Source organism: Vombatus ursinus, unplaced genomic scaffold (assembly GCF_900497805.2).
Source record: "Vombatus ursinus unplaced genomic scaffold, bare-nosed wombat genome assembly UNPS02014832.1, whole genome shotgun sequence".
Lineage (NCBI taxonomy): Eukaryota > Metazoa > Chordata > Mammalia > Diprotodontia > Vombatidae > Vombatus > Vombatus ursinus.
The window spans coordinates 2,634,083-2,706,171 of NW_020954610.1; the positions used below are offsets into that span (position 1 = coordinate 2,634,083).

The following is a 72,089-nucleotide window of genomic DNA, read 5'->3' on the forward strand; positions in this document are numbered from 1 at the left end:
CACTTCTCTACTAGGAGGTGAGTCAGTATGCTTCATCATAGGCATGACCCAATAAATGTTATTAAGCTAATCTGTTTTAACAAACTAATAAGCACTTTTTATAAGTCAATAAAAGACTTGCCACTGTTTCACGTCAATAGTTAATACTCAAACACTCAGATTACTAGAGCTGAAAGTACCACAGAAATCATTCATTTCAATCTCTTGGGGGCAGCTAGGTGGTGCAGTGGATAAAGTACTGGCCCTGAAGTCAGGAGGACCTGAGTTCAAATCCGGCCTCAGACCAAACACTTGACACTTACTAGCTGTGTGACTCTGGGCAAGTCACTTAATACCAATTGCCTAAAAACAAAACAAAAAAAAAAAAATGGGGCAGCTAGGTGGTGCAGTGGATAGAGCACTGGCCCTGGATTCAGGAGGACCTGAGTTAGAATCTGCCCTCAAACACGTAACACTTAAACCCATTGCCTAACAACAAAACAGAAAAAAACTCCTTAATGGTCAATCTCTTCATTCCTTTGGACAAAATATGTCAGGGGTAAAAAGGTAGGTTTCAAAGCTTTAGGTGGCTTCCTGCCATAGATTTCCTCTGCTCTTTAATGGATTAAAATTTTAATAGAAGTTTACATTATTCATCAATAACTATTGTGCTAGTATTTAAGGTAAAAAAAATGGGAGGGGTTCGGGGAGAGGATGAAAATTGATTCAAGGTATCAATGGCTACACAATATGACTACTTTCTCACCTCTATAAAATCTTGAGAATGGTCATTACATGTAATAAGGGTATCCTTGGTGAAAATGTGAGAGAGAAATTGACAGGCTTTAACTGACAATTTTCTGCTTTAGATCACATCTTCACAGTCACATTTTATCTGCAAAGTTATGAAGGATGTCCTACCCACAAAACAAATGGCAGAGAGTTTCCCATTGGATGGCAAGGTTCTTTAGGTAGCACTATTGGTGGACAATTTTCTGCCAATTGTATCAAATCTCACAATACTTCATAGGGCCTCCTCATGAAATCCACGGCCACACAAAAGAGATTCAAGCAATTTATATAGGGAAAATAAAATGACTAAAGAATGTGCTTTACTTTGATCAGCACATGAAGCTAGCTGGGCAACCCATTGAGTTAATCTATCACTAGAGACCTTGAACAGGCACAACAGATGGACAATATATTGAACAAGAGGAGAACAGGCTGGACTGTATTTTGGAAACTATATATTGTGGTTTGTTTGTTTTGTTTTGTTTTTTATAATCACAAACTGCTTCCTGACACAAAAAGCCATCTTTTTTTTTTTTTTTTTTTTGCCTTTCGGTGAGGCAATCAGGGTTAAGTGACTTGCCCAGGGTCACACAGCTGTCTGAGACCACATTTGAACTCAAGTCCTCCTGACTTCAAGACCAGAGTTCTATCCACTGTGCCACCTAGCTGCCCCTAAAAGGCCATCTTTTTAACACTAATATTTTTCCAATGATATATGACTGTTATATGTTATTAGCCCTATAACATATAATATTGTTATATAACAATGTTATATGACTAACTATGAATTAGAGAACACCATGATCTGTGAAAAATCATAATTGCCAATGAGCTGATAACCAATGGAAACATGTATGATAGTTGTAAATATATTGTAATATATTGCTAACATGATCTGAAGGAATCTAAAAAAGCATCATCAAGACCAAATCCCATGTATGACCAGAAAAGGAGATAGATTTTATGAAATGAAACTTAAAGAGTAATAGATTTATTGCTCAAGTATTTAAAAAAAAAAAAAAAAACTAGAAAAAGTACCGCAGTGCATTGACTGGATCTTCTATGGAAAAATTGTGGAAGGACATGGGATTGTGATCCACTACAATGGAAGGTGTACTGATATCAATGAGATCATGAATCTGTTATAGTATTGGAGTAAAAAAATTGAATTTTGTCCCCTTCTCTCTACCCTCCATGAACCTCAACTTAGTTCAGATTCTGACCACCTACCTAGACTGTGCAAATAGCCTCCTAATTGATTTCTTGGTTTGAAGTCCTTCTCAGCTCCCATCCCTCCTCCAAAGAACTGCCAAAAGTATCTTCCTGAGGCAGAGGTTTGACCACTTCACTTCTGTTCAAAACCTTTCATATTTATTGCCTTAACGATAAATGCAAATTTATCATCCAAACATTTTTAGCCCTTTTTGATTTGGTTTCAATCTACCTTTTTCAGCTCTATCTCACATTCTTTTCCTTCAGGACATCTACATTCCAGTCAAACTGAACTATCAGCTTTTTCCAAATCCAGCATTCTATCTCCTCCCTTCAAGCATTGTCACAAGCCATCTGTTGTGCCTGAAAAGTACTTCCTCCTCATCCCTGCCTCTCAATGTATTTCTGCCATCTTACTTTTCTTTGAGGCTCCTCCCAAGGCCACCATCTCCATAAAGCCTGTTCCAATCCTCACTCAATTATTATTGCTCTTTCCCTTTTCAAATTTCTATTTATGTCCGTACGTACTGTATCACTTAAGTAGAATACAAGCTCTTGGAGAGCAACAACTATTTTTTTCTTTTGTATCTTCAGCACTTGGCATAATGTCTTAACACAGACCATAAATAATTGCTGAATTCAATTGCAATAACCCAGAAACAATACTGTAGTGTAGCCCAAAGGCCTTAATGACAAGAATAAGTCATGGGGTCATAGAATTATAGGGCGTAGAAATGGAATAGGCCTTCCAGCTCAACCTATTCATTATACATATGAAAAAGTGGAGAACCTATCCAAGATGGCACAAATAGGATTATAGATTTAAAGCTTGAAGGGACTCATGCCCAAAATCACCAAAACATTTTTAATTTTCCACAAACACTTCTATAAATCAGAAGCAGATAATCTTGACATATTGTTGATGGTATAGAGAGGTAATGATTTGCTATTAGACTGTGAGATCCTTGAGAACAGGGATTGTTGTGTTTTTTCATTTTATTTTAGGTATCTCTCATGTATGCTATGACCATCCAAGATCTCTGGGTAGATGCAAAGAAATAATTACTTAAAAATACTTATTATTACTATCAAGTGAGGTACGAAACAGGTTTCACATGCCAAAGTCATGAAAGATGCACTACTCACAGTACAAATGGAAAAAAGATTCCTATCAAGGTTTTGGTTTTTGTCCTCTTTTTTATTCCCAGCGGCTTAGGATAGTGCTGGTACAGAGTAGGCACCTAACAAATACACGTTGACTTGACTTGACTTGTCTAAAGTCACCAGTTGGTAAGCCAAAATTAAATTCCAGGTTTCATAATTTAGACACTGACAAACATTGTATAACCAAAGAGATTGTGTTGTCTATACATTTTTCCATCACCAGAATTAATTCTGCTCGCCAAGAAAAAAAATTTTTTTTCTTCCACCAAAAGACATATACTTGACTTACGACTCTTTTTCTCCTAAGCAACAACTCAATAGGAATCCAGGTTAGGAGTAGGGTGGTTGAACTAGAGGGCAGATAAGGAAGAAAGTCAGTATGGATGAACCTTTCTAGGTTTCTCTGGAATCACATTTGTATCTCAAAGTTCCTACTCTAGTCTTTTCATCAGAAATGCTTAAAAATCCATTTTCCCATACTCAGTTTTGCAGAGAAAGTTATTCTTAATTGAAAGCCTCTCTCTTTTGCCTTTTAGAATATTGTATTCCAAAATTTTCTCTAGTTTTTGGTAGAAGCTTCCAGGTCTTGTGGGGTCCTGACTGTAGTTTTTTGTAATTGCATTCTTTTTCTTAATGCTTGTAGCATTTTTTCATTGACATGGGAGCTCTGGATTTCGGCTGTGACATTTTTGGGATTTTTCCTTTCAAGGCTCCTTTCAGGAGGTGATTGGTGGATTCTAGCTTTAATTTGCCTTCTTCTTCTAATAGATCTGGCCAGTTTTAATTTATAATTTTTTTTTAGTATAGTGAGCGGGCTTTTATTTTTGTCAAGTATTTCAGGAAGGCCAACAATTCTAAAATTATCTTTCCTTGACCTGTTTTACACTTTTAGAAAATATACTGAATATCTAAAATCTTCCTCCATTAAATAAAACTTTTTACTTAATTTTTTTTTCTACTACTTCATGAAGTCATTGATTTCTGTTCAGGCTATTCTAGTCTTCGGGATTTCATTTTGAGTAAGGTTTACTACTTTCACTTCTAATCTATTTTCCAACTCACTCCTCAAGAGCTATTATTTCATTTTTTAAAATTTTTTTGTTTCATTGCTTTGACCAGAATTTTTAAGTCTTTCAAAGTAAGAAATGCTTCATTAAGGCATTCAACAGACCCAGACCTTGAAGAACAATTCCCCAGGATCCATAGATTGTGTGATTGTGGAGAAATCACACAATGCTTTGTTATCTTTATTTGATTACATTGTGTCTCCCTCACTAGATTGTAAGCTATTTGAGGACAAAAATAACCATGCTTATAGAAACAATGAATCCCTGAGATGGTCATACTATTTGAATTCTCACCACATACTTCCATTGGGTTGGAACCAATTGCAATATTTTACATAATTATAACTTTGCATAGTAAAAGTTAAGTACTTGGAACCACTTCAGGGGATTTATTATTCACAGTAATGGAGACCTAGCTGTATGTATAGCTTTGGACTCCATACCACATCTAATTCAGTGTCTTTCATGCAGCAGGTACTTATTTTTTTGAGTGAATGAATAAAATGAGGAGAATGAATATAATAATGGAGAATAGAAAACTAACTCTTATACTTTCACCCAGGCTTAAGGTACAATGAACTTTCAATTATAAATATACAAATATTAAGACATTATGCAAGTAATAAAGAAAGGTAAAACATAGTGTCTTCTGCTGAAGGAGCTTACAACGTAGACATATAAAAGATAAGTCACAAGGTAACATAATTAAAAAGTTTGTAAGAGATCAAATGTGGTCATTTTGAATAAGTATGGCAGATTTGAGTGTGCCACTTGGTGGAAGTAACATAGAAATCTTACTTTTAAATGAGATGGGATAAGGAGTCAACAAGGTAATGACATATAACTCCTTAAGTGGGACAAGTGTCAAGAAATAGACATATACCAACCTAGAAAGTGGGAATAATAAGATCTAACATTACAGGTGTACTGGTAAATGTTTAACAAACAGTTCTCAAAAAAAAAATTGTACCCAAGATATACTTAAATTTTTCTAATTAAATTTTATTTTTTTTAATTATCAAGCATTCATTTTTTTCTCTCTTCTACCTCACTCCCACTGAAAGTTACAAAAAATTTTTTAACTGTATTAACTATATAAAATTAAGGAAAATGAATTCCCATGTTGGTCATGCGAAAAATGTGTGTCAGAGACCATCACCTCTCTGATCAGTACACACTTTTAAGTTTAATCTGCATATTAACATTTTTTCTATCACTTTCTTAAGTCTAGACAATCAACAAAACAATAAATTCAACCCTGATCTGCAGCATTTTCTGATTTCCCAGGTAAAATGCTCACACTGAAAATTTAACAATTTGCTCTCTTGAAAAGGTATGAGCTGGCTCCAGCACATCCCTAGCTAATATTGTTAATAGTACTTTATAATTTCAAAGTCATGGCATTTTATTTGATTCTCACGATACCCTGTGAAGTAGGTAGTTCAAATGTTATTATCACCCCTATTTTTTCATTAATTTATTTTTAGTTTTCGACATTTGCTTTTATAAGACTTTGAGTTCTAAAATTCCCCTCCTCCTTTCACTGCCCATTCCCCAAGACAGCATGCAATCTGATACAGGCTATATATGTGTGATCATATTAAATATATTTCCAAATTAGTCATGTTGTGAAAGAAGAATCAGAACAAAAGGGAAAAACCATGAGAAAGAAAACACACACACACACACACACACACACACGAAAACAAACAAAAAAAGAGAGTTCTTTCTTTGGATATCATTCCTATTTTAAAGATTAGGAAAATGAGATACATGGAAGGGAAGGAACTTGCCCAAGTCCTTGCAGCTATTGAATGGTAGCAAATGAGATCCTTGTTCACTACTCACTTCCCTGTACCATTCACCCTCATATAGAAAGTTGTAATCAAGGAGAGTCAGGAAGAAGCTAAAATTGGTCCTCAAACTGTGAGCAGAGCTATCAGAGGCATGATCAGGAGCACTCAAAGTTGTGGTCACTTACAGTTGTTTTCCCTTTTCTCTCTTCCTTTCTGATTAAATAATTTTAAAATTAATTTTATTGATCATTTTCATTTTTACATTTCTTATATTTTATATTTCTTACTGGGAAGAATGCTTCCTCCCAGAGAGCCATTCCTTATAAGAAAAAAAAATGGAAAAAAAAGTTCAATGAAACTAACCAATATATCAAAAAAGCCAGATGGTAAATGCAGTATTGCACAGCTATGGCCTATGGACTTCCATGGGAAAGGAATGGAGGAAGGTGTCTTCCCATGCCTCTTCACTGTGGCCAAAATTTAGTCATTATACTTTGACATAATTCAGTTTCAATTGTTTTGTTGTTGCTTTCCATTTACTTTATTGTAGTTATTTTGTACACATTGTTTTCCTGCTACTGCCTACTTCACTTTTCATCAATTTACAAAAGTCTTTCCATATTTCTTTGTATTCATTATATTCATAATTTCTCATGTTCTATTGCATTCATGTATCACTATTTATCTAACCATTTCCCCATCAATGGGAATATACTTTGTTTCTAATTCTTTGCTACCACAAAAAGAGCTGCAATAAATATTGTGATATTATATAGGGCCTTTCTTTTTGACATTGACCTCATTGGGATATATGGCTCTGGATCAGACCATAAGGACATTTTAGTCATTTTTTTCACATAACTCATAATTGCTTTCTAGAATGGTTCTACAATTTACAGCTCAACCATCAGCATTCCTGTCTTTCCATAACCCCTACGATAATTATTCCCATTTCTGATTTATTTCAATAAAAAAATAGTCTTGCTGCATTGTGGCCAAATAGCTTACAAATGGGAGGTTGTTATTGGGATTTCTCAGGTATTAGGATTTAGATATTAGGATTGGTAGTAGGTTCCCAGGATTTGGGGTGGGGGATTGAACAAAAAACTAACTATTTCCCTGAAAGGCACCTTGGATAGGCCCTTTATGGCCTTGGTGCCTTGGTACAAAGGTTATAGAACTACATTATATTATAGTGCTTTGCCTATAATAAGCACTTAATAAATTATTATTAAATCAAAAGTACCAAATGAGTGGTTACAAAAAGGGAAATAAAAGAGAAATTATAAAAGAATCAATAGGACTTGGTGACTGATTAGCTCTGGAGGATGAATGAAAAGGAAGAATCAAAGGTGACTAAATTTTTAGAGTCTAAGTAGACTTTTAGAGTCTAAATTTTTAGACTGGGTAACTGGAAAAATGATGGTACCTGTCTATCGCTGCTTGAAATAGCATTTGTATCTATCTTCTCCAACAGGGTAAGAAGGCATGCCTAGAACACCCTATGAACCTATAATATGTTTATCTCCATACTAAATACTTATTTCTTTTCATAGAACCTTGATTTAACATAAGCCTTTCTCTCAAGTTATTGCATCCTGGTCTTTGGAATCTTTGCTACACATAAGGAAGAGCTTCTATCCTCCCTCAGGATATTGGTTAATCATTAGCTCTTTTGACCTCAGCTCTGCATAATGACAATAGTTTTATCAAATCCCCTTAATAAAAGGATTTGTTCAGTGAAGTCTGAATTCAGTCAAAGGGCCACACTTGAGGACCTAGAGGGCTACATGTGGTCTTGGGGACCCAGGTTCTGGTCCTCTTGTACAGGTAAGAGCCCCAGATCTTTAACTCAACTGCCCTGCCTATCTGGTTATGGCAAAAGAAACTAAACCTGGCATGATGGGCACGCTCTGTCATGTGAGTCAAGACACTCATGCTTCACCTTGCCCTGCTCCAAATGCCGAGGTAACAGACGATCCAGAAGCAATTCAATTAGATCTGCAGTAGCAGCTGTCAGAACTATAGAACAGCAAGTAAAACATTTATTTAAGCACTATAGGCTAGGCTTTGTGATGAATATTGGGGTTACAAATACAAGTATTGGATATATGTGGTTGGTAGCTGTGTAATATAAATACACCACTCAGCTTATGTGTGTCACGGATCTGATCCACGTGCTGGCTTACTCCATCTCCAAGGACAGATTGAGATTTCTACCCTAATGGGGAGCAATAAGAAGACCATGGCTGTGTGCTTGGTTCTTCCCTTGCCTATTTCTAAAAGGAGCATAACTAGAATTATATCTATCTACCATAACTCTAATATTTATAGTCTAGGGTTATGACGGGTTCAGAGTAAAAGCTGCTTCTTTGGTTTCTTTTATTGGACAGCAATACTTAGCTTACTATTGAAAGTTAACTCCTTTCCATCAAATATTAGTTACCCAAAAAACTTCCCCAGTAGTTAGTAAATCTATCAAAGTAAGCCATTAAAAGAAATTGGAGAAGAAATCATGGCTCTTTCATGTACTGCAAACACATAAAGTAGATCTAATTGTGAGAATCTAAAATATTGGGTGTTCACATAAAAACCTGTTCTCTATTTAAAGCATTCCCCCAAAAAAATAATAGAAAGAATCACTAATAGAAAATATGGCGTTTTTCAGGGAGACAGTTTAACCTCATTATGATTCCATTTAGCCTTAACCCTACATAGGACTAGGTATGGCTTCCAAATTAAAGAGGGAATCTAACCAAAAGACCTTACTAATCACTTGACATGCATGGACAACATAAAGTATACAGATCCCCTATAAAACACATTAAACAGATCCGTCACCTCATAGAATATTTCTCCAATGATATCAAAATATTATTTGGGCTAGATAAGGGTAGAGTTCTTAACATACACCAAGGAGAGATAAAACTTGAAGGCTTCACACTTGAATGTGGAGGTCACTGTCTGCTCCAAGCAAGGCACATTGAGCATAAAGGTAACAGAGAATAAATAGGTCTGACTGAAACAGGTCAAGATGTTGGCATCCTGAAACAAAGTTGAATTAGGAATTAAGAAAGCAATTAACACCCATGCTATATTAGTCTTAATATATATATTTTAGGCTAAGAAAGACCCATAACAGATCTGGAAAATATCCTAACAAAAACTCATACATAGAATATTAACAAAATACAATAACTGTGAGGCACCTGTAGAAAGATGAACACTCCATTGTCAAAAAAGAATGAAGAGTATTGATAGATATTCCTATAACACATCTTTCAGTCAGTCAACAAGCATTTATTAAGAGCCTTCTACATGCCAGGCATTACGCTAACTGTGGGGATACAAAGAAAGGCAAAAAAAAAAAATAATAATCCCTTCTCTCAAAGAGTTCACAGTCTCATGGGGAACACAACTACATACAAACTACTATGTACAACCAAGATAGAGGATAAATTAGAGATGATCTTAGAGAGCAGGCACTAGCATTAAGAGGGATCAGGAAAAGTTTCTTGTAGGTGGAATGTTTAGCTGGCACCTGAAGGAAGCCAGGGAAGGCAAAAGCTGAAGACGTGAAGGGAGAGCATTCCAGGCAGGCATGAGGGATAGTCAATAAAAATGTAGAGAGATTGGGACATGGAGTATCTCGTGTAAGGAACAGTAAGGCGGCCAGTATACATGATAAATATGTTAGAAGCCTAAAGAAATACTTTAGGACAAACAGACATCACAAAGGAGAAACTGACATGTCAAATTGCTCATGAGCATTTTAACACCAGAGTGGTCATTCTGCTTCTCACTTATTAGCACTCTAACAACTACATCCAAATTCTTCTTCCTTCAGTCATTTTCTTCTCTTCTCTTCTCTTCTTGAATTGGCAACTTGTCTTACCTACCTTGTTTTACCAACTATCTTCTCCTTGAAATCTTCTCCTACTTCTTCAAGCACATCTTCTCCTCCTTTACCTTAAAGTCCTTTTGCTATTCCTTTTTCACCTCAGGTCCTTCCCTTTCTCCTTTGCTTTATACTTTTACACAGACTTCTCCCATGGAAACCAGAAGTAGAATATGAAATGTCTTTAAATAAGGCATTTAAGATGTCTGCCTTTCTATATCTGCATGTGAGTTCTCCGTGTCCTAGCAACGGATTAGTTTTTTATGTGTAAATTCTCTGGGATGCTGTAAAGTATATATATTCTCTATATTCTAATCTTAAATTTATGTCTTTCAAATCCAATTTTCCCAATATTTTATTCAAGTCTATAATTTCCTTTTTGTTTATCTATTGGATTTGTCAAGTTTTTACAGAAGAATGTAAAAGTCCTATAGAATTAGTGTTTTACTATCTAGCTCCTTTGACATTTCAGTTCATTTTTCCTTTAAGAGCTTAGTTATTATGCTATTTATTATAATTTTGATATTATCTCATTAAAATTATGATAATGTAATCTTCATGGTATCTATATTTGCTGTAGACTTATCAAAAATCATGATTGTTAAGTCCTGCTTTTTTGGATTTAGCTCAAACACTTTATTTCATCTCTGCACTTAGAATCCACACGAATCCCTATGCTTTAGCTACATTTTTATAAGCAGAAAATTCTTAGGTTTTTGTTTTTGAATTTACTCTACAATTACTTTCCCTTTTATTGATGAACTAAGCCCATTAATATTCAAGGTTATAAATGGTACTTGGGTTTTTCCTTACATTAGATCTTTTCATATTACTTTTTTTTGGGGGGGGCCCACAAAGTGTCATCTTGTCTTATTTTTAATAACCCAATCTTTCTTCCCAAACTAACATACAATTCCTCCCTGCCAATCACAGCTAAAGCTTTTCTTATTTTATAACAATCCAGTCTTAACCATCCTTTACTCTTCTACTTCCTACTTACACCAGAGCTATATCTCATGTAACAATGAATATATAGGGTTGACTATACTATATGAAGTCTAGGTGCAATAGCCACCCTTTTCTTTATATATACTGACCCATTTTCTTTATTTATAGATATTATGTTACCCCAGGCAAGTGATTTGACCTCTGTCTGCCTTAGTTTCAACTGTAAATTGGAGGTAATAATAGTACTTACCTCACAGAGCTGTTGTGAGGATCAAAGAAGATAACACTTTTAAAGTGCTTAGCACCAAATTGTTGTCCTTGTTTTCAGAAGCGTACCAAAACAATATCACTATGCTAGAGTCAAGTTTTAGTGTTTCTGACCGTGGCTGATCTGCGCAACACAAGCTCAGAATGTTCTACCACAGGTTGGGCACAGATAGTCCGTGTGAACTTTTGGGGTAGATTCTCTAAGTTTTTGCATCTTGAGCTATTTCAATTCTGATTGGCTCACAGAGCACAGCACCTTTTCTGATGTGGGCACGTCATGCTGAGTGGTCCTGTGCCAGTGTCTCCCATGTCACACAATCAATTCCAAAGTTCTTGAGACCTTGAGAGCGTCCTTGTATCGCTTCATCTTACCACCATGTGAATACTTGCCCTGTGTGAGTTCTCCATAAAATAGTCTCTTTGGCAAGCCTGCGTTTTGCATTTGAACAAAGTGGCCAGCTCATTGGAGTTGCGCTCTCTGAAGCAGAGGCTGAATGCTTGGCAGTTTAGTTCAAGAAAGGACTCAGTGTCTGTATCTTATAGTGCCAGATGATCATCAGAATCTTCCTAAAACAATTCAAATGGAAACGATTCAGTTTCCTGGAATGGCACTGTTATACTGTCCAGGTTTCACAGGCATCAACAATGAGGTCAGCACAATGGCTCTGTAGACCTTCAGTTTGGTAGTCAGTCTAATAACTCTTCTCTCCCATACTTTCCTTCAGAGTCTCCCAAACACTGAGCTAGCTCTGGCAATGTATGCATATTTAGGGTATTTAATAAAAACTTATTCCCTTACTTTTCTCCTTCCCCACTCTTTATTCGCTCATCCTGGGTTCTAAGGTTTTTAAGGTATATGTTCTAACATTTAATTGATTACTAAAAATGGCAACATTCTCATTAATTAGCTTTAAGCTTCCACACCAGTTTATAAAAAAATTCTTTATTAAATAAACTGGAGAAACTTCCTTTTCCATATGTTGTCACTCATCTCTACAGCAAACCCCCTAATCTCTTAGGCTTAAATAAACATTAACGTTACTGGCTATACAATTTATTAGAAATTTAACAAATAATAAAATGAAGAATTATTTACAATATATCAGTTATAAGAAACATCACACTAGGCACCTCAATTAATCAATAAACATTTATTAAGCACCTACTATGTGCCAGGTACTGGGGACAGTCTCTGCCTTCAAGGAGCTTACAATTAAATGAGGGAGACAATATGCAAACAAATATATACAAAGCAAGCTCTATACAGGATAAGTAAGAAATAATTTACAGAGGTAAGGCACTAGAATTAAGGATTGAGGAAAGCCTCCAGTAAAAGATGAGATTTTAGTTGGTACTTAAAGGAAGCCAGGGAGGTCAGTGGGCAGAGCGGAGGATGGAAAGTGTTCCCAGACATAAGTGACAGTCAGACAAAGCCAAGTGATGGAGTGTCTTGTTCATGAAATCACCAGGAGGCCAGTATCACTGGATTGAAAAATACATATTGGGGAGTAAGGTTTAAGAAGACTGGAAAGGTAGGAGGGGCTAGGTTAAAAAAGGGCTTTGAATGCCTAAGGGAACATTTTGTATTTGCTCCTGAAGGCGACAAGGAGCCATTTTACTTTTAGAATAGGGAAGTGACACAATCAGATCTTTGCTTCAGGAAAATTGGCTGAATGGAAAATGAATTGGAGTGGAGAGAGAATTGAGGCAGGCAAATCTATCAGCAGGCTAAGTGCAATGATCCAGGCATGAAGTGATGAGGGCCCACACTAGAGTGGTGGAAGTGTCAGAAGAGAGAAGTGGTATTCTAAGAGATGTTGCAAAGGTGAAAGCAACAGGCCTTGGCAACAGATTAGATACTCGGTATAAGAGGTAGTGAGGAGACCAGGATGACTCCTAGGTTGTGAATCTGAGGGACAGGGAGGATAATGTTGTCCTTTACAGTAATAGATGAGGTAGGAGTGGATAGGAATGAGGGGAAAACATTATAATGAGTTCCACTTTGGACATGCTGAGTTTAAGATGTCAACTTGCCATCCAGTTTGAATTGTCTGAAAGGCAGTGGGATAGGTGAAACTGGAGGTCAGTAGAGAGTTTGGGGCAAGATATGTAGATCTGAGATCATCACTGCTCCTGTTGACTTCTCAATTCTGAAAACTGACACACTTCAGTTCTCTCAGCATGCCTGTTAAAGTCTCTTCTCAAGAATTCTCTCCATAATGTTTCTTCACAAGATAAAAGTTAAAACAGTTCTCTCAGAAAAGAAGTTTTCTTAGACCTTGCTATCCCTCCATTCTCTTTCCAGCTTTCACAGGTAGTACTTGAAACAGACAGCTTAACTGCCAGACTCTTAAGAGTCTATTCCCTCTCAGGTATACAGTAACAGTATCCACAGTCCCTATGGGAGGGACTATTGAAGCTAGTATTATACCAGGATTATACTTTTGCTCATAAAATGTTTTTAAATTTTTCCCTAAGTAGCCTAAGTAAGAGCATATAGCATATGAACTACTCTTTATCACCTTCTATTTTCCCTGTCACCAACCTCTTTCTTTGGTTATCTGTCACTTGTGGGGCCGAATTATAAACATCATTATTTCACTTCTTCTTCATCCCTTCCCTGAGGAGGCAGGATGATCCCATGGAAAGAGACCTGGCTCTGAAGGCAAAAGTGACAGGTTTACATGCAACCTCTGATGCTTCCTATCTGTAGGATTTAGGTCAAGTCCCTGAACCTCCCTAAGGCTCAGATTTTTCATCTGTAAAATGAGAGGATTGTTCCTTGCTATTCAGATGATCTCATGATTCAGCCTTTCAGATGTTCCTTCCTGTTTCTTTTTTTTTAAGTGCACTTTTTTTTTGTTTGCAGATGATTATTCACTCAACGTAGCCTCTGAAGCTGAGACGCAAGGAGTATGGATCAATTCTATGCTGTTTGTGCTAATTTTAGCCTGACTGTTAACACCAACAGAGGTTCTCCACCAGCCAGCATCTCACCATCCATACATGGAACCATCAATTAAAGCAAATGTAGATATTTTAAATGCTGTGGATAAGTTCACTGACTTGGGCAGTACACTTTTCAGGAATGTACACATTGGTGATGAGATTGATGCAAGAATTGCCAGAGCTAGCTCAATGTTTAAGGCTCCCAAGGTAAGTGTGGGAGATAAGAAGCATTAGGCTGCCAACCACACTAAAAGTCTACAGAGCCATTGTGCTGACCTATTGTTGTATTCCTATAAAACCTGGACTGTTTCATTTTTAAGGGATAATTTCCTCAAATTCTTAGCTTTAATGTTTTCAATGACCTTTATACTAGGTATGACTTAGAAGCTGCACCTCTTTATAACATGCAAATACTGAGTCATATTTGTTACACATTTCCATTCAATTCTAGATTATTTTGTTAAATTTTAACTGGGTAGTCAATTTCTATATCAAAAGCCCTTAAATTTTTGGATTTCTCAAAAGAAAATAATTAAAATTTTCTTACCCTCATTGAACAAGTTTGTTTTTGTTTTTTTCATTAGAATGGAGATATTCAATTGTGCATAATAGAGTATTTCGTGTTTTGGGACAATTTTCCTTGTTTTTTGGCATATGTAATGCTAGTCTTTCATCTCTGATCATATGAAGTCAAACAATTTGAATTGGTAGTTTTTAATATGTAAATTGCTGCTTACTAGCTGAATGCAAGATTATCTTTCTACAGTTAAAGCTCTAGAACTTAGTTACTGTAATTTTCATTGAGGTAAACAAGGTTCCTATCAGTGTCTTCTGGATACCATTAATTTGCACCCTGATTTGGGTCTCTAATACTTTCCGGGAATTTTTTTGTATCATTTCCTGGAATATGGAATTTTAGGCACTGTTTCTTTAGGTATTTTTAGAAGACGAACAATTCTCCAATTGTCTCCCTAAACTTTGTCCTCTAATTGTTGTTTTGTAGAGGTCTAACACCTACCAGTTTGCTCTGTTGTTTGTCCTTCTATTGCTGCCTTTTTGTTTTACTTAACCACTTTGCACCTCAGAGTACATTTCATTAAAATTTTCCACTATCTTGTCTATATTGTCAATTCTTATAGTTTGCTTATTGAATCCTTCCTTCAGCGACTTTATTTTCAATTCTATAAATGTTCTTAATGTCTTCCTTCATATCTCTTATTAAATACATTTAAACCATTTTGAAGGTTCTATTGGTATATCCATTATCTCTTCTAGAAGTGGCTTTTATTTTGAATCACTGTTGTACCCAACACAATGAATATTTTAGGTGTGGTAAATATATATGATTTTAGCCTACTACCTCATTTAGAGATAGGAGAGTGAAGGGGAGCTCATCATATGAGTCCTAGATTCTGCTTGCCCCTCCTTCACTAGACTCCTTGTGGTAAGGCTCTCCTTCTCCTCAAAAGAGTGGAAACTGCAGTCTTCTCTGGAGAGGAGGTGGGCCAGATTCCAGATCAAATATCCATCTATGCCACATGCCAGCCATCCGAGCTACCACCCACACATACTTTATACTTTTACACTGTTTAAGGGACTTGGACTTAGTCACAACAATTCACTCTGATATATTGCTGGAACTCTCTCACAATTGTTTTAATTTTAATTTCTTTGACAAATAGAGAAATCAAAGTTTTTCAGTTATTAACAATTTGTGTTTTTTCCTTCTAGAATTGCCTTTTCATATTTTTAGACCAAGTATTTTTCTGGTGGGAAATTTTATCAATTGTCCATGGATTCTGGATGCATCATTTTATCAGATATACTAACCACAAAGAATTTCCTCAATATGGTTCTTCTCATTTTCAGTATACCAATATTAATTTTGATATATCAATTATATGATGCTTCTTTTCATGTAGGCTATTTTATAAGTTCTATTTTCTTAAAGATTATAATTTTAATCAAAGGAAAAAAGCTTTCCCTTATTTCTCTAGTCAGTAAGGACTTTTGCTCCTCAGATCTCATATAGCATTTTGGATTTTCCAAGTACCTCCTACTAGTCATGCTGTGTTTCCAAGTCCAAGTTGTTCAGAAGCTAGGCACTCTCTCTAGGATTTGTTCAAGATCACCTTGATTTTTAAACGACAATTTTTTGTTTTCCAAAATGGTGGTAGTCTGAAAAACCTACGGTACCTAGCCTTGTGAGGGATTGTCTGGTGTTGGCTACTGCCAAGTGGGGGTTGTGGCAAGATGGGGTAGGAACAAGATATTAGGAAGTAACCGGAGCTCAGGCTCCCGAGGCAGGGGCTGTGCTAGGCGGAGTTGTGGTGAACTGGGATGGGAACTGGATACGGAGAAGTAACCGGAGCTCACGCTCCTGAGGCAGTGGCCAGTGCTATGTGGAGCTGTGATAAGCTGGAGAAGGAACAGGATACAAGGAAGTAGCCGGAGCACGTGCTCCTGAGGCAGGGGGCTGTGCCACGTGAGAGTGGGACGGCAGAGAACGAGTTCCCTTTGTTTAGTCCCCTCCCTAAGTGCAACGTTAACCCCAGACGCCTCCTTCCTGTGTCCTTCCTGACTTCCTGGGTCACGTACTTTCCCTTTGTCCATGCACTAACCCCCAGACCCCTCCTTCCTGTATCCGGTCCTACCCTCCTGCGTCACTTCCTCTCCCTTGGTGTGTTGGCCCCTCCTGATCGGCTCGTCTCTGTGTGTTTATCCCGGTGGGCTCCGAAGACTGGTAAGTAGTATGACCCTGGCAGCCTGCTCCTTATAGGAGGAGAGTGCACAGTGCGGCCGGCATAAGCCTTTCTTGTAACAAGCTGTCTTTTCTCTCAACAAACTCTACTTTTCCTTTTTAGCGCCTCTGCTTTGCTAATTTCTTTTTTTGTTGTTTTGCTACGTTTTAAGTTCTAAATTGTCTCCCTCTGTTCCTTCCCACCGCACACTAAAGAAGGCCACCATTTGACACAGATATATTATGCAAAACCATACTAGGCACACTTCTATTTATCAGTTCTTTCGCTGGAGGTAGATAGCATCTTCTTTTATAGGTCCTTTGTAGTTGGTTTGAATATTTATATACTCCGAATAGCTTAGTTGTTTGCAGTTGGTCTTTGAACAATATTGCTATTACTGTATACAATGTTCTCTTGTTTCTGCTCATTTCACTCTTCATTATTTCAAATATGTCTTTCCATGTTTTTCTAAAATCAACCAGCTCATCATTTCTTATAGCACAGGAGAATTCCATTGCAATCATACACCACAACGCATTTAGTCATTCCCCACCCAACTGATGGGTATCCCCTTCTTAATTTCTAGTTCTTTGCCATCATAAAGAGAGCTGCTATAAATAGTTTAGAACACATAAGTTCTTTTCCTTTTTCCCTGATCAATCTGGGAAACACCCAATAGTGGTATTGCTAGGTAATAGGGTATATACATAGTTTTATAACTCTAATTCCAGACTGTTCTCCAAAATGGTTGGATCAATTCACAGTTCCACCAAGTGTATTCATGTTCCAATTTTTCCACATTCCTTCTAACATTTATCATTTTCCTAGTTTTCCTATCATTATCACCTAGTTGACTTCAGACCATGCTTCACATCTATCCACCCCAAATAAATGTGAAAAGTAAGAAACTATTATATTTCCATATAAGGAAATTGAGAGGAAAGTAGGTCTGGGTCAGGAGATTCAAGAACCAGCTAAAATGGGTGAAACTGGTTGTTTGATTAAAGAGGCTGGAAGGAGGACAAAGGTTAAACTTTACTTACAGGGTGCATGCTTGAAACTTACCTAGGGGAACACATAGTGGGCGTTTCAGGAAGTCTGTGACCTGTGCTGACTTCTACCTATGAAAGTCAGCTAGGAGGGACTTGTGGCCAGGAATACAGATATAAGGATTGCTCTGGCTTCTGTAGTGTGTGAGTTCCACACCCGCATCCTGAGGAAAGTGTATTAAAGATTTCACTGCTTCACTCATCCTGAGTCTAACTTACTGTGACTATTTGGGCACCAGATGTTATTTCCAACATAAAGATACCGCTCCCTCCCTCCTGCCTGTTCCCTCTTCCTCCACCTCTTGCCCAAAACACAGTAATCAAATCAATATTACCCTGACTTCTGAAAAGGACATGACAATCAATTACCCTCTTGATGCCCACTCATCAATACTGTCACTCCTCAGACTAAAACTCCCCTTGCCACCATTCCCTTACACATGTTCTACTCCTGATAGAATGGAAGCTCCTTGAGAACAAGGACTATGCATAGTCCTTGGCACATAGTAGGCATTTAACAAATGCACAGTCATTCATTCATTTAGTAGGTCAGTAGGTGGTTAATAAGCTAACCATGTCAAGAAAAGCTAAGAAAAACAAAAACTTTTTAAAAGCTATATTAGGGGAAAGAGAAGGAACAAAGAAGGATTGGACCCTTCTTAGGAGAGATGAGACAGTGATTAAAAATGACAAAGAGAAGGTAGAACACATCGATTCCTGTTTTGCTTCTGTTTTCTTTGATGGCGAGAATGATCTTTGCACTAGAAAAAGAAAGACAAAAAATGGCTAATAAGGAATTAATACTGATGATATTCTAATTGCCCTTGATGAGTTCAATCACCAGGCCAGGATAAAAATACATCCTGGAGTAGTGAAGAACTAAAGAACTAATTGCTAAGCCACTGAAAGATCACGTAGAAACTTCCAGGTCAGGTAATCAACCAAAACTAGACATTTCCTTCAGTCCCCACTAACTTAAAAAACTCACCTCCCAAAATAAAAGAGGAATTATGTTCCCTTGGTAGAGCAATTACACCTGTCCTCACGAGTCAAAAAACCAAGAAGCCTAACCAGACAATAGACTTAGGAACTAACAGTGGAGAATGGTAATAATATCTAACAAGCTCACTCTGCATCCTCTCTCCCCACCAACCTCTCTGCCTCAGCAGGGCGTACTGTATGTTTGGGCTCTGGATCCCACTCAACAATTTCCCTGATGGTGCTAAAGTCTCCATCAGCACACCAGCTTCTACCCTCAACCCACCATTCAGTGTCCAAAAGTAGCAGACCTCAACTCTGTCTAGCTACTTGCAGAGGAGCAGGAGTGTTTTCTCTGCCTCAAACACTCATTAGCTGTAAACCTATGCAAGCCACTTATCCTTATTTTACTCATGTATAAAATGGGGATAATAACAATAGAACCTACCTCCTAAGGTTGTGAGAATAAAATGAGATAATATTTATAAAGTGCTTTGCAAATCTTAAAGTGGTATATAAAAGCTATTATGGAACAGATAGAAAATGTGTGAAAAATGACGTTAAGGACAAAAAGATGTAAAATACTTTGCAAACTTTAAAGTACTGTATAAATGTCAGATTATTATCATCATTACTATTTATCCTTTAAAAACTGGAGGATCCAAGAAGGGGTAAGCGTTCATGATCCTCACCAACAAGGAAGATGTGGTTGCTGGGTTGAAAATGATGCTATGGAAAACAATTTCATACTCTACATTACAGGCACAATCCTACCAGAACCAATTTTTATTCCAATCTAAGTATTTCTGCTTAGAAGATCAAAAACTGACACAGCCACCCAATGACTGAAAATCTCTCTTCAATCAAGCAATTTTGAAGTTACAGTATAGCATTTCTGGACAATAGAAAAAAATTCACAATGAGATAAAACAGTTAATAATGCTTTGGTAAATTTCTGTTAACATTTTGCTTCCTCAAATAGAACAAGTCACAACTTTCAGCACATCTTTGGAAAACCATTCAATCCTTCTTTGACTGCTCCTTTCAAGGATTTGCCTTTCCAGCTCATCAAAGATGAACTCAAGAGAGATTTCCATTAACTGAAATGATCAAAGGGACCCTAATATGATCTAATCACTTCAGGGTCTAGTACTTTCCAGAACTGGTTTCTCCCTGGATACCCCTCTATCTAAGCTTTCCTCCTTCCCATGTGACCACACACCTCATGCTCTTTTGCTGAGTCATCATTCATGTCCTGCTTGCCAATTAATGTGTATATCTAAAGGCTTTGTCCTGGGACCTTTTCCCTCTATACTCTTTACATTCTCTTACTTATTAGCTTCTCTGTAAGTTTAATTATATGAATTATATGAAATTGACTACCAGATCTGTACACCCAACTTTAGTCTTTCAACTTTCTTTCAGTTCCACATCACCTATGCGTAGACATGGACATGGAGAGACATAGGCTAAATGACAGTAGTTAATACAATTTAAATTTGGTGAATTGCTAATCATAGCTAGGTAGTACAGTGAATAAAGTTCCAGGGCCCAACGTCAGGAAGACTCATAGCCAAGTTCAAATCTGGCCTCAGACACTTACTAGCTGTGTGACACTAGGCAAGTCACCTAGCCCTATTTGCCTCTGTTTCCTCATCTGTAAACTGAGCTGGAGAAGGAAATGGCAAATCAGTCCCATCTCTTTGCCAAGGGGTCATAGAATAGGACACAACTGAAACAACTCAACAACAATAAACTAAAAAAGTAGTCATTAGCAGTTTGGTGTCTACTTGGGAAGGAAGTTTTCAATAAAGTATCCCAGTTTAACATTTTTATGACTTACATAAAAGTATACTTATCAAATATGAAGAAGACAAAGTTGGGAAGAATAGCTAATGTCTAAGATAACAGGGATCCAAAAAGACCATAACAAATTAGAATCTAATAAGATGAAACGTAATTGGGAAAAATGTAAAGTCTTACATTTAGGTTCCAAAAAACAAATTCACAATCAGAGAACGAGGCTAGCCAGCAATATCGTCTCATATGAATCAAAAGCTCTTGCAATCTTAGGCTACACTAAGGATAGTATCCAGAAGTATAACTCTACTTTCAGTCAAGTACTCTACTTTGATCAATCACATTTGGAACAATGTATTCAATCTGGGATGCCGCACATCAGGGAGAGGCAATAAGCATGAAGGGGCTGGATGTCAGAACAATATTCTGCAGAGTGGGGCTCTTACTGTTTACTAAACGGTTGTTCTTATAGGTGCATATATCTTATCTCCCCAACTAGACAGTAAGCTCTTTAGTGGCAGGAACCAAATCTTATACTTCTTTGCATTGGCAAGGTGCCAATGAGACAGTTGGAAACATTTGTTGACATAGGTAGAAGACAATGATTAACAGGGGCAAAGGCAAAGTATCTGCATTTGCAACTTTTATCATGGAGCCCTTTGGCAGTCTACTTGCTTTGTTCCTATTTTTTCCTAAGTGGTTTGTTTTTTTTTTTGTAAAGAGCAGATCATTCTATTCTTTAGTCTTGGGGCATGTTTGACATTACATGGAATTTTCAGATGCCCATTTATCAAGTCATCCAAATAATCATTTTAACCCCTTGATCCTCAAGTTTCTTTCAATCACTGCAGTAAAGGAGCTACTAAGTGGTCTAGGCACAATAATAGCAGCTGACACTCCTCTCTAAGAATCACCTTCCATTTAGTCTGCATGTACCTCATATATATTTATTTACACAACATCCTCCTCATTGGAATGCAAACTATTGAGGGCCAAGGCTGCTTTGGCCTTTATTTTCACCCAGAATTTAGAGCTTAATATATTCTTGTCGAATGACCATGCTGTGTTGCTTTCATATTCACTATCTCACATAATACTTCTAACAACCCTGTACTCTCATTTCACAGTTAAGGTAACTTAGACCCAGGTTAAGAGGCTTGCTGCTAGTAATTATCAGGGCAGAATTCGAACGGAGGCCTTTCTGATACCAAGTTTAGATTACCTAGATTGGTCACCAATATGACATCCTTCCTACCCCATTTCCACTTTCTTAAAAAACAGGAGGTGTATGGTGGGGGGAAAGGACCCATTTATTTCTCTACTGCGCTCTCTCCAAATATATAGGTAAAATCAGTAGTGGTAAATTCCTCATAAGTGCCAGCAAATCAAACGACACAGGAATCTCCCAGGTAGAAACCAAATATTGCAATTTGCCTTCAGCTGCAGAGCTCTGGCTAGGGCCCAACGGGAAGAAAGAAAAAAAAAGGAAAACAATCAAAAGCATAAGTAGGTAGCAGTCCCAAGTATCCGGGCTTCTCTGGGATGCTTGCTCGCCAGGACTACTGCTATATGCCGGATCCCGTACCCTCCGCACCCCGGTAGCACAGCGACCCAGGACACAACATCCGGGTCCAAAAGGCACTACCCATCCCCAGTAAACTAAGGCGGGAGGGAGGAGCAAAGGCGGCGGGCGGAGTCCCTGCAGAGTCTCCAACCTAGCCCCGGCCCCCACCTCCACCCCTAACTCGCTCTGACGTTAGAGCAGTCACTTTCCTTCCCGCACCTCTCCGCCCCGTTTCCCATCACCCTCCCCCCGGTCAAGGCTAAGCATGGGACCAGAGTATTTCTGAGGAATTTCTGCATCGCTCCGGGGTAGCCGACGCCAGGCGCGGAACAAGATGGCGGGCAGACGCACTCTGCTCTGCTTCCTCCACGCTGCACTTGCCCTCAATCCTCCAGCACACTTTGGCAGCCTTGGAGCCCGAGTTTCCTGCCCCATCCCAGTGGCCCCTGATCACCATGGAAACGGGCCAGGGCGCTCCAAACTAAGGCTGGCCAAGTTCCCGGCGGCTGCGGGCGATTGGCCGAAGGAGCGCTTGAACCGGAAATGGCTCGTCCTCTCCCTCCCCGCCGCCCCACCCTCCTGCAGTCCCGCCCCTCCCCCTCACGGAATGCGTGCAATGCACGTGGTCCACGGGGCCGCGCCAAGCCGCTCCTCCCACGTGATCTCCTTCGCCCTGCCCGGCTCCCTCCGCCCCTCCGGTCCGTGCTCCTCCCCACCGACTTCCCCTGAAGGGGCGGGAGAGCGGGCCGTTGGAGGAGGGACAGTGGTCGCGCGCCCTGCCCGTTAGAGGCCAGCTTCCACTCGGGGGAGGAGAGGGAAAGAGGGAGGGTCCTGGGAGCTCGAGACGCCGTGGCGGGGAAAGGAGGAGGATCCGGTCAGGGCTGGAAAACTGCACGTGAGCCGGTGCAGTAAGCTTTGTGCAGGGCGCGCTAGCGGGGCTCGGGGCGTTGCTTTGGTCGTTTTTCCTTTCCATTTTACAGTCCCGGAGGACAGGCGCGATGGAAGCCCCCTTACCCCCTCGGGAGTCTGCGGAATTCGTGGCGGTCCGTAGCCAAGATGTGTTTGTTGAAAAAGGCGGAGTCGATCGAGTGGCCGAGATGCTGCTGGAGAAGGTCCCGGGCCGAGAGTTCGGCTTGGGGGGCTGGAAGTCCTTGCACGAGCTGAACCCTCAGGCGACCGACGAAGATGCGGTCAACTGGGTGTTTGTGGTGGACACTCTCAATTTCTCCTTTTGGTCCGAACAGGAAGATCGCAAGTGTGCGGTGAAGTACAGGAGTAAAACGTACAGCGGGTACTGGGCCCTTTGCGCTGCGGTCAACCGAGCCCTGGATGAAGGTTAGCCCCGGGCCTCGGTCCGCATCGAGGCCGAGGAATGAAGTTATAAGTAGTTCAGATATAGCTGTATAAGATAAAACTATATAAGGTGCGGCTTGGGAGAAAGTTAGGGGGGTGAGCAGAGGGAGACCCTAAGTTAGGCTGAGCGAAGGGCGGCTCTGCAAGTGGAAGGGGCTGCTGTCGCTACCTTGCCCTAATTTTGACACTTCCCAAAAACCTCGTACTTAAAATAAGATCGATCAACGAGTATTTGTTTTTTAAGCACCTCCTATATGCTAGGCACTGTGCTAAGCCGAAGTGCAATAAAGGGCACAAGTAGGAAAACATTACAAGTTTTCTGTTACCTGAAGTTACATCCGATATGATAAAATCAATAGAAATGCTTTTAAAATAATAGAAGTATCATAAATGATGTCCTATTGTAAGGCCTAAGGATAATAAAAGTGTAGAGCAGAGACCCACAATTGGCATTTTGCCAGTGATTTTGTTGTTGTTGTTATTGGTGTGCTTTTGGTGTGAGTTTTCTGTAAAATTTATTTGGTTTCACATAAATGTTTCTAATAGAGCGTGGAAGTATACAATGTTTCATTTGCTATTGAAGGAGGTACTTTGGCATTTTTATTGTGAGTAGCAAGTTCCAAGAGTCAGTGGTAGCTTCGTGGATAATTAGGTATGGAGTCAAGAAACCTTGAGTTCATACCCCAATTCAGATACTTGTTGGCTGTGTAACTCTGGACAAGTCACTTAACTTCTAGGACTTCTGCTGGGTAGAGGGAGTTCTAAGCTCATGAAGTCATAGGCACTTAAAAGATTTGAGTAGTACAGTGTAATTGTTATAGAGGAGACATCAGAAAACCTCTAGGCCTGCCTTCTCTTTTTACAGATGAGGATACAGGCCCACAGGTAAGAAATGCTCAAGGTCACAATACGTAATAAGTAGCAGAGCTAGAATTTTAACCCAGGTCCACTGATTGTCAATCCAGTCAGTACTCTTCCACTACTATCCCACAATTGCTCCATATTCATAATTTTTTAAACTTTTCTATCAAGCATCAGTATTTAATATAGCATAAAACGCAATAAAACACTAAAGCTGTTTTTGCATTTGTAAAATCTTACTATGGGACAGCTAGGTGGCCCCCCCCCCAAAAAAGAAAGAAACTGACACCCAGAGATTTGGTTAAGTGTCTCAGCCAAGGTCACATAAGTGATAGAGGTCTGAGCTCCCAAGTTCACTGCATTCCCAAAGTACTACTTGTGTCTGAAGAATGCGTGGGAATTTTGATAATCCTTGTTTTGATTCAAAGTACCTTCACTACAGCAAGATGACTAGATTTAATCAACAATTTTAGAAAAAGTACATTGTTATTGTTCAGATATAACTATAATTTGTATTCCTTACAACTATGAGACATGTATGTTTTAATTTAAGAAAATATATATACTATATATTTGAAAGTAGTGATTTACCAGGTTTCGCATGTTGAAGGCACTAAGGCTAAATTCATACCTCAAAACTTTCTGGACCTTAGAGTTCCACTTTCAACAATAGTTCCACAAGGAGACAAAGAAATTATATGAAGTTGAATCATGACTCTTTTCTAATCATTTATATTTTTGACTAGTGAAAGATAAAAATAAATACTTTCAAATGCAACATATTCTTCTCAGTAATAATTTCAATGCAACAGCTACTAAAGCAAGGAAAATGTATTGAGGAGGAAATATAAAATTATGGACATGCAGGCCTCCAAATGTGCAAAGACTGTTTAGTAAGATTTTTATTTTCTGGTGAGGCAATTGGGGTTAAAAGACTTGCCCAGGGTCATAGAGCTAGTAAGTGTTATGTGCCTGAGGCTGAATTTGAACTCAGGTCCTCCTGACTCCAAGGCCGGTGCTCTATCTACTGTGCCACCTAACTGCCCCATGGGTCAGTTTCTTCATCTCTAAAATGAGAGGTCAACTTCTAGGTACCTTCTGAAGTCCTTTTCATCTCTGGCTTTATGATTCGATAGACAGTATTACATTTTGCACGGTTAAAATAAATGAAAAACTTCTCTTAGCCTTCAGTACCACTTGTCTTACAAAGATTCCATTCAAACTAAAAGTCACATTAGCTGTTTTCAGAATAGGTACCCAGGAAATTTGGGCTCCCTCTGCATATGAATAATTTCTTGGTAGAATTTATTTTGCATTGCATTTATAATTTAAGATTGGAATTTAGGTTTGATTAGGATCTTAACAAAATACTGAAAATAGAACTTAGGATTTTTTTTGTTTTCATATTTATGTAAAGGTCTTAAGTTGTTCTTTGAATTATCTTTTTTTGTTTTTGCTTTTCTTCTCCCCTCATCCCCTCAAGGAATACCCCTCACTAGGGCGTCATTCTATGCCACAGTTACTCTTGATCAGCTTCAGCATATTTTGCATTCTGACACAGATGTGCCTATGCCTTTGATAGAAGAGAGGCATCAGATTCTCAATGAAACTGGAAAAATTTTACTTGAGAAGTTTGGAGGGTCTTTTCTTAATTGTGTTCGAAAGAGTGACAAAAGTGCACAAAAACTCCTGTCCCTGGTAGTTGAAAGTTTTCCTTCTTATAGAGATGTGGCTGTATATCAGGTGAGTTGGTTTTTTTTTGAGAAATTAAATGCCCATCTAAAAATTATCCACACTATTACTGTTGTATTATGGAACACTTCTCAAATTTACAGTGAAAATTTAACTTTTAAAGGACAAAAATGCATTTGTAAGCAGCTACCTTGTGCAGTAGATAGAGTGCTGGTCCTGGATCAGGAATACCTAAGTTCAAATCCTGCTTCATACATTTACTAACTGTGGACCTAGTCAAGTCACATAAACTCTCTCAGCCTTAGTTTTCTCATCTGTAAAATGGAGGTAATAATAGCACATATCCCTCATGGTTGTTGTGAGAATCAAATGAGTTAATATAGGTGAAATACTTTGCAACCCTTAAAGCATTATGTGGTTGCTACTGTTGTAATAATAATCAAAGATTTTATAATTAATTTTTAATTTTAGTCCTTAATTACCAAAATACTGTCCTCAGTCCTTCTATGCTTTCTCTGTAACTTGGTAATCTCATCATTCACTACCATGGCTTCTGTTATGACCTTATATGTATGAACTTCACTGTCATTTGAGAAGGGGCCCTAGAAGTCACAGAGTCTTAGCTCTTTCGTTTTACAGATGAGGAACTGAGGTCTAAAGAGATTTAAGTGACTTACCCCAGCTCACGCAGGTGGCAAGTGGCAGAGCCATGCTCTTTGCACCCAGGTTCTCCAGCACCAAAGTCATTGTTTTTTCCACTGTAATATGTGACTGCAATCTCAAGTTTTAGTCCAGCATTTCTAGTTTCCTACTGGATAGCTCCTCTTGGCAATTTCACCATCAAACTCAATATGTCTGAAATGGAAATCATTGCCTTCTGCCCCCAAATATTTTCTTCCTTCTGATTTCCCCCTTTCAGTTAATAGTGTCATTTTCTTCCTGGACTTAAAAACTATCATGTCAGTCATCTCTGATACTTTCTTTTACCTTCTTCCCAAACCCCCTCTCCAATCCAATTAGTAAGCATTTGACTTTTGTCTCAACAGTGTCTGTTGCATTGATCTCTTCTTTTATATTCCCACTGTACCACTTGTGAAGTTACACACCCCGTTCAGCTCCTGATGACCACTCATCACAGCTATTGCAGTAGACCTCTAACTGTCCAGAGTCTCACTCTTTCTATCCATCCTATACGTTACTGTCTTGAATTATTTCCCTAAATCTCAACTCTTATCCCTCTATTCCCAAAAACCTTCTGTGGTTCCTCATTGCTTGTAGAATAAGGTCCATACTCTTTAGCACAGCCTCCAAGTCCCCTGTCACCTGATTGCAGTCTTGTTTTTCAACTTTTGTATATATTTATCTTATGCTTTCTGACAAATCAAGCAATTCACCATGCCCTGCCATGATGGTATGCTGCACTACTTTGGCTAATTCTGCTCCCTTTGTTTGGGAGCCCTCTTTCCAGCCTGTCAAAATCGTTCAAGGCTTAAGACTCAGATTCTGCTTCTGTCATGAAAGTCTTACCCTTGCCATCAGCTGAAAGTAAACCCTGCTTTTTCTATCTGGCCATAGCTCATTTGTGACAATTAACTCATTATGCCTTTTGTTATATTTATCCTCTCCTAGATATAAACTACTTAAAAATAGGGACCATATTATCTTAATCTTCATATCCTCCACCATACCTTGCCAGATAGATGTCTGATGCTTACTTGTTGAATTACGTTTTAAGTTAACTTAATTAAAAATTTTGTCTTAATTTAGATAGCATCTAACTGGAATAAGAATCTAAATTAAACTTAGTTAAAGATTTACCTCTACAAATGTCTGAAGCTTAGTCAGCATTTTCTTAATCTTGAAATAATAATCCAATTTCTATTCATGAGTAATTCTGTGTGAACAAAAGGCAGTAACAAATTTAGTACTAAAATAATTAAAAGTTCTATTCTGTTTCCTATCAATATTGACTGACTTTCTCATCCTTGCCTTAATTTGTATCTCTTGGTTCTTTACTGGTTTTTACCCCTGCTTGTTTTCTCTAGTACCATATTGAATGGAATCTAAGATAAATCTGCTTAATACCAAATTGCTCTATAACATATAGTATTATAATAAGATTCAAATGTTTTTCTACGCGGTGCATTTTGTTTAATACTTCAAAGTACTTTAACAATATTTAATTTTATGGAGAAAACAAGATGTTCGCTCGAGTTATGTTACTTATAAAATTGTTGGGTTTTTTGAAAAAATAATGTTTTATTATTTTTCCAATTACATGTAAAAACAATTTTTAACATTTAGTTTTTAAAATTTTGAATTCCAAATTCTGTCCCTCCTTCTTTCCTTTCTCCCCTCTGTGAGGCAGTAAGCAATTTGATATAGGCTATGCATGTGCAACCATACAAAACATATTTCCATACTAGTCATGCTGTGAAATAAGACAGAGAATAAAAAAAAAAAAATCACCATGAAAAAAATAAAGTGAAAAAATAGAATGCTTCAATTTGCATTCAGACTCCATTAGTTCTTTCCCTGGTGGTGGATAGCATTTTTCATCAAGAGTCCTTTGGAATTGTCTTGGATCATTTTATTGCTGAGAATAGCTAAGTCATTCAGCTGATCATCATATAACATTGCTGTTACTGTGTACAATGTTTTCCTGGTTCTGCTAACTTCACTTTGCATCAGTTCATGTAAGTCTTTTCAGGTTGTTTTTTTTTTTAATTGATCATCCTGCTCATCATTTCTTATAGCACAATAATATTCCATTACAATCATATACCATAACTTGTTCAGCTGTTTCCTGATTGATGGACAGCCTCTCAATTTTCAGTTCTTTTCCACCACTATAATTCTAGTGCCATAGCACCAGAAAGGACCTCAGAAAAAATGTCTTAAATTAATCTAATACATAATAAATACTTTAAATCCAGTCTCATAAGTTGGACTAGATCTGATCTACAAATTGAGAGATAACTATATTTTCTCCATTGTATTTATTGATATTGAATATTGTCCTCTTTCTGACTTGATCATTTCATTGCTTTTTCAAGGTCATTCCAAATTTAGTGATGGGTTGTTTTTTTGTTTTTGTTTTTGTTTTTTTTTTCAACTTATGAAGTAGCAACAGCTCTTATTGGCTTGGTGGTGCCTACGAAATTATCAGCTATAGCCCTTGGTCCAACATATATGCTGTTGTTAAAAGTATTAGATATTTTACAAAGGGCCTTCCCTCTTAGCCCTTCATGTATCCTGGGGCCACAATGGTTGTGGCCTTGCAATGACTTGAGCTAAATTTTCAGAGACCTCAGGATGTGGTAAATTTAAGACATATTGAAGTTCTGTTTGCTTTTAGTTGTCATAGATTCTGTTGTCATGGAATCATGGATTCCCAGTATCATGGAAGAAAGGAAAGAAGAAAGCAATTAAGTTTTATAGATGAATCACTCTGTTTTAGAGTTCAGTTCATCAAATATTTAATGAAATCTATGAAATCAATGAAAATCTACTATATCCCCAGAATTGTGCTTTTCTCTTGCTTTATGTATTAGATACATCCCTAAGAAATTGCATGTAAATGATTTTTTAAATAAATAATGTTTTAGATGTAAGCACATTGAATTTCCTTCAAGTGAACCGCACTGTAAAGGGAACATTGGTATATTGAATCATTCATCCTAAATCCCCTCATATTCCTCATTTCCTGTTCCTGTTGAGGGTGCTACCATATTTCCATTCTAAGGTTTGCAACCTCAGAGTCATTCCTTAGCCACCCAGTCATTTGCCATGTTTTGTCAATTTACTTTCTTCAGTATCTCTCCTGTTCTCCTCTTATACCACAACCACCCTAATTTAGGATCTCATTAACTGTCATTTGTACTACTATAATAGCTTGTTAATTGGTTTCTCTCCTTCCATTTTCTCCTTTTTCTGACATCCTACACAGTTGTTAAATTGAGATTCTTAAATTACAAATTTGAACATGTCATTCCCCTGCTCAAGGGGCTTCAGGGGCTCCTTACATCCTGCATTACAAATTCCTATTTGACACTTGAAATTCTTTGAAGTGTGGCTTTCAACTTTCTTTCCCGCCACACTTCAAAGTAGTAAATTTGTCCTCTATGGAGTAATACATCTCAAATTATCAAAGAAATCAAAAGAGGAAAGTCAATCAACCAATAAACATTTATTAAGCTCCTCTATGTGACAGATACTATGCTAGGTGCTCGAGATTATATGCAATATACAGAAGCATGCATACACACACACATAAGTCATATACCCATATATGGAACAATCTCTGTCCTCAAAAGATCTCATATTCTTTACATTCTACTAGGAGGGTACAACATGTTCAAATATATACATATATATATATATATATACACACACACACACACATATTTGCATAAATACAAAGTGATTTAAGGAAGGACTAGAGCAGCGGTAGGGTAATCAGCAAAGACCTCTTGAAGAAGACAGCATTTAAGGGGGAAGACCTGTGTAGGAAAGAGCAGCCAGGTGGTACAGTAGATAGAGTGCCAGGGCCTGAACTCGGGAAAACTCATCTTCCTCAGCTCAAATCTGGCCTCAGACAGTTAGTAGATGTGTGACCCAGGGCAAGTCACTTAACCCTGTTTCCTTCAGTTTTCTCATCTGTAAAATGAGCTGGAGAGAAAAATGGCAAACCACTCCAGTATCTTTACCAAGAAAATTCCAAATGGGGTCACAACAAGTCAGATATGACTGAAAGATGACTGAAGAACAACAATAATCTGCATGGGATGGATTCTAGATCCAGTGTAAGCACTCCGTCAATCAGGGCTTAGAGATAAACCACTGTACTGAGAGACTCCCCTAGAACTGCCCTGAGCTCTTGAAACAAGAGGGCAAAGTGAAAATAGAATCAACCAGTCATCTCCTAAAAGAAACCTCGAAACAAAAATTCCCGGGATTATAACCAAAATCCAGCACTTTAAGGTCACAGAAAAAATACAAAGTAGACAAAAAGTTCTGTCAGTCAACAGTCATGACACCAAAAGAAATGATTAGTAACTTATTTTATTACAAGAGAAAGCTAAAGCACTTGCATGTCAGAACTCTTTAAACTGTATACAAAGGAGCCTGCAATACTGGCAGAGCCTTGGGTATTTAAGGGTTACATCAAAAAGGGGAGTCATAGAGGAGGGGAATAGGTCCAGTCTCCTCCCCAAGGGGAGGAAAAAGGGTGGAGAAAAGGAGGGGGGGAAAGAGTGAGTAGAATGGCAGGAGCAGCATCAGCCCCTTCTCTCTTACCTCCTTTGGAACTGCCAGATCATGCAGGGAGAATGTCTTGCTTATCTGAAAGTATCTATCCCTGCTTATCCCAGCTGCACAATTTATCAGTCTGGGTCAGACTGACTGGAGCTAAATTTGTGGCTGACTCAGCTTCAAGGGCACACTGAGAGTCCTGTTAGTGTTCAAAGTAGCAAATTATGTCCGCTGGGCAGTGGGGATCCTTGACTTGTTTTAGGCCTCCTGCGTACTCTGAGTCTAGAGTTTTTGGAAAATATGGCAATTCAAGAAAACAAGTTCAGGGGACCCCTCCACAGTTCAAATAAACAATGAATCACAATAAAGTTTACACAAGTCTTAGGAGCTGCCAAATATAAAGAAAAATAGAGTTTAGAATATGATATTCCAAATACAAGGGCTTCTAACGAATGATAACCTAACTGGCAAGAGTAAGTATAATCCTGCATGGGAAAAAAAAAGGTGACCTTTAACAGAAAAGGGGATTTCCATTCATACCTGAGGAAAAGAAGGTTGTTGATTCTTAAAAGGAACCCAGGATTTCAAGAGATGGAGATGACAAGGGAGAGAATTCCAGGTATAGGTTAACAGCTTAAGTGGAGGTGCGATATGGAATATGGTATATTAAATAAAAGTATGCCAAGTCTGAGTTAAAATAGAGTGCAGTGGGGAAAGTGGAGGAATAAGTGGACAAAGCAAAGAATCTTTCTATTTTATAAACTAGAAATGAAGGTGTGGCTAAGTGACATCCTTACCTCAAATCACAATATAATTTACATCTCTAGACTTTGAAACCATTAGTTTTTCTGCTGCTCTATCATAATGTGATTTTTCAACTCCTTTTTTCATTATACTTCTAAGTAAGATAACCACATAGCACCAAACCTGGGAAGAAATTATTTTGGGTGTTCAGTGGTACTGTAACAGTGCTGGGACATAGAAGCATACATTTATTTATTTATTTAATTTTATTTTTAGGCAATTGGGGTTAAGTGACTTGCCCAGGGTCATATAGCTAGTAAGTGTCAAATGTTTGGTCTGAGGTCAGATTTGAACTCAGGTCCTCCTGACTTTAGGGCTGGTGCTCTATCCACTGCACTACCTAGCTGCCTAGGAGCATACATTTAGAACTAGAGGCCATCTAACATTAGGGAAGGAGGACTGAGAGTGACATGATCAGACCCATGCTTCAGGAAAATCACTTTGGCAGCTCTTTGAAGAATGGATTGGAGATACAGAGGGAGGACCGTGAAAGGGTTATTGCATTGGTCCAGAGGAGAAGTAATAAAGACCTGAACTTGGGTGGTGGTAGTGTGAGTGGAGAAAAGGGGACTTAATCGAGACAGTGTGGATATAGAATTGATAAGAGTTGGAAAATGATTAAAGATGTATAAATTAGAATGGCAAATCAAGAGTGATGCCTAGGTTTTGAACCTGGGTGACTGGAAGGATGGTATTACCCTTGACAGTAGCAGAAAAGTTCAGAAAAGGAGTAGGTTTTAGGGAAAAGATAATGAGTTCCATTTTTGTCATGTTTGTGATGATTAAAGAACATTTAGGTCAAAATGTCTAATAGGTAGTTGGTAGGATGGGACTAGAGAGAAAAGATGACTCAGGAGAGAAAGTAGAGCTGGAGTGAGAGAATATAGACAGAAGGAGAGCTCAGGAGAGAGCCTTGGGGGAATCCTCCCAGTTTCTGGGTGGGTGTGACTTGGATCATGGTCTGGTCTAGTGGAGGAGGCTGAAGCTGACAGACGGGTAGGAGGTAAGATAAAGGGTGGGGAAGGAGGAGAAGACATATCCATAGATGAAAGTGAAAGTCATTAAATACTTTCTTAAGTAAACAATAATTGACCATACTAAGGTCTTTTTAAAAATCTGCCCTTCAGCTTAGAATAGCTGTACAGCTTCTCTGAATTTTTGTTTTGTTTTCATGGTTCAGTGATAGAAATGTAATGAATATAAGAAAAATAAGTATGTACATTGAATCAATCATTTAAAAATAAAGAGAAGCTCCTTTAGTTTTTGGTCAAAAAAGCCTATGGTGGTCATTATAAAGTAAAAGGAGAAGGAAAGGAAATAAGCATTTATCTAGCGTAACATCTATTGTGTGCTGGGCACCATGCACTGGGCGTTTATCATGTCATTTGATCCTCATTATAGCTCTGCAAAGTAGGGTGCTAGTATCTTATTATCTTTTCCCAAAAACCTTTCACAGTTGATGAAAGGGAGGCAAACAGAAATTAAGTGACTTGCCCAGGGTCACACAACCCTTCCACTGTTGAATCTATGATCTTATGATCATAAATTGACTCGATTTTTTTCCTCCTTGGTCTTAAAACTTAATCTGTATGGCTGCATTTGTCCCCACCCTGTATGGCATAGTCTACTGTTATGATTTCTACTTGAAGGTAATAGGGCTTAGGCCATGGGCTTCCTAAGCTTTGACCATCTGTAATACCCACATTTCTTCTAAACCCTATTTATTGACTGTTGAGAAAGAAGAGAAAACCTGTCAATGACAGTTGGATTACACTGTTAATTGGAAATCAAATTTTTGTCATAGGTGCACTTGGACCATATAGGGGGTCCTAAAATTCTGAGTATAATTCAAGGTAATTGAATCTTGAACTGCCCTAAGACTTTTGGGATACCTTGTGTATATAGGAATTTTTGACAGAGAGGGAAATCCTGTGATAACAGATATGAATCTAAAATAGACTTTTTTATATAGAAATACATGCTATGTTAATGGTGAGTGTTTTCAGTTATGTCCAACTCTTTGTGACTAAATAAGCATTTATTAAATACTATGTGCTAAACATTGGGGATACACGCTCTCCTCCCCCAGGTCCCTGCCCTCAAGGAGATTACATTCCATGGGGGAAACATACATAGAAAATTAGTACAAAATATATGCACAAATAACTTCCAGGGGGAGGAATTACTGAGAAGACTCACAATAGGCGTGGCACCAGGCATGAGGTACAAAGGCAAGAGGTGAAAAGTGAGATGTCACATATATGAGCAACAAATGGGACAGTTTGACAGATATATAGAGTATGTAAAGCAGATTAATCTGTACTTAACTTAGATAAATTAGAGGAGCAGCTACATGGTGCAGTGGATAGAGCACCTGGAGTCAGGAGGACCTGAGTTCAAATGTGACCTCAGACACTTAATAGCTGCCCTGGGTAAATCCTTTAATTCCCCCCCCCCCCCGAAAAAAAGAAAGGTAAATTACAGCCAGATTGTAAGAGGCTTTAAAAGCCAAATAGAGGGGTTTGTATTTTATCCTGAAGGCCAGAAAGAACCGCTGGAGCTACCTAGGTAGGGGAGAGCTCTGTGCCTTTAGGATGATCAATTTGGCTGCTTTGTGGTGCAGTCATTGGAGCAGGGAGAGCTGCAGGTAGATCAATTAAGAGACTATTATAGGGCCAGCTAGGTGTCACAGTGAATAGAGCACCCGCCCTGAAGTCAGGAGGACCTGAGTTCAAATATGGCCTCAGACCAAACATTTAACACTTACTAGCTGTGTGACCCTGGGCAAGTCACTTAACCCCAATTGCCTTAAAAAAATTTTTTTTGAAGAGGCTATTATAGACTAGGCTAGAGGTGAAGAAGGTCTGAACAAGCATGGTTGTGGTGTGAATGGACAAAAGCAGTCATATATGATATATTTTGGAGATTAAATTGATAAAATTTGGCAACTAGTTAGATGAGAGGGAGGAGGGAAAGGCTTATTTCATCATCTCAAATGGAAGTGACTTTAGTCTCATCAGATATGATAGCATTTTGTGTTCCATTTGTGTGTTTGTCATATCTGCTCTATATCATGTTTACCTGTCTGCATGTCTTATTTTCCCCTAGTAGATTGAAAAACTTCTTGAGAACAAAGATCATGATTTTGTACTATGTTCTCCCATTGCCAGAAAGGTGAATTTTTCATAGTAGGCACCAAATGTTTGTCAAATGAATGAGTACATTCATAAATTAAATTCCTACTTATTTCTTTTGTAAAAGATAACTTTTTATTAGTATAAGTAAAACCCTCAATTCTGGTATTAGTGTTTATAAAAAGTATTGATCTAATCCCTGCTTCTCAATATGAGAAATGTTCAATCTTAATGTGTACTTGGAGAAATTCAGAGAGATTATTCAGCAATTAGCACTAATGAAGAAAAATTTAATTCAGATAAGAAAATGATTAATTTGACAGATGTGGCAGTTTCCTAATTAATGGATTTGCTTCTGTAGTTTGTGGCCGGGCATATCAATAAACATTTAAGTTTGAGTTCTTTAGTAATTTGATTTTTAACCATCATCATCAACAAGCATTTATTAAATGCTTACTATGTTCCCAGCACTGTGCAAGTGCCGGAGATAACAAAGAAAGCAAAAAAATATGATCCCTGCTCTGAACAGGCTCTATATTCTGATAGAGGAGACAGCATGTAAACAATTGTGTATATACAAGATGTATACATTGTAAATGGGAAGTAATCTCAGAGGGAAGGCACTAGCAGTGGGAAGTGACTGAGGCTGTTTGCAGAAGATGGTATCTGAGCTGAATCATCAGTGAATTTATCTCTAAACATTGGATTCGTGACTCTCATATTTGCTAGTGGTTCTGGCAACTTACTAAATTATATTAGCTCGTAGTCATAAGGTTTTTCTATTAACAGTTAAAAATGTTAGAGGGGAGCTATTTTGAATAAGCTATATTTACCGTCCCCCACTACAGTCCTAATTTGATACCTAATCTTGGCCTGGAGGTGACCCTGGCTTCTTAACTAAATTTAGAAGGTTTCATCACAAGGTTAGCTCACTAGCTAATGCTTTTTGGGGTGGGGAGGAGGGGAGACAGGTGGAATAACATCTCATGAAGACTACTTAGGATTAGAGAAGTCACTTTCAGTATTGGAGGGGGCACAGTCATACCAATGAAATACGGCTACTTGAAGTAAAAATATTTACAGTAGCAAAATTATAGAAAATACAAAGAAATGTTATTTGGGACTTAATAGTGTTTTCAGTGACATCAGTTATAATTATGGAGCAAAAACTCTCTGGATGTTAGTTTTCCTCATCTGTAAGATGAGAAATTTAGACCAAATTTCCCAGGTGCCTCTCCTTTTCCCTTCCCCTCCCCTAAGCCAACCAGACACAGAAATGAGAGCAGTACCTTGGCCACTGCAACTCCATCATCTGCCCCACTAGCTGCTGCACTGAAGTGATTAGGCAGACTTTTGAACTTGCTGTTCCCTCATTTCTCAGGTGCCTCAGAGAACTAACCAGGGCACAAGCTGGTGTAGCATTTCAGCCCCTGCCACTTCAAGATGAAACATTTCTCAGAGTGTATCCAGAACTAGGATGACTTCAAGCTGGGTGAGGGATTCAAGGAGGAAAAGAATCAGTCAGCAATTATTTATTGGGGATACAAGTACAAAGAATGAAATAATCCATACATGCAAGGGGCTTACGTTCTAATGAGGGAGACAAATACATAGGTAAATATATGCAACATTAATATAAGTGAATAAATAGAAATATATGCAAAGTAGTTAAATGCAGTGTCATTTGAGAGGGAAGACACTAGCAACTAGAGAGATCAGGAAAAGCTTCATGTTGAAGATGATGTTCAAACTATGTCTTAAAGGAAGAGAAAGACTGTTAGGCAGAGGTAAGGAGGGAGGAGTGTATTCAGGGGTATAAGATGCCCAGAGCAAAGGTATGGAGACGAGTATATTGTGTGTGAAGAGCAGAGAGAAGACCAGTTTGGTTGAATTGCAGAGTGTGGGAGGGGGAAATGCAGTACAGGTTTGCAAGTAGATTAAGAATGAAAAAATAGGGGGGCAGCTAGGTGGTGCAGTAGATAAGAGCACTGGCCCTGAAGTCAGGAGGACCTGAGTTCAAATCCGGCCTCAGACCAAACACTTGACACTTACTAGGTGTCTGATCCTAGGCAAGTCACTTAACCCCATTGCCTAAAAATAAAAAAAAATCTTTAAAAAAAAAGAATGAAGAAATAGAAAATCATTCCTGAAGATTAAACTAATTAAGCATAAAACCATAATTGACAGTGAAATAGTAAAGTAGGCCAAGACCACCAGTAACTTTGTATCTTTGGTTGTGACCAATACCTCTTGTTTCAGATCTGAGATGGAAGGTGTTCCCATTGGAGATTTGTGGGATTGTATAAATTATTGGGACTAGGCTATGTGGTCTCATCAAAATGAGTGGTTGAGATGTTAAGTCTTAGTAAAAATAGCATCTTAAGTTGTAGCTAACATTTCAAATAAAGTGATTTCTTTTTGGATGTGGGAAAAAAAAATGAGAATTTTGAACTAGATGATCCTCAAGGTCATTTCCATTTCCAGCTCTAACGTTTTGTGATTCTGTAAACATTCCTAAAAGCATTTCATGAGATAATAATCAGAATGCCAGTAAGACATGAGTGTTAGAAAGTTATTGATTTCAAGATTTTTCCTAGTTGACTTTTGTGTTGTTCTCTATCCATTCTCCATCATGTGTATTTAATGGTTTTACTTTTGCAATACATAATGACACAATGATTTTGGGGGGGGCAGCTAGGCAATGGGGTTAAGTGACTTGCGTAGCGTCACACAGCTAGTAAGTGTCAAGTATGTGGTCTGAGACAGGATTTGAACTCAGGTCCTCCTGACCCCAGGGCCAGTGCTCTATCAGGGGCGCCACCTGGCTGCCCCCTATGGCACAATGATTTTTACCTGTGAGCTCCACCGTGAAGCCTCTGCCTCTCAGCACCCACACTGCCACTGCTTCCTCCAGGAATCACTGACTCAGCTAACTCAGTCTGTTTAATAGATCTTAGTAAGCACCGACTCCGTTCAAAACATTTTGCCTATGTAGTCTATAATTTATCAAGCAGCCAAGCATCAAACACTTACTATGCACAAGATATTGTACTAAACACTGAGAATACAAAGAAAAAAGAAAAAAATAGCCCTTGCCCTCAAGGAGCTTCCATTTTAATGGGAGAAACAACATGTACATACGTAAGTATGTAGGGCATAGCTACAGAGTAGATGGAAGTTAACCTTAGAGGGAAACGAACTAGAATCAGGGGGGATCAAAAAAGGCTTTGTGGCCTTTTCTTTTCCAGCTCCTGGAGAGTCTGCTGCTAATGGCTGAGGGTCTGAAGTTTGGAAGCTTTTCCTGTAGCTGTTTGGGCCCCTAGCCGTCAACATGCCACAGAATGAATACAGAACCAATAGAGTTACAGCTAAAACGGTATGGCTACCACTTGGATTACCATGAGAAAAAGAGAAAGAAGGAAAGTCAAGAGGCTTGAGAACGTTCAAAAAAAGTGATTGGTGTAAAGGCCAAAATCTACCATAAACAGTGTCGTGCTGAGAAGATTCAGATGAAAAGAGAAGTACCAAGCAAAAGAATAATAGGGGCAGCTAGGTGGTGCACTAGATAGAGCACCAGCTCTGGAGTCAGGAGGACCTGAGTTCAAATGTGGCCTCAGACACTTGACACTTAATTAGCTGTGTGACCCTGGGCAAGTCACTTAACCTCATTGCCTAGCCAAAAAAAAAAGAATAATGAAAAAACTCCCCAAGGAGCAGTACCTGCATATCTGCTGCATAGAGAGAGACAATCCCGAGCCAAAGTCCTTTCCAACATGATTAAACAGAAACAAAAAGAGAATACTGGTAAATGGGAAGTGCCCTTGCCAAAAGTTCATGCCCAAGGAGAAACGGAAGTGTTAAAGGTTATTCGTACAGGAAAGAGAAAGAAGGAGGCTTGGAAGAGAATGGTTACTAAAGTCTGCTTTGTTGGAGATGGCTTTACTCAAAAAACACTGAAATATGAAAGATTTATTAGGCCAATGGGTTTTTGTTTTAAGAAGGCTCATGTAACTCATCCTGAACTTAAAGTCACTTTTTGCCTACCCATACTTGGTGTGAAGAAGAATGCCTTCTCACTATATACAACTTTGGATGTTATCACCAAAGGGACTATCACTGAAGTAAATGTGAGTGAGCTGGGCCTTCTGACACAAGGAGGCAAAGTTATCTAGGGAAAATACACACAAGTTACCAACAATCTGGAAAATGATGGATGCATAAATGCTGTCTTCCATGTTTGGTTGACTGATTGAATGAAGTGTTACATGTTTCACAATTATTCAGGATTCTACAATATATCAAGCAAACCACAACAGTTACTACATTGAACAGTTACAAAACAAAACCGAAGACTCAGTTCTACACATTGGTTGTTTTGATTTGAGATTAATTTGGAAAAGAGATGAAACACTATTTTCTATTCTTGTATGAGACTTTTTGGAGTGGCAATTAAAAAAAGCTTACAGCTAAAAAAAAAAGAAAGAAAAGAAAGGCCTTGTGTATGAGGTGCCACTCATCATGTGGCATTAGAACTAAGTTTTGAAGGAATCTTTAGAGGAGTCAAAGAGATGGAAGTGAGCAGGGAGGGTATTCTAAGCATGCAAAGATAAGCAGTAGATCTAGCAGGGGAGATAATACTACACAAGTCACTATAATGTAAGATGAAGTATAAGTACATAAATAAAGTGTGAGAAAGGTTCTTTGTGTTCTAAGGCAGGATGAACTGGGCTTTGAAAGGAGGCTTAGAATTTCAAAAGTTAAGATAAATATTTTTCTCTCTTGAGTAGGGAACCAGATTTATCTGGGACCTATGCACTACTCATGGGGCATATGTGACCCTATCTGAAACGGTGGAGATGGATATAAACTTTTAACAATGATAAACAATAATAATAATGATAGCATTTACATGGAGCTTTAAGATTTGCAGAGTACTTTACAGATATTACCTCACTTGATCCTCACAACAACCCTGGCAGGTAGGTGCTGCTATTTTCCTCATTTTACTGATGAGAAAACAGAGGGTAAGTGATTTGCCCATACAGCTGATATACATATACATGAATATATATGCCCATACATTTGATCATAGAGCTAGTGCCTGAGGTAATATTTTTTTTGTTTAAAAAAATGTTTGTTTTGATATTTCCTGTTTCTTATATCACCATAGTATGATGTGTCTCTCCCCCCCTTTCATCCTAGAGAGCTATCCTTTATAACAAACAGAATGTTTTGGAGAGGGGAAAAAAAAGTCAGCACAACTGACTGGAAAAGTCCAAAAATACGTGCAAACATGCTGTAATGTGGACCTTCCACCTTCAAGAAGTAGCAGGTTGGGAGTATCTTCTCATCTCTCTATATTTGAGACTCTCTTGGTCTTTGTAATTTTGTTACATTTACTTTCGATTTTTTGGTGTGTCATTGTTCTTTCCATTTACGTTGTTGTAGTCACTGCATATTGGTTTCTTGTTCTGTTTACTTCACTTTGCATTAGTGCATATAGATCTACTGTGCTTCTATGTATTCATCACATGCATCATTTCTGGGGTTTTTTTTTTGGGTGAGGCAATGGGCTTAAGTGACTTGCCCAGGGTCACACAGCTAGTAAGTGTCAATTGTCTGAGGACAGATTTGAACTCAAGTCCTCCTGACTCCAAGGCCGGAGCTCTATCCACTGCACCTCTAGCTGCCCCATACATCATCTCTTATAGCAGAGTAATATTCCATTACATTCACATAGCACAATTTTTTAGGCATTCCCCACTTGATGGCCTTTGTTTCAAATTCTTAGCTCTCACAAAAAGTGTTGCTATAAATATTTTGACTTATACGAGGACTTTTTTCTTAACGATGGCTTCCTTGGGGAATAAACCCAGTAATAATCTCTGGTTTAAAGGGTATGTGACATTTTATTTTCACAATTCCAAATTGCTTTCCAAAATGGTTGTCCCATTTTACAGCTCCACCAACAATTTATATTAGTATGCTGGTGTTTTCACAACCCCTCCAACATTAGCTGTTGCCATTTTTTGTCATTTTTACCAGTTTGCTGGGTGTGAGATAAAACCTCAGGCTTATTTTGATTTGCATTTCTCTTATTTTTAGTAATTTGGAGCTTTTTTTTTTTCAGAGAATTTTGATACAAAGATTTTTTTCTCATTTGACCACTTCTCTTCTTATCCTAGATACATTAATGTTGTGTGTGCTGCAGCTTTTTAGTTTCAAGTTCTTGTGCTGTAAACACAATTATATTCTTTCAGTTACTTTTAATCTTTTTTAAGGTAGCCTTGTTCTGCCTGGCTCTCTTCCTCTCACCCCATCACCTCTTTTCATTTGATACCCCTTTCCCTGTAGGATTTTGTTGTTCTTTTTTTCTCTCCTGCTTTTATCTGGATATATAATTCTTCCCCCTCTTACTTCCTCTGTCTTAGTCAGGTAGATTCTCCCTTCCTCTCCTCCCTTTCAGCTAGTCCGGTTTATTAGTTTTTAAATTTCATTTTTTGTGTGCCTTTCCGAAAAGGATTTCTCACTCTTCATTATTCATCTTCTCTTTTGGTTTACTCTAGACCCTCATTCTCTAATGTCTATCCTATCTCTTTTCTTCATTCAATCAAAACTTCTTTGGTGTCCGTTTTAGGGTCTCCCCTCTAGGTGGTTTCTGCTCCTGCCTTGTAGTACTTACTCCATGTGTTCCCATATTCCATTGTATTTGGCTCACAGAACAATGCCAATTATTGCAGGTGTCAGAGAGGACACTGTGCCATTGGAGGACCCCCAGTCACCCCCAGAACCACTGTACCTTCTCTTGTTGATCTTTTTTCTGTATTTGCCTGGAAATCTCTTTCCTGGGTCCATGCTCCTCTACTCCTCCAGGTGCCAGTTACCTCCAGGGATTCCTACTCTCCCCTCTCCCAAAACAAGTAGACTTTTAAAGCTCCAGATCCCCTAGGCCTCATCCATTGTAAGGTCCTCATCTCCTTTCACCAACCATGTCTTCTTTTTTTTCTTTCTTTTTTTTAATTAATACATTTATTTATTTATTTTTAGTTTTCAGCAATCACTTCCATAAGATTTTGAGCTCCAAATTTTCTCCGTCTCTCCCCTCCCCCTTCCCCAAGACAGCGTGTAAATTGATATAAGCTCAACATATATATTCATATTAAACCTATTTTCACATTAGTCATGTTGTAAAGAAGAATTAGCACCAATAGGAGAAACCATGAGAAGGAAGAGAAAAAAGAGAGAGAGGGAGAAAGAAAATAATATGCTTCGATCTGTATTCAGAGTCCATAGGTTTTTTTTCTGGATGTGGACAGCAGTTTCCATCATGAGTCTTTTGGAGTTGTCTTAGATCTTTGCATTGCTAAGAAGAGATAAGTCTATCAAAGTTAGCTATCACACAGTGTGGCGGTTACTGTGTACAGTGTTCTCCTGGTTCTGCTCATTTCACTCTGCATCAGTTCGTGTAAGTCTGTAGGTTTTTTTTGAAGTCTGCCTGCTCATCATTTCTTTCTTTTCCTTTTTTTTTTTAAACCTTTATTTATTTATTTATTTATTTTTGGCAAGGCAATAGGGTGAAGTGACTTGCCCAGGGTCACACAGCTAGTAAGTGTAGAGTGTCTGAGGCCAGATTTGAACTTAGGTCTTCCTGAATCCAGGGCTGGTGCTCTATCCACTGTGCCATCTAGCTGCCCCTGCTCATCATTTCTTACAGCCCAAAAGTATTCTATCGTAGTCATATGCCACAACTTGTTCAGCCATTTCCCAGCTGATGGGCAACCCCTCAATTTCCAATTCTTTGCCGCCACAAAAAGAGCTGCTATAAATATTTTTGTATATGTGGGTCCTTTTCCCATTTTTATGATCTCTTTGGGATACAGACCTAGAAGTGGTATTGCTGGATCAAAGGGTATGCACAGTTTTATAGCCCTTTGTGCATAGTTTCAAATTGCTCTCCAGAATGACCAACCCATCTCTTTCCACCCACAGAAGCATTCATTCATAGAAGCATTCCACCTCCAACCCCTCCTTTTCAGTGCTTCCCTCCCTTCTCACCTACATCCCTGTAGGTTCTTCTCTTTCTGAGACTACAGTGATCAATTTTCCCCTCATTGCTATTCCTTAATTTGACCTGGGTACATCACTCCTCTCTATCCCCCCTCCCCACCTCCCACCCTACCACCTATGTGCCCTTCCAAGTTGTAGTATCCCACACACACACAAAAAATTTGTTTTACCTGTAGTACACGGTGTTACCAGGTTCTGGCCAAACTACTCCCTGCCTGCATCTTCACTGTTTCCTTTGTCAGATTCCCACCTTCACCTCTGTCTCCTCATGTACATTTAGAAAGATGTCTCTTACTAGTCTCCTTGCTGTTGTCATTACCTGCTGCATTTATTCATTCCTCTTGCATTTCTGTTGTTTGGGGTGTTCTGGGGGGGGCAAATAATCTCTTCAGTTCTGGTTTTCTTTCTTAAAATGTTTCAAACTCTTCTTTACTATTAAATGTCCATCTTTTGGTCCCGTATGGTTAAGCTCAGATTTGCAGGATAGATATTCCTAGTCTGTATCCTGAACACATTGTTCCATTCCTTCGTCCTTTTTCTAGGGGGTATAGAAGTCTTGTGTCATTCAAATGTCCTTTCCCTTGTCTTTGAAGATCTTTTTCCGAGTGGTTTGTAGAACTTGTTTCTAAATTGAATTGATAAATTTAGCCACTATGTGTTTTGGAATTTGCAGCCTTGGGGCTTTTTTTGGGAAGCGATTTGTAAATTCTCTCAATTAAAATTTCATTTTCTAAGTTCTGGGTACTTCTATTATTTCCTTCATTATGGTGTTAAGGTTTTTTTTTTTTTTTTTTGTCCTGTCATGTTCTGGGAAACCTGTGCAGCCTATGTTTGAGATCAGTGGGTTTTGCTTGCATAGTGAACATATTTTCTTTTCTTTTTGTTTTCGGCTTCTCTTCTCCTAGGTTGTCATTCATTTCTGTGTGTTTGCATTCCCAATGTATTGTTTCTTTTGTTTCTTTGCCATTGCAGATCCAGGTTTTTCTATTCTGGTTGTTACTTTTGCTGTTTAGGACATGAATTCTGCTCTCATAATTCTCATTTCTTTTTTGAATCACTCAGGAACAAATAGCATGTTGTGGTTCTATGTTCTCAAATTTCATAGGGTCTTTTGTTTCATCAAATGTTGGATCATTTTGTAGTATTTATTTTGCAGTATTTATTCACAGATGCCTGAACTGGGGGCCACATTTCTGCTGTTGTTACTGTTTTTCTTGATGACTTATCTGTTTATGTTCAAGATCTTACAGATTTCACCTTCCTGAAATCTTTGGTATTTTCAGTCTCTTCCCCCCCACCCCCCACCATATTTTCCTTGTAACTCACTTACCTCACTCTCCCCTCTTCTGTGGTTTCCCTGGGGGTTGGATCTCAAAGCATCTCAGCCTTCTCCCATGTTAAGAAATTCATGGCTCACCCACCTAGGTCTCTGTCCTAACTGATTGTTGGGTGGTTAGAATTGGCCCCAGCTGGTGGGGGGGGGGGCAGGGAGAAATCCTTTCTGACGAAAATCATTACTGCTATTTTAAAATTCTTTGATCGTTGAATGTGAGACCCCTTCTAACATGATTTAAGAAGCTGTACACATACAAGCAAAGTTATTTTCCTGTTGATGATTTTTTTTCTTTCGGTGAAAAAATGGTAGAAATCTAATTACTGTTTACTTCAATGTTATATTGCAGTAAAAGTTTTAAAATAACCATTGCATATTTGCTTTTGATGTATCCCGTTGTGAACTGAGCACTTTTGGGGCCAATGGAGAAATGTAGCATTCACTCTCCCTTCTCTCTCCCCTCCCCTCAGCTGAAATGTTTTGAGTTCCAACTGCTACCTTTTTTCCTGATTAAAAAGCTGATACAGTATAAAATTGAAGGAAATATTTCAAAACTAGTTTTCTGATGCTTGTACGCTTTCCCCTTTCTCATGCAGGAGTATATGGCCAACTCAAGCCACTGGCATTGTATTGCTTTCTTTATTAAAAAAAAAAAAGTGCATAGAACTGTCTCCAGCAACTTTTCTTCTGTTAGAACAAAAAGGGCAAAACCTATTGGGAGGGTTGGGAAATGGAAGCTGGTAAGATATGAAACTTTGGAAAATAGACAAACAATCAAGGTAACTCATGGCATATTAAAAGGAAAATCTTAATAGCAAAAAAAAGAAAAAAAAAAAAAGTGGCCCCAGCTGGATGCTGTGCGCTTTACCTCAAGCTTGTGGAGTGCTGCCCCAGCTGCCCTGGGTTTCTCAGTTCTCTAGCCCAGCACTGGCACTTCAGTGCTTTGAAGTGCTGGTACTTCTGGGTTGCAGTCCCTGGCAGACTTTTGCTCCTGAAGGATTAATGCAAAACGGGTATTGAAAAATAAGTGTTTGGCTTAGAAAAGAAGATGCCTTGAATTTTTAAAAATCTCTTCAGTGTTGTACTTCTACAAAAAAAGTAATCTATGAAGTGCTTCCATGACCTTCCCAGCCACTCATTCCTCAGTTTCCTGCAATCTGGCTTCCATTATCAAGTAGCTAAACCTGCTTTCTCTGTCAGTCAGTAAACATTTAAATATCTAATATATGTCAGCCAAGATGTTAAGCTCTAGGGATACTAAAAAAGCAAAATATTGACCCTGTTCTGTAAGAGCTCTCAGCCTAATGGGGGAGACAACACGAAAACAACTATGTGCAAACAGGACATAGAATAAATGGGTAATAATCAAGAGAGGAAAAGCAGTACAATCAAGTGGGATCAAGAAAGGCTTCCTATAGAAGGTGAGATTTTAGCAGAATTTTTAAGGAAGCCAGGGAAACCATGAAGAGATGAGGGAAGAGAGTTCTAGCCATGGGAGACGGCCAGTGAAAATGCCACATATGGAGCATCTTGGGTGAGGAATAGTATTGGATCACAGAGGATGTTAGGGGAATACCAGGGTCTTTTCCAAGCTCATCAGTTACCCCGACCAAATCTCAAGGCTTTTTCTCATGTCTCACCTTTCTTGACTTTTCTGTAATAGTTGACACTGTAAACCATTTTTCATTCTGGATGCTCTCTTTCCTTGGCTTCTGTGGAATTGTCTTATTTAGGTCTCTTCCTACCTACCTTGGTTGATCTTCTTCTTCCCATTCCTAAGTGTAGGGGTGCTCCAGGCCTTTGTCCTGAACTTATCTTTTTCTGTGTTCTCTCATTTTATCTCACCCACTCTTCTGGCTTCAGTTGCAGCTTCTATTTCAGTGACTCCCAAATCAACCTATTCAACCCCAAGCCTCTCCCTGAGCTTCAGTTCCATATTTCTATCTACCTACTCAAAATATCCCTTTCAGTGTCCACCAAAACCTGCCCTTTACAATGTCTTGCCTATTTCTGTTGATGGTGCAGCTTTCCTGATAGTCACCTAGGCTTGAAAACTTTGCAGGGGCTACATGACCACTTGTCAAGGATGTTATAGAAACTATCTAGTCAGTTAACTGGTATTTGTTAAGTACCTGCAACTGCCACACACTGTGCTAGACGCAGGGACAGTGTAGACCAAAATAAGGCAGTCCTACCCTCAAGAAGCTTACACTCTAACAGAGGAGATAACATTTTCATATACAAAATAAATAAAAGATAATTTAGGGAGCACACACAGCTGGGGACATCAGGAGAGGTTTCATGTAGAGAGTGGCACTGAAGCCGAGTGCTACCTCTTAAAAGGTGCCGCTTTCTCTGCGAATATTTCCTGATCCCGCTAGTTGTTATTGTTGTCTCCTGATTTAGTTTATCTTCTGTTTACTTATCGTTCATGTTGTTTGTATTGTATCACCCCAATAAAAATGTAAGCACTTTAAGGGGGAGGGACCATTTTGGTTTTTGTCTTTGTATTCTCAGAACCTCGCACTGTATCTCAAACACATTAGGAGTTTAATCAATGTTGAATTGAGCCAAAAGGGGCTTTCTCAATGAGTTTACAAAGGAAGTTTTTCTAACTATTAAAAAGCAACAAATCACAACTAAGAACAATAAAACATTCTTTAAGGTGTGTCATTTTTATAGATAGGAACCTTAAAATACTCAGGTAACAGTTTTCTTTTTCTCATTTATTAGGGTAAAAGGATTTCATTTTACAAACGGGCTCAGATACTTGTGGCAGATACTTGGTGTGTATTAGAAGGAAAAGGAGATGGTTGCTTCAATGACATTTCCAGTATCACTATGTTTGCTGACTACAGACTACCTCAAGTTCTTGCTCACCTGGGAGCAATAAGATATTCTGATGAACTACTGAAGAAACTTCTTAAAGGTTTGTAAATTGTTTATAATATAACTCTTTGCTTATACTCTGTGGGTTGTTATTCTGCATTTCATGAGCTGGTTTACTTAATAGGAAGACCTGACTTTGAATCTTTCCTTAAACACTAACTGTGTGACCCTTAGCAAGTCATATAATCTCTCTCTCAACCTCAGCTTTCTCATCTATAAAATGGGACTAACTGTAACAACTATCTCACAGGGTTATTATGGGGATCAAATGATATAATTATTATAAAAGACTTTGCAAACTTATTATATCATTCTTCCCATTGGTCCCTGAGCCAGTGCTGTTTGAAGCAGTCCTGAGCCTAGGGGACAAGACTCCTGCACTCACCTCCACTGGTTGGCTTCTTCTTGGACTTTCTCTTGCACCAAAACTAAGGAGCAGGGATGTCACTGCCTGATTCCTACCCCAGTGGGGACCTGCCTTAGGACCTTCTTCATTGCTAAGCTGCTCTGAAAACAAGACCCTTCCCCCTTCTCCAGCACAGGCAAGGCACTGTGGCCTCCTATACCTCTGCCTGCTTGTGTTTGCTGTGAGGTGGGCCTCCTTGGGTCTCACAGGATACAGCATATCCCTCTGCCGGGAAGCTGAACCTCAAGGGTAGATCTACAATTGTCTAAGTTGCTGCTTACCTCAGTAGTCTTCTCTCTGTATTCTTCGTGGACTTACAACTCCATGGTCAGAGCACTCATTCCCTTGTATTCACCCTGTCACTCCAGATGTACCTACCCCTTTCATTGTGCCCTCTGAATACCTGCCCCATCATTAACAAACTTGCTTTCATTTTAAACCTTTTTTGCTCTGTTCATATTCTGGTCCTCACTGAGCTAGATCCTTCCTAACTGAAATTCCCTTGTCACCCTTTCCAGTACTGGCTATACTTTCTTTTGTACCCCAACTCACTGGTCATGGTTGGGGAATAGGAATATTTCTTACCCTCAGTTGCCATTTGACCACCTTCACTAGCATCCTCTGTTCCTTTGAGGTTCATGCTATCTAACTTTATCACACAATCCTAAATCTGGTGGCTGTTCTTTATGAGCCCCCCAGGACATTCTCCTTTCTTCCTCAGTGAGTTCAATGCCCAGCTCATAATCTCTCTCCTTCCATCTCTTTCCCTCATAGTAGGGAACTTCAGCATGTACATAGATACCCTTTCAAGTGCCCTAACATCCCAATTCGTCATTCTACCCAGTTCTCATGATCTGTTTCTCCACTCCACCCCAGCTATACATATCTTGACCTTGTGTCACCCATAAGTGTTCCATTCTATGTTGATGACCTCTCAAATTCCTTTGATCATAATCTGTTATCATTCCATCTTTCCTTGTGCTTTATAACCCTTAATCCTGTTCTTCATCCTTATCCTGACCTCTATTCTGTCTCTTTTTTGGATTTTTTTCCAGGCTATCATCCCTGCACTGGCTATTCTTTTCTCTTTTCCCTATATCTTTGTCAAGTTCTCAGAACTCAAAGAACTCAGCTCTACACTGCATTACAGTCTCATTTCACTCCCCTCCCCCACCACCAGTCTTATTGCCAATCACAGTTTGCCAAACCCCAACCCTAGATTATTCTCACCATTTGTCTCCTTTACTACTATTCACATGCCGTTAAATAGAGCTACAGGAAATCGCCAAACCATACTGACTGGGCTCTCATTGCAGCAAAGTAAACATTCTATTCCTTTCATTGACTCACCATCTCACTCTCTGAGTTGGGAACCTTGGTGATTAGGAGGATGATGGTGGCTCAACAGTGATATTGAAGTTCAGCAGGGTAGAGAATTTGGCTATTCCAGATTTTCTTGTCTCTCCTCAAGCTGCCTGTAATACCTCCTCACTCTCTGTTTACCAAGGAGCTCACCTCATACTTTATCAAAAAAAAGTGTCAAGAAGAATGAGACCATTCACTAAGAACTCCCCTACTCTCTTCATCTCATATCACTCAGTAGGACACAATGTACCTTGACCCACCTTGGTCGTGATGTCGTTTTGGTCCTCTTCAAACACAGGAACAAACAACAACATGCTCCCTGAAAAGTACTTTCTCCCCTTCCCTCCCTCTTCAGCTTCTTTTTTTGGTGTTGATCTCCCAGTAGATTTGGGCAGGGACTTTTTTTCTTTTGCATCCCTACTGCTTAACACTGCCTGGCACTTAGTAAGCAGTTAAGGTTTATTGATTGACTGGCTGAAAGAATGTAGATGGCTCATGTCTATCCATATCCACCTAGATAAAACTCCTCCACTCCAGCTCTTTCCATCCCTTCTACTGTGACATCTTGAAATTTTTTCCTCTTCATAATTAACAAGCGGAAGCTTCATTTTAGACCTCTTTCTCTCATGGTCATTCCATCTTAGGGGCTCTCAGATCTGGATCCCCTTGGATGACACTTTATCCCTAGGCATTCTTTTCAGTAATGGTTGCCCCTTCTTTGATGCAACATTAGACCTGGAAAGGGAGTTGGAATACTCCCCATGGCCATTTCCAGATTCTCCATTTAAGAATATCCAAGAGGAGAAAGGGTGGTCATCAGTGACAAATGATAGAGGGATGAAGATTGATTAAAGATTATCAAATTTGGCAATTTAGAGATCATTGGTGACCTTGGAAAAAGACAGTTTCTTCAGCAACTTCTCCTTAGAGGTTCAATTTATGCAAATTTATCACCCAGTTCAGGTCCAAGTGGCTATAATCTCTCAGTATCTGGTTTCCAGTATTCCGCATCACTCCTAACTTCCCTGTTGCTGTTGAGAATACAATCATCCTCCCATTCACCAGGCTCATGATATAGGTGTCATTCTCACCTCCTCACTTGCTAATGCCCCATATCCACTCAGTTGGTTAAGTCCTGTCATTTCTACCTTCATAACATCTTGTATATATGCCCCCTCTCTCCTTGACACCATTATCACCCCAGTGCAGACTCTCATCATCTCACATCTGGACTCTTGCAGTAACCTACTGGTTGCTCTCCTTGTATCAAGTCTCTTTCCCCTCTCCAAGCCATTCTTCACTTAGCTGTCAAATTGATCTTCTTAAAGTGCAGGTCTGACCTTGTCACTTCATTCTTTCCTTTACTCCCATTTCTGATGGAGAGTTAACCTTTCTTTCCAAGGCCAATCTATCTACCTGTACCTTTGATTGCGTGGCTTTTTCTCATCTTCTTTAGCAAATGGCCTCCACTTTTACCTCTCTTTCTCTAATCTTTAATCTTTTCCTATCCACTGATTCCTTCGCTTCTGCCTACAAAAATGCCCATGTACTGTATTCTGAAAAAAAAATTCACTAGATCCTATCTCCCTACAAGCTAAAGTCTTGTATATCACCTCTCTTTCCCAGCCAAACTCCTTGAAAAAGCTGTCTACACTTACTGCCTTCTTCTCCTCTTTCTTTTAAGCCTCTTACAATCTGGCTTCCAATGTAATTACTCAACTGCCCCTTTCCAAAACTACCAATGACCTCTAATTATCAAATATCATAACTTTTTCTCAGTCCTTATCCTTCGTGGATTCTCTGTGGGATTTGGCACTGTTGACCATTGTCCTGGACACCCTCTCACCTGTGGGTTTCCTAATATTCTAGGTTATCCTCCTACGTTGTATAACCACTTCTCCTCATTCTCCTTTGTGGAATCATTCTTTAAGATACACTCATTGACTGTGTGAATACCACACAACTCTGTTCTGGGCCCTTTTCTTGATTTCTCTCTTTATTCACTTGGTGACCTCTGTGGCTTTAGTTAGTTACCATCTTTATGAAGATAGCTAGCTTGAAAATCTATGTATCCAAATCTAGTCTCTTGAGCTCCACTCCTGCATAACCAGTTGCCTACCAGATAATTTGGACTATGTGTCCTGTAGACATCTCTAATTCGGCATACGTCAAACTGAGTTCATTATCTTTCTCCTCAGACTCATCCCTATTCTGAACTTCCCTATATCTGTCAAGATACTACCATCCTTCCATTCATCCAGATTTGGAACCTTGAAGTCATGCTCAGCTCCTCATTGTCTCTCTTCCAGCATAACCATTCAACACCATATCTTTTCTACTTCTATTTTTTTTGTTTTGTTTTGTTTTGAGGCAGTTAGGGTTAAGTAACTTGCCCAGGGTCACACAGCTAGTAAGTGTCAAGTGTTTGGTCTGAGGCCGGATTTGAACTCAGGTACTCCTGACTTCAAGACCGGTGCTCTATCCCTTGCGCCACCTAGTTTCCCTCTTTTACTTCTGATCTCTTGTGTCCATCCCCTTCTATCTCTCTTACAGCTTTCACTGTAGCTCAGGTCTTTATCCCCTTTCTCCTGGGGTACTGCAGTAAGCCACCTACTTGATCTTCCTGCTCTGTCTCTAGTCCTTCCCTCACATAACTAACAAATTGATTTTCCTGAAGTGCAAATCTGACCATAATATTGTCCTAAATAAGTTCCAATGCCTCCCCATTTTCTCCAAACAAATTTCTTTGTTTGGTATTTGGAGCTCTTCTCTACCCTGTCCCAACCTACCTTTCCACCTTCATTATACATTACTCACCCTATATACTACAGTCCAGCCATATTGGTCTTCTTGTTATCCTCATAAAGAGCACTGCAGAGGATCCAGGAAAAGAGACAGAGAAGGGACAGTCAGGAAGAAGAATTACAGAAAGATGAAGAAGAGGAGCAGCCCCTTTAAGCAGATGATGCAGAGTCAGACTGTTCCTGAATGAAATCAAGGGCATCTAGGCCGCGCAGGCCAGAGTTAGAATTCCGGGTGAGGAACATTTTCTACCAGGGCAAGATTGACACCTCAATGCTAAGACAAAGACTGTAGCTGAGCTATAGCTGTGGGAATCCACACAGAACAGATATGGTAGTTTTGCTTCTGGAAGCTGCTTTCTTCCTCAAGTGATTTACGCTCTGTGTCTGTCTGGAGAGAATTTCTGCTCTCTCAACTGTGCCTCAACTTTCTGGAACATCTGATGCTCCAGCTGCTGGATGGAGTGCTTCCTTCTGGACTACATATGAAAATGGCCTTAAAGAGATAGTATATTATATACTAAGAATTAAACACAAAAGCAGAATCTGAAGGGAGGAGGAGGAGAAATAACTTGACCATGACTCCAAGAGAAGCAAGAAGAAATAAATCAGGATTAAAAATGAAATTTATAAGTGAAATAAGTGCTAGAAGAAAAAATTGGAAGAAGAATAAATAAACTGAAAGTAGAGCTATCTACCATAAAAACCCTGAATGATTGGCCAAAGAATATTTTGAGAATAATTAAACTCTTGGAAAAATACAACTAAGAAAAAACTTGGATGTTGTTATTTCAGAAATCATAAAAGATAATTGCCTTGATAACCAGAGGACAAGGGAAAAATAGAAAAAAAAAAATCCATGATAACCACCTGAAAGAACCTATAGCCAAAATCTAGAGCTCTCAAGTCAAGGGGAAAATATTGTGACACACACATACATACACACACACAAAGATGTCAAACATTGAGGCAAAACTCAACTATTTAATAAACTCAGTTGCCCAGAATATAACTGTTATAAAGTCATAATCATGGAATTTTAAAGTTGAAAAGGACTTTAGAAAACAGGTAGTCTAGTTTGCTCAATATATAGATGAGAAAACATGCCCAGAGATGCTGTGGTTTCCCCAGTGTCATAGAGTTGGTTGGAGGCAACTAGTACTAGAATTTGCCGGACCTCAATTTTCAGATGCTTAGTTCATGCTTGTGATCTTTCCACCATCACACTAATTCTCAGGAAATAAATTCAAAAATCCATAACCAGTTAAAATAAATGGCACAAATGATGGAAGGGATGTGGAAGAATAGGTCTACTTATGCACTGTTGGTGAAGCTATGAACTAATCCAACCATTCTGGACAGTTTTATGTATGTCCTTTGACCCAGCAATACTACTATCAGGTTTGTATCCCAAAGAGATCAGAGAAAAAGGAAATGGACGTGTATGTACAGAAATATTGTAGGAGCTCCTTTTGTGGTGGCAAAGAATTGGAAACTGAGGGGATGCCCATTAATTTGGGAATGGCTGAACAAATTATGATATATGAATATGCTGGAATACTATTGTGCTATAAGAAAAAATGAGGGAGATAGTTTCAGAAAAACCTTCAAAGATTTATAGGAACTGATATAAAGTGAAATGAGCAGAACCAGGAGAACATTCTAGTAATAGCAATATTGTAAAGTTAGTCAACTATGAAAGACAATGATCCATCACAACTCCAAAGGACTCATGATAAAAAAAACCTCCAGATTGAGAACTAATGGACTCAGAGTGCAGACTGAAGCATATTTTTTCCCTTCCTTTATTTTTCTTGTTTTTTGGGGGGTGGAACATGGCTAATGCAGAAATATGTTTTGCATGACTTGTATGTAAAATAGGTATTGTAGTTCTCAGTGGGAGGGGGAGTGGTGAAAGGAAGGCTAGAATTTGAAACTGAATATAAAAGAAAAATAAAACCAAACCAAAAAAAAAAGAGCACTCCAACTCCTTCCTCCTTGCCTTTGCATTGGCTCTTCCCATGCCTGGAAAGTACTCCTCCCTCAAAGAATCCCTATTTTCTCTGAAGGCTTAGCTCAGGTACCACCTTCTATGTGAGACCCTTCCCCATCACCTTATATATATAAGTATATATATATATATATATTTTTTTTTTTGCTTATACTCGTGTGTATAAATGTTGTTTCTCCTGACTAGGATTGTAAACTTCTTGAGGGCTGGGACAATTTTCCACTTTTGTCTTTGTATTTTCAACACCCAATGTAGTGCCTAGTCCACAGTAGTTGCTTAATAAATATTTGTTGATTGAATTGCCCAGAAGCTCATTTCCAAATGGTAGGTCAATACATTAGCATCACCTATTTATATGAAGACAAAAAAACCCTCAGAAATTATTCGCTCCTTCTCTCCCCTGCTCCCCTTATTTTTTGCTTAGTAGTAAGGATGACTGGCATTGGGTGAAGGGCATTTCCTCACTGGGAGTTTCTTTAGACTGGTGAAATTACAGGTCTGATTTCCCTCCAGAGAAGACTAACAAGCAAATGTTGGTGGACAGAATCAGTGGGGTTAGTGACAGTTTCTATGACCCGAGTATTTCAACAGTTTATATGACTGGTATATTGGTTATATAATACTTTGTATTTTTCATTTTAATTTTTTCAGTTGTGTTAGTATTATGTTTTTTCCCTATTTTTCAGAATAAATTCCTTTTATGATTAGATTATAAAATAGATTTAATGTCTTACAGGTTAAAATCATTGAATATTTTTATGAGGTTTTATATGAGTTTGGGCAAATTACTCTGCCTCTGTATTAACCTGTTTGAAAAATGTCATGCTATGATAGAAAATGATACTATCCACATCCAGAGAAAGAAATCTGGAGTCTGAATGCAGATGGAAGCATACTATTTTCTCTCTCTCTCTCTCTCTCTTTTTTTTTTTTGGTGTGTTTTCTTTCTCATGGTTTTTCCCTTTGGTTCTGATTCTTCTTTACAGCATGACTAATTGGAAATATGTTTAATATGATCATACATGTATAGCCTCTATCAGATTTCATGCTGTCTTGGGGAGGGGGTAGTGGAAGGAGGGCAGAAAATTTAGAACTCAAAATCTTATGAAAGCAAATGTTGAAAACTATAAATAAATAAATAAAAACAACTCATGCTGCCTTATGTAGTAATATTCATATTCTGATTCATTAACCAAAGGGTTATTTAAAAGGTGATTATATTCAGCTAATTTGATATCTTCTCATTTGGGTACTAATTCATTGAAGTATAAAATTTGCCAGTTTAACATTTCTTAAATTGAATTAAAAAAGAAATTGATTAAAATACAAATGCTTCTCAATATACTGAATAGCATATTTTGTTATTTGACAACTTTGTTTTATGGTGGGTGTGTATATTATATTGTCCTTAGATGAACACAGCATTTAGCAATTCATAAAACATCTTTCTGTTGTAATTTCTCTTGAGTATTTTAGAATCTTATGGGCTAAAACAATGTCATAGTGTTTGCTCCTTTCAAATCCTGGAAAGAATTTTTTATTTTTTAGCTCTTAAAGGAAAATAATAAAAAATAACTCTTGTTACAAAGCTCCATACTTTGAAAATATGTTAATTACCTTCTTTGGCCAGAATAATTTTTTAATGAGAGGTACATCATAGATAATCTACAGCCTCCACATTTATTTTCTTATCCTGTCTGCTGTCAAATGAAGGGGTAAGAGATCTTTCTCTGAGGCTAACTACTCTGCTTGTGCTGTAGATACCGTCCTTATCTTATTCCTGAAAGATACTGCTTCTGTAGTAAATAAATAGCTCCATCTTCTTTTCATATCTGTTCTCAAACATATAGTTTTTCTCATTAAAAGTTAGTTGATTCAGTTTTTTCCCTTTAGCTACTGTCTTATTTTGGTCTCTTTCCTTTTGCTGTTAAACTTTTAAAACATTGGTCTAAATTTACTGTCTCCATTTTTCCATTACCCACTTTTTCCTTAACCTCCTGCAATCTGGTGGCCATCCCTACAACTCTTCTGAAATTGCTGTTTGGAAGGTAAACCACTTACTAATTACTTTATTGTCAAATGTAGTGACATCATACTTTTTGACTTCTCTTCTTCTTTTAACCCTGAACTGGCTCCTCTCTTCCTTCTCCCACCTTTTGAAATTCTACCCAGACTTTAAAATCTAACATAGATGCCACCTCTCTTAGGGACATAGGTAATAGAGCTCAGGGTAACCTTAGAGAGACCATAGTCCTTTCCTTCTGTGTAACTTTAGTCAACATATTTAAGCTTCTTGTGCCTGTTTTCTCAGTTTTTAGGAGGCATGTATAACTCACTAGAGGTTAATCCTTAAACTTTCTCTGTTGAGAATCTTCTCATCCATTCTCATGATTTCAATTGTTAGTCTGTTCATTATTACTAGTTATCTCTCATTTAAATTCTAGTCCCCTGTTTTTTTAATTGGAAAAAAAAATTAATTTTAAAAGAGAAAAAGAGGTAAAGAATAAGCATCTAGAGGGCTGATGTAACTTTTTCTTTTTTTAAAAAATAATTTATTTATTTTTAGTTTTCAACATTCACTTCCATAAGATTGAGTTTTAAATTTTCTCATCTACTCTCTCCTCCCTCCTCCCCAAGACAGTGTGCAATCTGATACAGGCTCTACTTATATATTCATATTAAGCATATTTTCCCATTTGTCATGATGTGAAGAAGAATTAGAACTGATGGGAGGAACTACAAGAATGAAGCAATAAAACAAAACAACAAAAGAAAAGGAGAGCAAATAGCATGCTTTGATCTGCATTCAGACTCCATAGTTCTTTCTCTGGATGTGGATAGCATTTTCCATCGAGAGTCTGTTGGAGTTGTCTTAGGTCCTTGCATTGCTGAGAAGAGCCATAGTCCCATATTTTCAACTGCAAACAATGTAACACTATCACCTTAAACTAAATGTGACCTTTCCCTTTTTTCTGACCCTACCCTCAGTTTCACTGCAATGTTTGAAACTGGCACTGTTCACCATCCTCTCTTTCTAACTAGACTCTCTCTTCTTTGGCTTTCCTGGCATTGTACATTCATGGTTCTCCTTCATCCTTTTCCTAACCCAGTAATATGGCTATTTCTTTTTGCCCTTGATCCTTTCCTCTTATCATTCTCTGTTCTTTCTCAGTGATCTCATCCACTCTTTTATCATCAATTATAACCTATTCAGATTTTTCTCTTTCCTTCTCTCCCCTTTCTTTTTCAAGCCTATAGTTTTATGTTATAATAGTTTTTTATAATGTTATTTTTATTTTTAATTTAACCAATTAAATGAGCAACTCCACACACAAAGTGTGTACATTTTGCTTTTTCTTTTATGTATATACGAAATTGAAGATGTAATTTCCAAAGATGTTCTGCTTGTCTGTTTCCTTTCAGAGTTTTGTGCATTTTGAAAAATGATCCAATGATTTTTTTCTTCTTCCTTTTTTTTGGCCATTTAATTTATCCCTGACCTTCCCCCCCCATTGAAAAAAAAGAAAAGGAAAATCAAAACAAGTATGCATAGACAAGTAAAACAGATGTTTCATTCTGTACCTTGAGTCCATCAGCTTTCTATCAGGAGGTGGTCTAGAGGATAATCATTGGTTTTCCTGAAACTAACTTTTCATAATCTTATATTTCATATCAAAGCTATCAATAGTCATGAAAAAAATGCTCTAAATCACTATTGATTAGAGAAATGCAAATTAAAACAACTCTGAGGTACCACCTCATACTTATCAGATTGGCTAATATGACAGAAAAGAAGAATAATAAGTGGGGGATGTGGGAAAATTGGGATACTGATGCACTGTTGGTGGAGTTGTGAATGGATCTAACCATTCTGGAGAGCAATTTGGAGATTTTTTTAAAAGGATGGAAGGGGGAAGGACCTATTTGTACAAAAATATTTATAGTAGCTTTTTGTAGTGGCAAAGAATTGGAAGTTGAGATGTCCCGCAATTGGAGAATGGCTGAACAAGTTGTGGTAGATAATTGTAATGGAATCCTACTGTGCTATAAGAAATGATGAAGAGGCTGATTTCAGGAAAACCTGGGAAGACTTATATGAACTGATACTGAGTGAGCAGAACCAGGAGAACATCATACACAGTAATAATACTGTACAGTGAACAACTGTGAATGACTTAGCTGTTTTCAGCAATAGTGATTCAAGACAATTCCAAAGGACTCATGATAAAAAATGCTGTCCACCTCCAGAGAAAGAACTGATGGAATCTGAATGCAGATTGAAGCATACTGATTTTCACTTCATTTTTTTTTCCTGAGGTTTTTTCCTTTGGGTCTGCATCTTTCACAACATGACTAATATGGTTGAACACACACACACACACACACACACACACACACTTACACTCACACACTTCATTACATTCATATACCATAATTTGTTCAGCCATTCCCCAATTGATGGGTACTCCCTTAATTTTCATTTAATTGCTATAATAAAAAGAGCTGCTATAAATATTTTTGTACATATGGGGTCCTTTTCCTCTTTATTTGATCTTGAAGTTTGGACATGTGATAAAGAATATAGTTTAATGATTTTTGAGGCATAGTTCCCAATTGCTTTCCAGAATGTAATTCCCTTTTTTGCTATCTTTGCTAAAGATGGGTGTAAGATGGAACCTCAGAGTTGCTTCCATTTGCGTTTCTCTGATTATTGTTGATTTAGAGCGATTTTTTCCATAGGGTTATTGATTAGCTTGGGTTTCTTCCTTTGAGGACTGCCTATTCATATACTTTGACCATTTATCTATTGGTTAATGACTGTAATTCTTAAATTTTGGTGAGGTAAATCAGTGTTAAGTGACTTGCCCAAGGTCACACAGCTAGTAAGTGTCATGTGTCTGAGGCTGGATTTGGACTCACCTCCTCCTGACTTCAAGGCTGGAGCTCTATCGCACTGTGCCACCGCTGCCCCAATCCTTAAATTTTAAGTCACTTCCTTATATCTTGGACATGAAACTTTAGGAAACTTCAGATTTTTTTTCTCAGTTGACTGTTTCCCTTATAATTATAACTATTGGTTTTATGTAATAAAGATTGTCCATTTTATCTGCTATAATCTTTTTATTCTTTGGTCATGAACTACCCTTGTGCATTGTTATAAAAATTAATTTCTTCCTTATTTCTCTTCTTGGCAGTTTTTTCTGTGATCAGGTGACTGCCACTCCATAGAAAACATTTTTAATTTGAACCCAAATTTACACCCTACCTCAAATAATAGTTTAAAATATTGGCATTGTTGCTAATTTCATATTATGCAGAATGCTTATCACTTTGTTTTTTTAAAAACAGATTATATCACAAAGATAAATATTTACACTATTTGGAAGTATAAATTTAGTTACAAAGCCTATATTTTTATTATTGTATGGTTGTGTCACTTGTTTTTAATATTTTTTCTAATGTTTTTCCTGTAGGAGAAATGTTTCTATCTGGGGATAAACAAGAGGTGGAAATCAGAGGCTGTTCTGTTTGGTGTGTTGAACTGATTCGAGATCGACTTCTAGAACTTTCTGAAGAAAAGGGAGTAAAAATCTGTGTAGAAATAAATTCAGTTCTTCTTGATTATTATTTATGGGACTATGCCCGGGATCACAGGGAAGATATGAAAGGAATTCCATTTCATCGCATACGATGCATATATTATTGATTATAAGTTCTAGTCAATCAGACCCCAGAGTCTTATAACATATAATCAGCTGTGCACCTTGTCTTTTATTATGGTTAACCAGGAAAAAGTGTAGCACAAACTATGGGGAAGAACAAGGATTATTTCACTTTTTCTTATCTGCTACTGTGCATTCCAGATTTGATTTTTTGTTTGATCATGTTTCATTCTTTACCTCTTTAGTGCTCTAATTTCAGTATTCCAATTATTGCAAAATTTCTTTTAAAAAGTTAATCTACCTTTTAAATACCAGTTTTCAGTGGGATTTTTCAACCATTCCTTGAGTTGACAATCCTTATTTTATATCCATTTTCTATTTACTACATTCATCTGTTTAAAATTCTCATATATGTATATGTGATCATAGGTTGCATTTAAGTGGAAAAAGGGGAATTGTGTATATTCACATAAAAGCATCTATTTTAATAACACTGTTCTACCAATAATGATGCTGTTGCAAAAATCAAGGGATGCAGTTGTAATTATGTTTGGTATGTAACAGTCACTACAAGATTAAAGATTCTTTTTGATGTAGTTGTCTAACCTATAAATGACTGATTTGGAATTGAATAAACTTTTTTATACAAATGTTAAACTATTTTTAAAAGTCGTGTAATTTTGAAAGCCTAATAAAGCATGAGACATTTAACAAAATAGCTTTATGTGCATCTTTAAAATACAATGATTATGAGTTTGGCATGGAAATTTTAAAAAGTATATATTCGTCTCCAGTCACCATACCCTGATTTTGTCACATAATTTGCCTCCAAGAGGAAAAAGGACGGTGGAATGGAGCACCCGATTTAGAACAAGAAGACACGGGTGGGAATCCGTCCCTGAATGCCAGTGTGACCCTCGGCAAATCACATACCACTGCACCTCTGAAATGAGGGCATCAGACTAGAGGTTCTTAAAGGGCCCCTGCTGCTCCAGATTCGTTCAAAATGGGATATGGTCTCGCCCCTAGGCCTTGGTGGAGCGGGTAAGGAGGGAAGAGGCCCACTGGGCTGGTAATGGATGCGCTGCTCGGCCACTCGGACCCTTCCGGTACTCTTGTCACGGGCCGGGAGCTACACACACGCTATAGCGGCTGCCGCCAAGCAGACGCACCCGGGCAGTGAAAGGGGCAGCGAGATCCTCGCTCAAGGTCAAGGTTCCAAAGCGTTTCCGGGGCAGTAGCCTTTTAGGCAAATCACTAGCCGCGGATTGTTTTGTCTACTTCCCGTGCGTTGACCCGAGGACGTTTCCATGGTGACCCAGTTCCCGCTGCCTTGGGGCTGGGATGTATTTGACAGGCGCCGAGGTTTTATTGTGAGGCGTGGTTGAGAGGGGAAACGCTAGGGCGCCCTTCTCCCCGCCGCTGAGGGAAGACGAGCACTCAGTGCCTCTTTGAGAGGGATTTTTGTGGGTGGACTGTTTCCTTTGAGGGCCTCACATACGCAGCGGGCTCTAGCGCTCGCCTCAGTGATGGGCCTGAAGGCCCCGCGTTCCTGCCCTTCCTCCAGATGCCGAGTCTACACTGGTGTCTTTTATCTAGCCGAGGTCGTGTGCAGCAGTGTTGTGTTTGAGAGTTGTGTTTTGGGCAGGAGCGGCTTCTCTGCTGATTTTTTTTTTCTTCTGGAAGGGCCTGAGAAAATAATAATTTACATTAAATGCTATTAAGGAGGGAGGAAAAGGAAGAGGAGAAATGTTAGCACCTTCTGTTTCCAGGGAAGGCGTCTCTGCCAGGGTTGGGGAGGGCAGGATATTTCGGGTAATTGCTGTTGTACAAAAGCAAAAAGGCAGCAATAAAACTTGTTTTAAAGAAGAAATGATAGAAGCTAGCGGCTTCTCAAGGTGGTAGGTAGGTGGCAGAGTGGATAGAGCATTAGACTTGGAGTTGGGAAGACTGGAGTTCCAATCTGGCCTCTGGTTAGGCCTTTAAACTCTGCTTCATTTCCTCAACTGTAAAATGAGAATAATCATGGCACCTACCGGTGCAAGATTGTTGTTAGGATAACACATTTATGCAGTGCTTTGCAAACGATTAGAGGAGACTACAAAAATCAAGTTGATGAGCATTACAAATAGAGCAACTGGAGAGAATAAATTATGTAGGAGTAACCTCTTTTTCCAGTGGTTGAAAGAGCTTGAATACTAATGGATTATTTAGATCTTCACCCTTTTAGTTTTTAACTTGATCTTTTATTTGACTGAGAAAAGGGGGCCATCTAACATTACCTCCCCATATTCCCTCTTTTTCACCTCATTAATATCTGTGTATCCTTTCTTGCTCCCTTCCAGCCTCGAGAAACATGTGTTTACCCCCTTTCTAAATCAACTTTTCCATTTGTGCTCTTAATCTCATCACTTTCTGTCTCCTAAACTATTTTTTCCCTTTCTGTTTGTCCTTCCAGAAGAGGACCATGACATCAAGGAGGTGATGCCATGACTTGCAAGTGAATTGGATTTAAGTGAGGGAGGGTTGTGCAATCACCAGCCTCACTTTCTCCTCCACAGGGTCTGGATCCAGTGACCAGATATGGATCAGGATCCAGGATCTGGAGATAGCTCAGGATAAGGTGGTGGACCTTCACCTTTTCAAGCTGTCTTTAACAAGTCTCAATTTGACTGAGGAACTGCCCATTCAGTGATTAAGGCTTAATAAGAAATGAGACAAAGAAGGGCTCATGATCCTCTTCTAGAAGGAAGGACAAACAGCAATTTCCGTAAATAGGGAAGGAGCTGCCTGCTGGGGACCAGACTTCCAGAGCTTCTTTAGTTCCTTCCTTTCTTTCTCTCTTTGTCTCTCTTACCCCATTCCGTATGGGTACTCTGCCCAAAGGGAATGTAAATCGTAATCTGAAACTTTTTTGTTTTTGTTTTTTCTTAAAGACCAACCTTAACCCCAAATCACTCTGGCTCTCATTGATTGCCCAACAGTAGGTCCCTGGCCATGCCCTACTTGGTCATTGTTTGGGCTCTGAGTTTGGGCTCAGAATGAATGTAAATAACAACTGTTGCTGTTTTGGCTGAGGGCCTTCCCCTCCCAGATCTGTATTTTTCCTGCATCTCTCTTTAAGCCTCTTCCCTAAGGCCCACTCTCCTGATTGGTGAATACTTAGCCCAGGCCATCCTCACTTCACTTCTGGCTTCTCACCCTTGACTTCTCCACTTTGTCCTTTTCCTACATCACTACCACATTCCTCTTCCCATTCCCTTTTATGTGTGGTCTTCCCCTATTAAAATGTAAGCTCCCTAAGGGTAGAAACTATCTTGTTTGCTTGTTTTCATAGCCTGAGCACTTAGCATAATGCCTGTCTGAATAGGTGCTTAATAAATGCTGTCTGCCTATCTTTCTCTTCATTAGTGCCTTTATGCTTTAGTCACTTACAGACTGCTGCCTTTAAATCCATTCTTCAGACTTTGCAGCTCTTTTTTTTAACTGACATTATCATCCTTGGGCTTAGCCTTTAAAAGCAACTCATACAGAGTGTCAGAGAGGATTGTTTGGATTCAGTTCCACAAACTGAGGCCTTCACATCTATCAAGTCCCTTTAGAGAACTATATACATTAGGGAAATAGCACCAGATAGAGACATAGACTGATAAGGAACCAAGGACAGGAAGATGGACAGACACCTGAAGAATGGCCTACACATGTGCAGCCCACAGGAGAGGAGCTACTGCCAGACAAACATTGAAAGAAGGGTACCCCACTGATGAGAGAGACCTACGCTAGGGAAGATCAACTTCAGAGAGGCACTATTAAGTGAGAACAATTGTGCAGGTCCCTGGGGAGTTGAGGCACACTGGAGAGAAGAGTTGTCTTGAATATGTATGGGCTAAGGTTTAAGACCTCTGCATTCTCTGTCAGTTTAAATAAAACCTGTACAATGTTTGATGTCTGATTTGCCTAAGTTCTTCCTGTGTGGGTGTGCAGTTCTGAGTGTGTGGTACAGCGACTCTAACACAATTAAACTCAGAGACTTTTCAAGGAAGCAAAAATTACTCTTTATAACAATCTGGAGAAGGGGCTTCTACTCCTCCACTACCAGGAGGAGAGAGGCGAGGCACAGACAGCAAAATGAGATTATATACCCTAACGCAAACCTCCACCCACCACTATCCCTCACTCCCATTGGCTGGGGGGCGGGTTTACATTCTAGGCCCGAAAATCTTTCCCATTCCCATTCGCTGGGACAAAGAACAAGGAAACAGGGTATAGCCAGTCCAAACATACATGTCCTTATTTAGTAAACCTAATGCTGACGTGACAGTGGTGTGGCAATCAGGAGGGGGTTTAGGGCTGAATTCCTATAGGTTTAGGTAATTTAAATTTATGGTCTGTTCCGTTCTCTCAGAACCTATCTCTAGTTTTGAGACAGTCTTTTCATCACCACCCTGAGAAGTCTTCACAGAGGTTATATATCTCATTCATGAGCCAAGGGGTATAGATGGGTCCTTGAAATATTGAAGTAAGTCTCACTGGCATCTCAAAATCAGAAATGTCTGAAACTGAATTCACCCTTTCCCCTCCTCGCAGATGTCTTGTTATGAACATTTTCTTGTTAACACAGTTGTGTTATCAAAGCAGCTAGGTGGCCCCAGTGTAGAATGTTGGGCCTGGAGTAAGGAAGTCCTGAGTTCAAATGTGACCTCAGACATTTACTAGCTGGAGAAGGAAATGGCAAACCACTCCAATATCTTTGCAAAGAAAATCCCATAATGGGGTTATGAAGATTTGGACATGACTGAATAATGACTAAACAATAGTACAGTTGTACCTGTGTGGGGTACAGAAAGCCTTATCAATGAATCGGAGAATCAGAGATATTAGCAAAAAGAATAATTCATTTATTGGCTTTCTCAAGAAAGGGCTCCCTCAGGGCACCAAAAAAAAAAAAATGGCACTGACCAGAAGAGAGTGGAGGTGTGTTCAGTTCAACAGGTTATAAAGGTCCTGGCCTCAATGCCCTCCCCAGCCCCCTCCTCAGGGCTCATTAATGCAAACTCTGAGGGTACAATCTATTCGTGGCAATCTACCCCAGCAACAAAGAACAAAAGACACTTTTACAACTTGCCTGGAGACAGGGAAAGGTGGGAGGTTTTTTTTTCTTTTTAGAGCAAATAGTTTTGGAAAGGGAGGAGGAGGTCTGATAAAGTACAAGATGTGTTGAAAAGCCTGTTTCTTTACAAGGTCAACCGGCTACAAGTGTTTCAACAGAACAAGAAGCTATTAAATCCCTGAGGAGGCTTCATTCGCCGAGAGATTCTCAGAGATCATCTCTCACAATACTTGTCTTAAATCATGTAGCCTTTTAAAATTCCTCTTTCTTTTTCCTCCTTTCATCCAGTCACCAAGACTCATGATTCTTCCTATACCATATCTCATATTTGACCCTTCCTTTTCATTCCTCCTATTATCCCCTTTAATCTAGACCCCTCATCACCTTGCATCTGGATTACCGCAGTTTTAGCCTTGCTGATTTTCCTTACTACAATCTATTCTATATATTCACACACTTTCCATGTCAACTGAAGAGGGCAATTTGCTGCTGCCTAAAGTCAGTATTTCATCTCCTGCCATTTTGCCTTTGCGTGTGCTGTTTTGAATTCCTAGAATGCACTCCCTCTTCACCTGTATTCTTAGAATCCTTAACTTCCTCAACTCATATGCCTCCTCCTATGGGAAAGTTTTCCTGATTTCCTAGTTATTAATGCTTTTTCCTGCCCCCAAATATGTTGTATTTATTTATTCAATATTGTATCTTTATAGTAATTTATGATGGAATATATGCTCCTTGAGGGCAGGTACCATCTTTCCACCATCTCTTTAGTATCTACCATAGTAGCTTGCACATTTATTTTTACTAGACCTGTGATTGCTTCAGTGAAAGAATCTCCCAGGTGAGGAATGTTGTTTGGAAAGGCATATAAGTACCTTCTCTGTACATATGACAATATTTACATAGCACCTTATGGCTTACAAAATCCTTTACTTATAATCCCATTTGATCCTTTCAGTAAGCCCAAGAAGTAGATTCTTTTATAATTCCCATTTTACAGATGGAGAAACTGAGGCAAGAAGGCAGTTAAATGACTTGCCTCAGTGTCACATAGCCAGAATACATCAGAGATAACACTTGAACCCAGGTATGAGGCTGCACATTGGATAGATAGAGCACTGGGACTGGAGTCAGGAAGACCTGAGTTTAAATCTAGTCTCAGATACTGAGCTGTGTGACCCTGGGTCACAACCTTCCATTTGCTTCAGTTTTCCTCAGCTGTAAAAACAGAGATAATAGCACTTTACAGAGTTGTTATAAGGATCAAATGAGATAATATTTGTTTAAAAAAAAAAAGCCTCACATATAGTAGGTACTAAATAAGTGTTCATTCGATTCCATCTCCCTAAGCTTCTAGGCTTAGTTTTCTATCCATTATGTCATGCTGTTTCTTACATGAGACATGCCTAGTAGTAAGTGCTTAATAAATGCTTGTTGAATTGAATAATTGTGCTGCTGTCAAATTAATTTTTACTAACTCCCTTTTTTCTACCCCTACTTAAGGAATTGTAATGGATTCTTGCTGCTGAACAAATTATCTCTAAACTTCTTTGACTATTTAGCAGAAATAAAATTTCTACTACTGCTTCAGGGTTACCTCTCTTCCTTGTGTGTCTCAGCTAACTGTTGTTGTGGAATAGCCAGCTCTACGCTTTTACCACCTTATTGCCATTGTTTTCTTGAGGTTCAGAGAAGCCCCAAAAGGGCTCAGTAGGAGGCATGACCATCCCCCAGGTATTGGGGATGAGAAGAGATAAATAGAATACACTGATCCAAACTTAAAAAGGAGTAGGACTTGGGGATTTCCAGCTAGAAGGATTAGAGAAGAGCAGAGTGCCTGAATAGGCCCTTTGTTTATAGGATAGACCTAGCATGCAAGGTCAGAAAGAGTAAACTGCCAAGTACTTGTGCTTATAAGGGACGTGAATGGCTGAACTTGGAAGGATTGTCTTTTATATTGACATTCTTAGATACCATCTAGTAAATGAGCCAGAAAAGTGACAGATCCCTAAAGTGACTTAGGCCCTTTATATCTGTCAGTGAGTCAGATAACAGTGAGCTAGTATTTCTTTTTTTTTTTTTTTTAACTTAGGCTTTGGACACTAACGGGTTATTTTAGCATCCTTGCAAGCAGCATGGTCATTGCTAGCCTAGGAAACATTGTACAATCTCACTTTATTGTGTGTTTTTTCTTGGGTTGGGAGAAGAGACTGGAGGGGAGAATAAGTCAATTATTAGAGGGCTGGTGCACAGAGATGGGTATTCAATTGTTTCCTTGCAAAGATATTGGAGTGGTTTACCATTTTATAGATGATAAAACTGAGGCAAACAGGTTTAAGTGACTGGCCCAGGATCACATAGCTAGTAAGTAAGGCAGATTTGAACTCAAAAAGATGAGTCATCCTGACTCTAGGTGCAGCGTGCTACCTAGCTACCCTTGGAGATGGGTATGTAAACTTACAAAGGACAGTTGATTTTGGAGGTGTTTATGAATAGCAATGAGGGTATGAATGAAGAGACTTTGTCGATGGCCACGGACCATTTGAGACAGATATAAAATACTGAGGAAGGTGTTCAGAAAGAGGGAAGGCAGCCTTGTGTAAGCCTATTGAAATTACAGAATTTTCCTAGTTCACTAAAGAGATCTCCAGAGACAGAGTTGTTTGGAGACTAGCTACTAAATCCTCTCTTCTTGGAAAAGATTTACTAAACAAGATGGTGTTCCTCATAGAGAAGGATGGATAGACAATGGAATATTTGATGGGACTACTGGGTATTTGATGGGACTACTGGGCAGCTAGGTGGTGCAGTGGATAGAGCTCCAAGCCCAGAGTCAGGAAGACCTGAGTTCAAATCTGGCCTCAGATACTTACTAGATGTGTGACCCCGGAGCAAGTCACTTAGCCCTGTTTGCCTCAGTTGAGCTGAAGAAGAAAATGGCAAACCACTCCAGTATCTTTGCCACGAAAACCCCAAATGAGGTCATGAAGAGTCTGGGCACAACTGAAATGACTGAATAATAACTGGGACTTGGGTTGCCCTCCTCTTTGGTCAGCAGCTTGATACAAACATGGGTTCAAACCATGGGTCAATCAGTCAGTTGATAAGCATTTATTAAGTGCCTACTATGTTTGAGACACTGTGCTAAGCACTGAGGATACAAAGAAAAGCAATGTCCAGACGTGGCACAAATGCCAGGTGAAACCTTCCATTGGACTGGAATCCTGAAGGCAATTCCCTAAGATCAGAAATGATGCCTTGCTTCTTGGGGCATTAATGATGCTCTGGCTGCTGAACTCAGCTTGGATTCTGACTCCCAGATTCCTGTGACTTTTGCTCCTGATTGAGTTTGGAGACTCTACTCCTTTTACCTAGAACGGGAAAGAACAAATGAAAAAGCCAAGGAGTCCTGTTGGCAGGGGGGTGGGGGTAGAGGCAACATATGGTCTTAATGGGGGGAAGAACTAAAAAACAAAACAAAACAAAAATAGGGGGGAAGAGGGCCTCACTACCTTTTCCGTTATAGCAGTCTCCTACCAGACACCATCACACCACTGATGAAGACGATGAGGTCAAATGTGTCAAAGAGGAAGAAGCCAAAGCAGACATGCCTTTTTAAATGCCTCCAAAATCTATCAGATATCTCCTTTCTGCATTCACAGTGATAGTGATGGAGTGGCAGAAAAGGGGAAGGGAAGGGGAGGAATTGTAACAGTTTGTAGACTGTCTATAAACATTACTAATAAACTAATAGAAATCTTTATCCAAAGAACAATAATAATAATAGCTAATATTTACATAGTACCTACTATGTGCCAGGCCCTATGTTAAATGCTTTACAATTATTATCTCATTTGATCCTTACAACTCTGTGAGGTAGGTGCTATTATTTTCCCCATTTTACAGATAAGGAAACTGAGACAAAAAGAGACTAAGTATCTTGCCCCGGGTCATACAAGCTAGTAAGTGTCTGAAGTCAAATCTGAACTCAGGTCTTCCTCACCTCAGGCCAAGTTCTCTATTCGTGTTACTATCTAGCTGCCTGAACAAAAAATTGATAATTCTAGTTGAATGATTGAACTACATCAATCAGAAGAGGAAGTTGCAGCTGATGTACCTTTTTGAATACCTCCAAAGCTAATCAGAAAGCCTTCTCTTCACCAGCCAGTTACTCAATGGTCATACGTGCAATGGTCTCTGCACAACACTTCCCTTACATGTCATCATAATTCTCCCTGAAGTAGCAACCTAGCATCATCATCCACATAGAGAGATGCCCTCTCAAATGATCTGGGCATGCACTGGACCCCATTACATACATTTTATATGCAAAATATACTAAGTATGTAGGATATATATATAATATCTATTAAGGAAATGATGTTATCCCTATCTTTCATAGTTGAGACTGACACTTTAATTTCAGTAGAATTCACCTTCTTTCTTAAGAGTTGCTTTTTTAAGTTGTAATTTTTAAGTTGCTAGCCTATTCACATTCTCTGACAAGTTTTCCTTTATGGGACTTAGGCTAGACAATTTTTGGCTACCCGACTATAGTGAGATAGAATCCATAAACTTAGCCTCCATAACAAGATGCCCTGACTAAGTATGGGAACCAGCTAAAAGAAAATTGGTAGGAAGTTTACCTAAGTTACGCTTTTCTTTACCTTTTCTTTAAGGATATTTACTTCAAAGATTATAGCAAAGAGAATCCCAATCCCAAAAGGGAAGGCATTTATGATTTTAATAGCAGCCAAAGCTTATTGTGTGGTATTCACAATTACCTTTATTTTTAAGGCTGTTATGACTAGTAAGCATTAAATGTTTTTCTTGCACACCCTAAGCACTTAAATGTTTGTTGAATTGGATTGGAAAAAGATTTATTGGAAACAACAGTTGGTTGTGCATACTATGAGATAGGAAAAAGCTGGGATTTACCAACAGGCCAAGGAGACTTTTTCTGCTTCTCCCTAGGAGTGGTCCTTTGTTGGGCTTTCTCCTCATCAGATCCTATTCTCAATCTTAATGTGTTATTGTTCTTATTGAGGACAGCACGAGGGGAAAGTTTAAGTGATTGATCTTTTTTGTTTTTTAATTTCTCTTGAAAGGTAACTCTTTATGTGCTTAGTGCTCTCCTAGCCCAATGCTTCCTTGTAGACATTGGCCTGGACGCATAGACCCCTTTACAGGGGTAGGGATGAATATAAATGAGTTTCTTCCTTTTTCCTTAGTTTTATTGGTAGGCCCGATGAGGGAAAATATAGGCTTCCTGAACAAAAGCCTCCGTATAGAGGTGTACTGGAGCCAGCTCTAACTGAAGAGCCAATTGTTAAATTTTCAACAGAAATAGGCAAACACTATAAAAAAGAGCATGATTTATTGTTTTGTTGATTGTCTAGACTTAATAAAGTGTTAATAATGCTGATTAAACTTAAAAGTGTGTCCTGCATACTGTTTTTATGTGTTTGTTTGTTTTCCTGGAGAGCCAGTTGTCAAATATTTGACCAGCACACCCTTGCCTCCCTGTGAGCTGCTCACCTTTTGTGGCTTGGCGAGGATTGTTAGTGGTTCTAGGTGGCTTCCCTCCGAAGTTGCAGCAGGGGTCGCTGTCCGCGGAGGGTGAGAGACCTGAAGACCGGACAGCGACGCTCTGCCCGGGGTGTACCTGGGCCCAGTTCACTCTCTGGCTGGCTGGCGCCGTTGCCCGGGAGAGGGCGCGGGGCGGCCCGCCGTTGCCGGGGCAACGACTGGCAACAAAAGGGGAGCAGGAGGAGGAAGAGGAAGAGGCTCGGAAGCCTGAGCGAGCCTGCGCTCGTGTTCCTGCTGCTGCTCCCCTCGGCTGCAGGGTGGCTTTCTCCCGAGCCCGGTCAGTGTCCGGCGGCTGTGGCGGCGGCGACTGGACCTTCCCCATCACTTCCCCCTCCCTTCTCCCTCCTCCTCCTCCTTCCTCCTGGTTCCCTGTGATCGCCGCTTGGCCTCCCTGCCCTCTCCCGGCTGTGGAGGCCAGGCCTTGCGAGGCCCAGCGCTTCCCTCCGGCCCACCTCAGCCCGGTCTGGCCCGCGCCGTTAGTGAAAGCGAGGGAGGCTTTTCTCCGACGGGCGGGGTGTCCGAAAGTCCGCCCTGGGGTTGGGAAACCAAGGTTAATGTAGTCCACCCTCCCATCCCGCCTACTACCAACCCCACCCACCTCACCCCAACCATCCCCCTGGAAATCTGGTCTTTGCCGGCCTGGGAGCCTGTTTGGCAGTTGGGGGAGGGAGAGTGTGCCTTTTTGAGAGGAAGATTGGGGTGGGGTCTCCTAGTGTTTTGGGGGTTCTGAGGGCATCCATGGGGCTCCTTGTGACAAGGTGTCCTTCTACCACCCTCCTTTGATGTAGAGCAGGAGTTCGTGGGGCTCGTGAATTTATCCCCCCTCAACTTTATTTTTCAATATAATTGGCTTCCTTTGTAATCCTGTGTATTTCGTTTTGTACATTTAAAAACAACATCCTGAGAAGGGTCCCTAGACTTCATTAGACTGCTAAAAGGGTCCATGATACCTAGAAAGCTAAAAAGACTTTGGACATAGAAACACCTCTCAATTTCGCCTCTTTAGGGGCAGAGCACTTTATCCAAATGGAAATAAATTGTGCTATTCCCAGTTAAGGGACAGGGAGGGATGTTGGCTGACTACGGGGATATTAGTGGCATGGTGACCAGTTCATGTTTAAAGTGGTCACTGCAAGTTTGTCTTTGTTCCTGTAAGTCCAGGAGATTAATGACTTTGACACAGTCCTTGAGTTTTCAGTCGTGTGTTTTAGGTGCTTATGTAGTTACGGATCTGTAGTATAGCGTGAACAGTCTTTTCTAATTACTGTTTAAGATAGACTCATTGGGAACCATGCCCAATCCAGAAAGTGAACAGTGTGGTGCAGTGAACAGGTCACTAGCAGCAGAATCAGAAGACTTGGTGTTTATATTCTGATTCTCTCACTTAAGGGGTATGTGTAAACTTCTGCAGGTTGCATTTTCTCCTCAGTAAAATAATAGGGCTTCTGGCCTTAGTGATTAGTGCAAAAGGGGAAGAGAAAAGAGAACTCCATGTTCATATCATTCCCTCCTGGTAAAAAAAAAAAAAAAATTGGTTATTCTCTTCTAAATAAC

At 39.0% G+C, this 72,089-nt stretch overlaps 2 protein-coding genes and 1 pseudogene across 3 annotated transcripts in view; all 3 read left to right on the forward strand.

Annotated features, from left to right (window-relative positions):
- Window positions 1-23,040: 23,040 nt before the first annotated feature.
- Window positions 23,041-60,535, forward strand: LOC114025807 (queuosine salvage protein-like). Its single transcript, XM_027839336.1, has 4 exons — window positions 23,041-23,539; window positions 25,902-26,161; window positions 47,435-47,630; window positions 59,648-60,535. The coding sequence occupies exons 1-4, from the start codon at window positions 23,203-23,205 to the stop codon at window positions 59,878-59,880; spliced, it is 1,026 nt and encodes a 341-aa protein (XP_027695137.1). The 5' UTR covers window positions 23,041-23,202; the 3' UTR covers window positions 59,881-60,535.
- LOC114025662 lies at window positions 38,633-39,522 on the forward strand (annotated as a pseudogene).
- A 10,176-nt stretch (window positions 60,536-70,711) lies between the features above and the next one.
- Window positions 70,712-72,089, forward strand: part of LOC114026052 (kinesin-like protein KIF27) — a 107,548-nt gene continuing 106,170 nt past the window's right edge. For both annotated transcript variants that reach the window (XM_027839664.1, XM_027839665.1), the window contains exon 1: window positions 70,712-70,812. The gene's annotated coding sequence lies outside the window, so the exon portion shown is untranslated. The remainder of the gene's footprint in view (window positions 70,813-72,089) is intronic.

What these genes read in the sequence shown, in the direction of transcription:
- LOC114025807 (XM_027839336.1), top strand. Translation starts at nt 23,203, where the DNA reads ATGGAAGCCCCCTTACCCCCTCGGGAGTCTGCGGAATTCGTGGCGGTC. An exon ending in CAACCGAGCCCTGGATGAAG is followed by an intron (nt 23,540 to 25,901) that starts GTTAGCCCCGGG and finishes CATCCCCTCAAG; the next exon opens with GAATACCCCTCACTAGGGCG. An exon ending in GAGATGTGGCTGTATATCAG is followed by an intron (nt 26,162 to 47,434) that starts GTGAGTTGGTTT and finishes CTCATTTATTAG; the next exon opens with GGTAAAAGGATTTCATTTTA.